This window comes from Lactuca saligna, chromosome 6 (assembly GCF_052625555.1).
Source record: "Lactuca saligna cultivar CGN05327 chromosome 6, ASM5262555v1, whole genome shotgun sequence".
NCBI classification, from domain to species: domain Eukaryota; kingdom Viridiplantae; phylum Streptophyta; class Magnoliopsida; order Asterales; family Asteraceae; genus Lactuca; species Lactuca saligna.
This window is the reverse complement of record NC_136422.1, coordinates 37,500,350-37,572,438: the sequence shown is the minus strand read 5'-3', so window position 1 is coordinate 37,572,438 and position 72,089 is coordinate 37,500,350. Positions and strand designations below refer to the sequence as shown.

Here is a 72,089-nt window from a genome sequence, read left to right as displayed (position 1 = left end):
CGGTCATGTCTTGGCCGAAATCACCAATATGATCCTTTTCCTAAGGTAATTTCAGTGGGAATAAAGAGATAAGGATAATTAACTTTATGAATTGATCTTTCACCCCTTTCTCGTGCAATATAATACCCAATATATATCAATGTTATTAACCAACAAATAACAAAGTAAACATCCCATCACCTTCTTCCTTATCTAGGCCGAAATCACGCCAAATCATCCACCATTTCCATTACAACTTCCAGTTAACTCCATTTTCTCTCAAGAGCCAATTCCAAGCTTCTAAGAGTTTAATTCTCCGAGTTTGTTCTTAGTATTTTGGTAAGCTTTTCTTGTTAATCTAGTGTTTAGATAAACTTTCATGATAGTTTCATCCTATTTACACACATTATTATGTGTTAAAACTCTTAGGATAATCTCAACTCGAATGAGTTAATCAACCACATTCAAGTGTTTAGGCTTGGAAATCTTCATACCATCTCTTCAAACAACCCACAAATTCACTCAAGGTGAGTTCATACCCCCCACATTTTCGAGTTTTTATTTTTTTTCTTGGGGGGGGGGGGGGGGGGGGGATACAAGTAAAAACTTGGTTTACGACACAAATACTTGCATGTTTCAACCTTATGTTAAATATAAGACATTATTTTCGTGAGATATAGTTATCATTACCCTTTATACAAATATTTATGATTGTTATACTACATATTTTTGAAGCTTTTTACAAAATTATAAATTTTCTAACAAAAATGAGTACATTCTAGTTATTTCACTACTTTGTGGGTTACATCCCAAAAATATGATGTTTGACCTTATATTTGAAACTAGACAAGATAATTACTATGTATTTATATAAATGATTATATAAATGTTCTTGACAACAAACAAGATAAACTATAACTGGTATAGTTTGAGAATCACAAACACTACACTATCATTTCAGAAGAAACATATAATTATTTCAAGGTGTAATTATTTCATTTACAAGAAAAATGAGATTTCAGTTCACGTAAATCAGTTGATACTGGTTGTGAGACATTTGGCTTCACTGTATCTACTAGAGTACACACTAAAGTCCTGAATTTCTCTTCTAGGGAGAGCGTGACACTTGTATATGGATCTATACGTGATTGACAACCCTGGACCCTCAGCTGTTAGCTACAGTTAGACCGACCAGTTTAGGGTGACAAATGTTGTAAACAGTTTCAATGCCTGAAGAACGTCGTTCAGGCCACTAGTTACATTAGCATGGTTATAATAACTCACATAGCGTATTAACAAAACAATTTATTTATGGGTTCACATACATTCAAGTAGTTTTATATAAATATGAAACTTCATAACACCATTTTTCAATACATCATTACTTACATTTTTAGTTTTGAGATTTAAGACTTACAACTCATTTAAAAAAATATTGGATTTTCTAGTAGTATAAACTATCATTTCACACAAAACAGTTACAAAATCGTTCTCATACAAAACACTTATGAATTCACAAAATTAATTGTTGACATTTTTGCAAATCACTTGTATTCTCCATAAATCAGTAAACAGGTAACCAAAGAGTTTTTAGAGGATGAGACACATCACATTATTTATTTTTAGTCATATGTATATGGTATCAAATAAAACATGTTTTGAGTACAATGTAAACATATTATTTATCAATATGATAGTTGTAATGTTTTGATCTCTATTATTCAATTATTATGATACTGTATAATGACATCATCCGTCGCCAGACGTTTCCGGCATCTGGTTCGGGGGTGTGACAACTTATCTATTAATCACTTTATAATACAAACCAATAACAACTATTCATTAAGCATTCACTTACAAAACCAATTAAGTATTTATCACGAAAATAGAAACACATTAAGCACTTATCAGTTAAGCATTTTATCAATTTAACACTTCATCAATTAATCACTAAGAACTTATCATGAAATTAAACAACGACACTTTAAGAACTTATTAATACAAATATAACATATTACACATTTTACACATCCAAAACAACCACTCAACATTAACAATTATCTAATCAAAGATTTTAAATAGATACAAACATCACCTAATCAAAGACAAAACTAAAACAAAAGCTAGAAACCTTACATGTTCTTTCAGTTGTGGTGCCCATATTTTGTTGGTCGGTGGTCGGTGGTCGGTTGTACATAGTGGTCCTTCGGATGTGAGGTGGTCGTCAGACTAAACATAAAATCAAAAAAAAAAAAAAAAAATCCTTACATGCAACTCCTACGGTGGTGGCCGGAAGTGGGTAGTTGTTGGATCTCGGTGTTGCTAATTGTCCTCCTGTGACTACCTTACCTGGAAACAAAGAGAAAAAAACCGAAAATCTCAAAATCCAACCAGAAAAAGAGTGAAATCATAATAAAAGGAGTGACCTAGAAGTTATCCGAGGTTGGAGGTGAAGGAAGTGGTTGAAGGTGTCGTTAAACGAGAATCGTCGAACGATCGAGAGAGAGAGAGAGAGAGAGAGAGAGAGAGAGAGAGAGAGAGAGAGAGAGAAGAGAGATTTTGGTGCAGCTCTGTAGATGAGGGTCCACTGACTCAGATAAAACCCTATGACGATGACATGTCGTCGATATAGGGTTAAAATATACGACGTCGTTTCATTCTTTTCGTAAATCAAAAACAATTATATGTATCGATGACATGTCGTTGGGATAGAGTTCACACGGATCTCATGTCTTTTATACGGACAACAAGTCGTCAGGATAGTTTTCCACAAACGACATCATTTTTCTTTTTCTGCAACATGAATTATAAATAAATGGAAATTATGTTTTTGTAACATATATTGACGACATGTTGGCATAAGTTTTCAAAAAATGTCATAAATCTTTTTCGTTTCTCGCCAAAGATATGGTGATAACAAGTCATCGACATCGATACCTAGGTCAAAAGAATTTCGGTCAACCCTATACTTACGACACATCGTCGATATAGCTTAAGTTTTAGTGATGACTGTTGTTGTCGGTATAAATGTCATCATTAAGCCTCTAAAGAGGATAATAAATCAGAGTCGTCAAATTCTACCCCTCCTCTTGTGTAATCATGAACTTTCTATGCACACCTTCATGGAATATATATATATATATATATATATATATATATATATATATATATATATATATATATATATCCTACGAACACGAACGGGAAGAATGAAAGCGAGTTGGTATGCTAATTCCTCATCCGCAAATCAGCCCTTCCCGTGGGTTATTTTCTCAACGAATAAGTAATTTTAGGAATGAAATCTTTATTTAATTCGAAAAAGCAAAGCACAAGTCCAAGGCAATAAAATATGAAAAATTTTGATTTTTCATATTTCGAATATTAAACAATTAAACAAAAGGATTCGCAAATAAAAGTGTTAATGCTACAACCAGGTCATAAATGGTTAAAGCTTCCATAAAAGCTAGACTAAGCAATAAAGTACCTCGTATTTTTCCCTCCGCCTCGGGCTGTCTCGCTATATATATATATATATATATATATATATATATATATATATATATATATATATATATATATATATATATATATATATATATATATATATGTGTGTGTGTGTGTGTGTGTGTGTTTGTTTTTGCTATGATAGAAAAACGTAAATGCACCTACCCCATTGTCAAGTTTCAAAGCAAGTGCTTATGATTATTGATTTCACTGACAGGTTAATTCATTGAACGAAATTTAAGTTTATCATCAGTTTTGTTTGATAATTTATATATGCTGTACAATCGGCAATGCATGTACATTAATGAAACATGCATTAATGAAACAAAGAAAGACACCTCAACAATTATCACATATATATCACTTTTCAACTCTTTTTCATTTATATACATATAGTGATATCTAATAGTTTTAATATCACCCCACAAGTAAAAAACAAAAAGAGAATTGTATTATTTAATTTGGACATTAAATATGCATTAAACCCCCACTGGGTTTATGTTATATGTAGTCATTAAAAACTTTCAAATCCCAATGGTCTTTTTTTTCCCACTTAAAGACACAAACAAGTGTTGCCTCTCCAAACCCCATGTAGTGAATCTTTGACGTTTGACTAAAATGGCCCACTTCTTCTTCTTCTTCATTTTTTTTAATCTAACTTTAATATTTTTCTCATTTATTTTAAATAGAATTACAATTTTATGGGCGGTTTTATAAAACTAGACCATATTGTATTGAGTGTTTCAACCTTTTAAACTGGCAAGGCCATTCAAAAAAATTTGATTCATTTTCCTTTGTATAAAATACGCTATAAATACGGTGAATGTTAACTTATTTATAAATGACTTCTAAGATTATCAAACACCTCATGATAAACTTAACTATTAATATACAATAGTTTTAAATTCATATATTCTAAAATCAAGCTAGAACTTATATATATTAAAGATTATCAAATTATCAAATTGAGTTTAAGTTTAACTTATTCTTATTAATTCTAGCTCAAACTCGTCGACTTATTTACAGTCTTTAATGTATTTATAATAACCATAGGTAATGGATATCAACAATTTTGTCCGGTTGGGTTTTGAGCACAATTTGATTCGTACAATTGTTTTCTCTTGATTCAATGAGAACTTTGTTCTAAGTTAATGACCAATTTACCAATTACGTAGTTGGTTTTCATTTGTAGATAACGTGCTTCATTTTATTTGTAAAAAACTTCAAGAATATCATAGTTATCCAATTTAAACAAAGATGTCTTTTAAGTAACTTTATTTTAACAATTTATATAAAGTTGTTCATATTGATAAAGTGATTAATTGGCCAAAGCCAAAGCAAATAAAAGGCTAAGATGGATGTAAAGTAATTAATTGGCCAAAGCAAATAGTTTTCTAATACGAGTAGGGTCGATTGTTATACACTTTTTCATGTGTTCAAATTTCATAAATAAAATTAAAAAGAAAAAAACTATTTCTTCAAAAGTAAAGAATATGATTTATCAGCTAAAATGATATAAACATTTACATATATTGTATACGAATTTAGATCAATTACATTCTTAACCAAGTTTTTTAATATTTAATAATTTGACCCATAAAAATACTACATAACAAAAACATGTAAAGTAAAAGAATCAATGTCATTACCTTTTAAATTCTCTTTACTTTTTTAATTTACTAAACTAAAAGAAGCTTTTTAAGACAGTAATATTATTAAAGTTAAATAAATACCACACTTTATGCAACAAGTTTAAAATTAATAACCAAAATACATACCAAAAGGCTTACACGGTAATAGGAGTTCACAGAAAGTCGGGTATTCTTACCCAAAGGTTAAAGAATTCAAGGCACACTCAACACAAAAGGTGTAGAAAATAACCATAATAAATGGCTTAAATCATCATTTTCATTTTAAGATAATAAAACAAACTAAAACATTACATTATAAATGATGTTAGTAGCACTTGAAAATAAAGTCTACAACTTCAACTATATCTAAAACTAAAACTACTTGACTTAAAAACAGAAAGCACACATAAAGTAGACATTTTTAAAGTGCTAATAACATCACATACTTAGACGATATTTTGATTTTGTGTCACATAATATAACAAAATCAAAACTTAAAGTAGATAGATAGATAGATATTAGTGGCATATAATCAAGACTTGGTTGAAGTCACGTGCAAAGAGTTGATGGATTCACATGTACATGGATCGTTCCCCATGCATGAGCTTCGAAGCCAAAACATTGTTCCAGATTTCAGTGAAAGCTCTGATGATGATTCCATGGTAATATGGTGAATTAAGCTGCAAGAAACAGTTGAGAAGCTCCCTCAGATCTTCTCTCCCGTATATCTCTTTCTCCATTATCATCTGCAGCATTGAATCCCTGAAATCGACATACGGGTCGTCGGAATCTTTCTCCACCGCCAGACTGTTGCCGCCGATCTTCCCAAACCCTTGAACCGCTCTCAAGCTAACTTCAGACTCGTCCAGCGTCGACTCTGAGGTGTTGGGTGAGAATGAGGTGGCGGTTGGCGTGGTGGTGGTGGTTGTTGGGGTGGTGTTCCATGAGGTGGAGGTGGAGGAGTGGTGGTGGTGGTGGTGACGGCGGTGGTTGTCGGGGTAGTAGTGGGTGTGGTTTCGTTTGTATTTGTTGGGTTTTGGGTTGAAGATTTTGGAGAGGTTGAATCTCCGGCAGCCGCCGCCGCAGCCGACGCTGACGGCGGTGGTGTTGAGTAAGAGCTTTTTGTTTATTGTAGGCATAGTGGGGTGAAGAAGAGGGAAGCAGAAGAAGAAGTTGACTCATGTGATGAAAGTTTTTGTTTCTCTCTATAAATTCTGTTTTCTTACCAACAAGTACATACTAACGTCACAGTACCTTAATTTGATTTTTCGTCACAGTCCAATCACAGAGTTTGACAGATTATAGTCATTCCCTCCAAAAAAAAAAATATATATACATTTTTCTAAAAAAAAATCGATTCAGTAAGTTCAATCATAATAAATAATAGGTTAATAGATATAAAATTCATTATATTTTAATTTTGAGTTATAAAAGCCATCTATTTATGAAATAAATTTTTTATTGCGATTACTTGACCTTGTATTTATCTATTTATGAAATAAACGGACAAATAATAACCTGTTAAACGGACAAATAAAAAAATTATTTAAAAAAACATAGGATGTTTAATAGAGTACATATAATGAAAAATCATGTTAGCTTTTAACATTTATAAAACAGAAAAATATGAAGTAACCGTAGTAAAATTTGAGTTTAAAAAATAAATAGTGTTTATTGTAGTAAATATAGTAATTACTCCGAATTTAAAAAGAGTTAAAAGATGCTTTTATTTATGTTTTCGGAAATAATTCATATATATATTTAAAAAGTATTTGAATTTATGTTATGTGTATGTAAAGTTTATTGCTTTTCACAAAATACAAAGACTACATTATCGGTAAGTAAGAGACTTTGATCTTTGAAGAATCAATTACTTTTTTTATGTAAATAAATAGGTAACGTAAGTGCAAGAAATACTTGGATTTCCTGAAAATAATGGTATTTATATTTATATTCTAGTTAATAGATTTCAGCATAATCTAACTGACCAACAACCTAAAAAACTTTATTTTTTTGGATTAAGTCATAAACAACAAATATGTTTCAGATTTCTAATTGTATTTTAAGTAATCATTGATTATTTAAAACATACACGACTATATCAAATAGATGAAGGTCAATGTCAATTGTCAAGTGATCTACAAATTTGGTCATCTTTTACTAAGTTTTTTATTTTATTTTCTTAAATTTTGTTAGCAGATTTTTTTTTTTTTTTTTGAAAATCCGATTAAGTGTATAGGGTCTTAAGTGTTTTATTTATCATCACATGTACTCTAACTAGATAAAATCGTTTATAATAAAGATTAAAATAATATTTTGTTTTCTTATGTTCTATTTTCACCAAATGTTATAAAAAGAGTCTGTCCAGTTCTCTTCAATCTAATAGTTTTATCCAATCCAGTTTCACATACCAAACACTATCTAAATAAACACTCACTATTAAGCAAATCCAAATAAAAAAGTCCCTTGTTTTGTAAACTAATAAACCTAGAAGAAAGTAAAGTAAATTTCAATGGATAGATAACCTGAAGATGTGAACACTTTTTCTAACTTGAAAACTGTAACACCCCCTGCCTCTTTAATTATGTTGTACTTCTTAACCTTTCTCTTTTATTTTTTTTAATATATATATATATATATATATATATATATATATATATATATATATATATATATATATATATATATATTCCATACTTAAAAAAAGAGTTAATTTTAAACTTATTTTGTAAACAAATAAAATCCATAGTTCAATTAGGGAATGTACTAAATAATGGTTTCCGAACCAGTGCATCGACTAGTCCCCACTGCAAACATAAGAAAGTTATAATTAATCTCCTAAAATCACTTTAGTCGAATTTAAATACTTTCGTGATTTGAATATGAGTTAGTGTTGTTCACAATATTTTTATATGTTCTATTAGAATCACCACAATCTAAATGATTTTATCGATTCGTAGTTCATCAAGTTGCATTTATGAAAATGTAGTAAAATACTTGTAATCGAATTTGTTTTATTATTAAAAAAACTTGAAATTTATTAATTTAATGGAAACCCAAGGAATAGAGCACAAAATATCACAGATCCTGCCAAAATAAAATAAAATAATGATAATAAGGTATAAATGGAAGAGTTTGGAAGCTGGCATATGACAGCAGATCATTTATCTTTGGGATTAATTAAAACAATTAAGTATCTATTTTTGTATTAATTGTAATTGCATCTCCACAAGTAAAAAATAGAAAGAACCCATATAAACCGGCTGATTTAACTCCAATGGATCGCAGATCCCACTGGATAACATCAATTTCATACACTCCATTTCTTTTTTCACTTTAAATAAAAGAGCCGTTTATGGGTTTTCTTAGGAGTAAACTACAATATAGTCCCTATACTTATGCGAAAGTTATGGATTGGGTCCTGTAAGATTTGGTTTTTTGATTTCGTCTATACGGTTTCAGTTTGGTTTGAATTAAGTGCTTATCGTTGACAAAGTTTAATTTCTTCCGTTAAATAGAAATTTACTATTTCACTCTTAACGTTTTAGTCTTTAATCAATTGTTATATTATTATTGCGGGTATTGGTGTTAATTTTAGACACGGTACGGACCCGACAAGAAAATAAATATGTTTGAGTTAAGGATTTCAATCCGTTTAATTAAATGGTTTGATACCACACGACACACAAATAAATGGATAAGGTTAGAGTCCAAACTTTCGACACGAAAATATTTAGTTTATTTGTATGCAACTTTTTTTTTTAAATCTTTTAGGTAATTTGTGTTGGTGATTTTAATGTCACCTGATATTTTGAAACTGACATATGAACTAAGTAAATTATTATTTGCACTCTATATTATATGTTTGTGAATGTAGAGTGCATGCATATATAAAATAAAATTATAAATATAGAGTGCATGCATATATAAGATATAAATTATTAGCCAGTACGATAGAAAAACGGTGGGTTAAGGGGGTCGCACCCCCTTGCAGGGTTCTAGTGGCAAATCCCCTAGCGGGGTCCAAATGACAGAGCCCCAAAAGGTCTTTGGAAATTTGAATTAGTTATATTATGGAAAAACCAAATTCTAATAGATGACTATGGTAAAATTGATAAATCTTATCAAATTTGGTAACCTTAACTATACCATTGATTTCGTGATTTCCCTAACAATTATAGAAGATTACCCTAATTTATCATGTATTTATACGGCTCCTCTTTTGAGCCGTAGATAACCTTTCTTCAGCTATCATTCTACTATACAAATTCTGGACCCTCTGGCGATTTGGTTTGTGTTTCTGTGCCTAGATACACAAGTCTCATTTTCGATTATCCTAGACTAAATTTCCTGTAACCCAGTCATAGGGTGGAAATATTAGTTTGAAAAGTGAACTTATACGATCCAAGAGAAATATGGTTCTTCACCATCACACTACTCATATATCCTCTAACAAATTGGGCATGCCCAATATATATATATATATATATATATATATATATATATATATATATATATATATATATATATAGGGAAAAGTGAATATACCCTTAAGGGTATATAAGTTTAGGTACCCAAACACACCATAATACGTCGTTTTGTTTGATATATTCATTATAATGTTATTAAACTTCAACCCTAACTTGATTTACTTTCAAGGTTTTCAAAATTTCACTATTACCTTCTTCTTACATCAAATCTTTTTGCTGACCACCTACTAGGCTATATATATTGTAGTTGAAAATAAAAATTATATAAGAGAAAGATAAATATGTAATTTATAAAAATCATGGAAGTAAATCAAGTTAGAAGTTAAATTATAAGATTAGTGGACAATTAAAATGTATTATATGACACAAAACAACGTTTTATGGTGAATTTGGGTAGCTAAGCTTATATACCCTTAAGGTATATTCACTTTTCCTATATATATATATATATATATATATATATATATATATATATATATATATATATATATAAATTATGTTGAGTCGGTTTGTAGTGTGCAAGCCACTATATTGGCTATATTGGTTGCTTAAGTCAATACATATTTTTCGTTTTTCACTTTTTCATTAATATCTTATACTCCAAAATTTCACTGCTCTCTTCCTTTCGATATGACTTCCATCCTCTAAATTTATTGTGAATTTCACCCATCCACCTCCCACACTAATACTCCTTCTTGTCTTTTACCTTTTCTTTTATCACTTCTTAATTTCCCACTATTTCAATATATTTGGTGTTTCAATCTAGCACGAAACAAGATATGTATAATGTCTAAACCCTAAACGTGTCAACTCGACACTAAAATAAACATGTTGACACGACACGATAATTAAATGTGTTGAATGTGTTATCATCAAGCTATCTCAACACATTTAATTTTCAACTCAACATAAAAATGAGTCAACATGCGTTTCACCTTTAAATGTCGAGGTTCGCTCCATCCCTACATTTCCTTCACGATCCTTCCCATTCCTTATCAAGTTCTAACGACTACCAACATCCACTTCCAGTGATGTCTTTAACTTTTTAGATCAAATCCTCACACCCCTCTAAAACCTGTACTCTTAGGATTTGTTTATAATCGTTCTTGGTCTTGATTTATCTAAAATCGATACCAATTTTGTACCATATGGTTCGCTTTGATCTTCACTCCTAGAAATTCCCCTTGGTATCCTTCAGCTCGATCACTCCTCATTGGATACAATGAAAATAGACAATCTAAAACCATTTTTACTTTAAAATTTTTAAACTTTCAAAGTTTAAAAAGTTTATGCGGATAACAAACGGTCTAAAAAGAAATATTCCAAGAGTTTACTTGTTTTAAAATGCTAGGTGTCATTAGGTATCATAAACACGGTTTAAGTTTCCCACAAGTCAAGTCTTCTAAAATGTCTCACACCTCTAATCCCTCAAGTTATTCAATATTAGAACACATAAGTTAGGCAATGGCTTTGCCTAGTGAGTTACCCGAGGTTGATTCATTCAGAGTAAGCGATGGTAATCCAACATATTCGAATCAAACCTCCAAAAATAGTTTTGATAACCCAAATCAAATTAAAGGGTTTTACATTCCCAAAGGATTGACTTCAAACAAAATTATTTCGAAAAAGGACACATAAGTCCTATGGTTTACATAAAAGGGTAAACCAATGTTATAACATAAAATAAGATGCAACTTATGCAACTATTCCTACCATTTAGTTAATCTCATAAGTCCAACTCACCATCAATGGTCGGATATGTAGAGCTTCTGATGGATGAAGCTGCTAACTTTAACAATAATATCCACAAAATAGTCTCGATGGTCGGACATGTAGAGCTCATGTTGGACGAAACTGTCAACTTTGGCGCTAATATCCACAAAATAGGCATTAAGGGCCACCAACCTAAGCCATACATAGGGTATTGAGCCTTTACTTATGTATGTTAGGATTATCTAGAGATTTACTCAACAAACAAAAACCAAACATATAAAGGGATATGTGGGTACCTAATACCTAACAACCACAACCTATCATAGCATGATATGCACAATATAATGCTTAAAACATTTCCAAAGATATAAGCCTTTTGCTTTTATAATCAAACTGTAACTTCCTATTTCAAGAAGTTTCTTATTTCGGGATTGCGGACAATAAATGGATCAAGTAAAGGTCTTGGGCTTCAAGGGAATGGGGTTCAGACGTTATCGAATTTTGATAATATTGGTTATGTGATATAAGTGTAACGTCCCAATTTTCAACCAAAGTGTTCATTTATATTTATTAAAATATTCAATTACATCAGAGTATAATGCAGAAACAAGATTACGAATGTGCATGTGTACAGCCGAGCATTGCCCTTATTACGAATCATTTGGAGTTCCTGAAAAACATTTATATTCAATTAGGTTAGCACGAAGCTTAATGAGTTCCCTAAGATATCATATCCCATAATACATATGCATCGCATACATATAATGGCCTTCAGCATAAAACTAATCGGCCCTTAGCCTTTAGCGCGAAGCTAGTCCGCCCATTTTGCCTTGAGTATATAGTTAGTATGCACTTTGTCCTTTAGCATAATGCTACTCCGCCCGAGTCTATTGGCCTTCAGCACGAGGCTGTTCCGCCCTCAACTCCCCACATAATATATCCACACACATATATAACAGACAAATAGTTCAACATGACAAGAAACTAACTAACCTAGTTTACTTGCCTAATTTTGCATACTATAATGCAACTATATCCTAACATATAAAGGATACATATTGAAGTATACAATATAGTGAGTATTGTTGGATTAGTGTCTAATCCCGTAACCATATTAGGTAAGTACTTGACCCGGTTGTGTATGGTCCTTTTGGGTTGCCTTCACCAAAGCAACTCGATTGGAGAAATAATAGAGAAAGAGGTTATTATGATTTATTAATATATTATAAGAATAATATATTAAAAGTGAAATCATATTTGTTTAATTAATATTGGTCAATAACTAATTAAGAATTAATTTTGTGATCAAATGTAATTAATTAAACTAGAGGGGCTGAATTGTAATGTTGTGATAGTTGCAAATTAGGGCATTGGTTTCCCAAGGAAGTGGTGGATGAATTCAAGGTGATAAGGCCTTAGAATTTGTCCATGATAAGCATTCAAAGCTTATCTTATGGGTTGCTTGGTGGGCAAGTAACCAGATAAGCATAAGGACTGAAACCCTAATCTCTACCCTATATAAAGACCCCTTGGCTAAGGGAAATTGGCCACTTGATCCCTAGAAGACCTAGAGCTGATTTTTTCCTCTCCCTCTCTCTCTCTCTCTTGCCTCTCCATTTGCTTGTGGTGTTTGTGATCCATTAGAGGTACTACACTTGTGGTACTTACTTTCCAAGACAAAAAGATTGAAGATTTGTGTTGTTATTACAATATAACAACAAGAGGTATGCAATCCCTTCTACTACATAGATTTTGAAATACCTAGGTGCATGATAGGGTTCTTCTTGTGTTCATAAAGTTGTGTATCTAATAGAGAAAACATAGATCCAAATCTAGGGTTGCATGCACACATAGGATTGTTTGTATAAAACCCATCAAGTATAACTCACTTTGATAATGGCTCGGAAGATTAACAGTTATCTGGGTGATTTTGTTGGTAATCTGACTGATGGGTAACGTGTTGAATGAGTATTAACCTAAAATACTTTAACCTATTAATTTCTATGATGATTTGGTAATGAAATCCAAATCCTACACTAATCTTAATGAATACCGAGAGTTCTATCAAATAAGGATCAATCAGGTCATACAGTTGGGAGGCAGGATCAGTTAGGCATATAGCCTTTCTAAAATCCAACAACCAAGCCAACATGAGTATTCTAGACACCTAACTCGTAAGTAGATCAATTAGAATTAAAATTAGAATTACTAATAAATCATATATATATATATATGTGTGTGTGTGTGTATATATATATATATATATATATATATATATATATATATATATATATATATATCCATAATAATGGCTATGAATATAAATTGAAGTTACACTAGAAATGAAACTTAACTTATAGGGGTTTTCGTGACAGAAGTTCGGAAATTACACTAGCAGAATTCTGACCCGATAGCTACTAATGTTGAGCACTCAGGGACCTTCGTGTTTCGCGTGATACTTAAAACTAAGGGAAAAGTAGGCAAAATGCAGAGAAAATCGGGAGAGAAAGTGTGGGAGATGTGTGCAATGAATGAGGCCAGATACTTCTATTTTTAGTAGGTGTGTCACACAGGCCAGATGCGCGATGCACATCTTGTCGGGATTGGTAAAGTGGCTTCATTCAGAGGATGACATGTGGCAAAAATCTCGTGGGCCGCATCTAGGTGTCAATGTTTGACACACCTTGTCTGCATGCACGCCTACGTGTGTGGATTGTCATAGTCTTCAAAAAATCATATCTTCTTCATACGAGCTTCATTTTTTACATTTCTTATATCCACACGTAACTATCAACGAGATTTGCAACTTTCATTTAGACTCTGTCGGACAATTTTGATTTATTTTCATACTTAGATTGTTAAAGCCCATATAAAAATCATAACTCTCTCATATGAATTTTGTTCTTGTCCGTCTTTATATCAAAGGAATCATATGGACAAGATCTTAAATTCTCGTTTAGGTCATATTTTAACCATATAGATATAGTCTTGGGGCTTGTCAACACATTTTCACCCTATAGAACAAAATTAAATGCTCTCGACTATCTATTTCAACACTTAAACACACCAAACTTAATTCAAAAGTATATAGATGTAGTTGTGGGGCTAGTCAACACCTTTTCGTGCATATAAAGATCGCCGAAAATGGAGTTGAAACGAAGAAGTTATGAATGTTTGAAGTTGGAGTGAAATTTGGGTGAAAGCTCGTCCTCGCGAGATAACAGGATTGTTGTCATGATGTGAGAGTCCTCACAAGGTGACATGAATGACATCACGACATGAGAGCCCTCATGAGCTGATGAGCAGACTATCACGAGGTGAAAACTGTGCCTCCAAGACCACAAAATTTTTAGGGATTTCAAGTTATTTAAAGGTAAGGATTCATGTTTTAGGGTATTTTCTTAGACTCCATCATATCTAAAACCCTTAGGAGAAACCCTATCCTCCATTTTCAAGATTTAAGCTCATCCTTTCTCCTCTTTCCTCTTTTAGATGCTTTTGGTGATATTTGATGAAGCTTAAAGATCAAGAAGATTCTTTTGGTTGCAAGGAATATTGTTTCAAGTTGGGAGCAGCTGGATGCATATTCTTTTAATAAAGCTTAAATATCATGTCATTTGTTAAAATAATGTTCAGCTTATGTATTTTATTAGAATTCCCGTACTGCTAACATTTTTGTGTCAATTTCAGATAGTTCGAGTGAAGCAGTACTTTGGGAGCAGTTGTATGCATATTTGGAGCCTAAATGGAGTTGGAACTGAAGGAGTATGTTGAGTAATGCTGGGAAGATGTTTTAGTCAAGAAAAAATTCTGTCAAATTGATTACACAAAGATAGATTCTACAATCTGAAGATATAGGATGTTGCTAGCAGCTTTGACCCCCTGTCAATATTTTGACCATATCTCATGAACCGTAACTCTGATTAACAAGATTCAAAATGTTATGAAAACTAGACATAATTTGGGACGACTTTCATGTTTGTGAAAAAGGCAACATATTTTGAGTTCAAAATATGTTGTGAGGTGTTGAAGTACAGTTAGGCCTGATTAGATTCGAAGTCTGTGTATTATATTTCGAATATGTATTACATAAGGCATTGTTTAGAGTTTGAAGCGTTAACGTCCAGTCATTATGTTTTCTTGTATGTATATGTATGACCCTATAAATAGGGGTAGGTATAAGGGTGAGGGTAACTTTTGTATGCTCGAGAGAACGAGAGTACTTTACTCTTTCAGAACTCTTGTACTCATACAGATATAATTAAAGCGCCAAACAGATCTTATTTACTTCCTTGTTCTTAATTCATTATGTACTTTGATTTCTTCTTAATACTCGATTCATACAAAATACATTTGGTATCAGAGCATGATTCATTCTGTTGTTTTTTGGTTTTCTCGTATTTTCAAAAGTTTTGAATCGCTATTTTCGATTCAAAAGTATTATGCGCTTTTGATTTAGAAAACCTGATCTAAACAACTAATTTGATTCGATTCTGCATTTCATTTGAAAAATCTAGTGCTCTCTGATCTTTTTCTAAAAGAATCATTTTCTGAAGCTTTTCATTATTTCATTCCGTACAACAATGGCGAACTTTAACATGAATACTATATCTGGTTTCTCTCATCTTCTCGGTTCTTCTACAAAAATTTCTATGTTGATTCCTGAATATTACAAGAAATGGGCGGATAGAATGGAAGAGTATCTTAATGGGATTGATGAATATATTTGGAGTTGTATTATAAGTGGAGACTATCATCCAGGAAGGCTAGAACAAGTTAGAACAACTGGTTCCTCTGGTGATGTTGCATTGCAAGCTAAAAAACAAAAGGAAAATGACAAGAAATGTTTGCGTGGACTTTGTGGTGCTCTTCTACCGGTGGTTTATAATAATGTTCATGGTTGCAAGACATCAAAAGAGATCTAGGATACTTTGAAAGAGAAGTATCACGGATGTTTACTTGAATACAAGAAAGAGCTCGGTGAAGCAGTGTTGACTCGAATTGGGAGAATTCTAGCAAAAGGAGAATGAGACGATTGAATTATATTACGATCGTCTAAACGAGTTGATCTTCAATTGTAGTATTTATGGAGTCACTAGCTCTACAAGTACAATCTCACTTTCTTAATGGACTTCGAAAGTAATGGAGAAACATTATCTTGATGATGAAGACCAACAAAGCTTCGATAACTACTTGTTGGGAGATCTCTATAATGTTTTAAAAGCTCATGATAGTGAGATCAACGAAATAGCTAAAGAGAGGAAAATGAATTTGGGAGGCCCTCTTGTCTTGATTTAGAGGGTGTCTACAAAGAAGCTAAGATCAAAGTAGTTGAGAAGGTTGATTATGATGACGATGACTTTCTTGTGAATTCAGAAGATGAAACAGTGGCGTATTACTCCAACAATAAATTAAAGAATTTCTTTAAGAAGCCATTTAATCCGAAGTTCAAAGGGAAAATTGATTTCAAAGGAAATTCATCAACTGGGAAAGGAATGAGAGAGGATTCGAAAATGGAGAAGAATGAGAACAAAATTGTGGTTGAGAAGGCTTATAAGAAACTAAAATGAGATTCTGTTTTCGACTACAATTACTGCAATGGTTCAACCCATATGGCAGTTGATTGCATGTTAATGAAAAAAGAGGAAAAGAAAGAAAGAGTGAAGGATGAGGCTTACTATGTCGAAAGATTGGAGGAAGTAAGAGCTAGGATGAAGGGAATGTCACTTGTTGTAAGGGGAAGTGGTGATGGGGAAGGAACGTATCAAATCTAGTCATCCAGTTCCAATGATGTGGAGGTGAGGAACCCCACACACGGTGCAATATATGCGAGGTTTGGAGAAGGATGTTCTGATGAGGAAAAGGTAACTGGCAAGTGCTTCGTGTCGACTGGATTAGAAATATCTCCAATGAATTTGAAGGTACGTTCTCTTCTCGAATCTTTTGATATTCCTTTCAGTTCTTATAATATTGTTTTATCTGACTTCGACGATACAATATCTTATGTTAATGACATGCTTATTTTTGTTAGTAGCGAAGCTGAAAAATCGAAATCTTAGTTGCTGGAAACACAGAAACGTTTGGAGACAAAGAGGAGTATAGTAGATAATCTATAATTACAATTGAAAAACATTACTCTAGATAGGGATAATGTTAGAGCAGACAATTATGTTTTAATGAAACAGCATAACATATACTACAATAGTGCAAAACTATTGTATGATAAACTAACAGATATCCATCATTCCTCTGATATTAGTAAAGAACAACATAGGAAACTATTTCCCTTCTTGGTATTCAAAAGGAGGAAAATAGATGCGAGATCCTATGATTGTGAGATAAAGATCTCTGAATTTGATGAAGTTCCAAATGATTCTTATGCATATTGTATTGTTAAATAGATGAATGTTTAGATGCTAATGATCTGGTACATATTGTGAATGAGACCTTGAGTAAGACCGAACAAATCAAAATTTTGAAAAAGACTGAGAATTCAACATTTCACTCTCAACAAAATTTTGCTGATATTGAAGATAATTCTTATAATATCAGTGAGATTGAGGAAAATGAAACTGTTGAATGTTCTAAGTTATCTGTCATTAATTTCACTTCGATGGCCAAGGGTAAAGAAATTTTTATTGATTCATTGGAAAAGGTTAACACTGACCAATCCTCAACATCGAAAGCTCATGATTATGATTATGTGGAAGTCAAAGACTATGACAGTGATATTAATGAGGACAAAACCACTATTCTCAGAGTTGTTGTTGATCAAGTTTATAAGGAAACAGAGAAATTCAAAAATGTGATGAAGGAAAAAGGTCCTTATTATCTCAAATCGAACTTAGTCGTATATCCGTCTTTCAAATTGTAACATCCATAAAATTTGAGCCAATTTAAAACTTTTTAAATCATTTAAAAACCATTCAGTGATTACAATTTGTTTTCAAAATAGTTTAAACATTAGAGTTCCCAGAAATCATAATCATCAATCAAGGAAGTGTACGGTCACGCCTTCGTCTTCCTGTAGCCATTCACTGAACCTGAAACAATAAACTGAAACTGTAAGCCCGAAAGCTTAGTGAGTTACCCCTAAAATACCCGTACACACAACAATACACATATAATGACTAACAGCATACTATGGGTCCAATCATCCATCGGGATGGAATACTCCAGGCCCTCAACCATCGGGTTGGAATGCCAACATACTACGAGTCCAATCATCATCGGAATGGAATGCTCTTGGACCACAACCATCGGGTTGGAATACCCACACACAATACATATATAACCGATACTATGGGTCCAATCATCCATCGGGATGGAATACCCCAGGCCCTCAACCATCAGGTTGGAATGCCAGCATAACCAATCCAACATGTGCACCTATATCAGATAATCATATAACAGTCTAAAAGATAACATACTAGGGTCCTATCATCCTCGGGATGGAATACCCTCAACTACCAATGAATCATGTTCACATATAAAAGGTAATTACACAACAGTCTATAGACAGACAAAACAATCTAACAGATCGCAACAACATAACAACGTCCTTTCTAACAGGATACTGATCTAACGAATCATAGCAACATACAACATCCTATCTACCAGGATACTGATCTAACGGATCATAACAACATATAACATCCCATCTACCAGGATACTGATCTAACAGATCATAACAGCATATATCATCCTATCTACCAGGATACCGAGCTAACAGATCATAACAACATATAACCATCCTATCTACCAGGATACTAATCTAACAGATCATACCAACATATAACCATCCTATCTACCAGGATACCGAACTAACAGATCATAACAACATATAACCATCCTCTCTACCAAGATACCGAGCTAACAGATCATACCAGTGACAATCCTAAATAACAAATCAAAGGGCCATCCTTGGTGCCTTAGACCCTTGAGTACAGTAAGGATAACTCACCTCCCAATGCCGATCTGAAGAATCGAACTCCCGAATCGCTGCCTCACCAACAATCCGAACCATCCAAAGCATAAATACGAAGTCATTACACAACAAAACAATCTTGACTAAGGAGGGTTCTACATAATCCATCATGTCCATTCTCTTTATTGGGCCAAGGCCCAATACCAATACCATAACCTTGAAAGTCCTTATGCAAATCCCATTATTGGCCCAATTTACCAAATTAGGCCCACCCCTAATTGGGCCTAATTCCAAGATCCATTATCAAGACTTGGCCCAAAACATAATATTCATAAAGTCCAGCAAAGGCCCAAATCCAAATAGTCCATAAACAACCCAAAACCCGAAGACCAAATGCCAAAGGCCCAACAGAGGACATACACGAGGCGTACTCATCAAATGTTGACCACCATTGGGGTGGTTGACCCAGTATGTTGGGCGTACTGAATTTATGTTGGGCGTACACAAGGTTTCACCAAAACCCTAATAAGTGCTTAATGGCTTAAGCACTTAAGCTTAAACTCCAGATCCATCGACCAAATGTGCAATAGGACTATAAAGTCTCGAACTTTACCACTTTGGACGTCCAAAAAGTTCTTAACACATGGTCTTAATCCATTAAGACCTTCATACTTCATGCATGAGACAAATCTAGCTACTGGGACACCATTTTTATCACTTAAGACCTCTTCTAAGGTCTGAAAGGACAACTAATTTCATCTAAATCATAACATGCACCATTTGGGACTTTTAGGACAAGAATGCTTCCATAAAGCTAAAATGACTAGATCTAACTCATACAAGTATAAAGTTCCAAGATTTTTACCTTCTGGAGCTTCTAGGGTACAAACCAACTTAAGATCTACAAGCTTGATCTTCTTCTCCAACTCCTTGATGCAACACCCTTTTCTTAAAACACTCAAGAACACTCAAAAATCTCAAACACTCAAGGAAATGGCTAGGGTTTGGGGGAAATGACTCTAAGCAGTGGAGGATGGGGTAAGGGAGGGTCTTGGGCTTATGATGTTGCTTATATAGTCCCCAAACCCTAAATATTAGGGTTTCCTTCTGCCATAAGTACGCCCTGCGTACACCAGTGTACGCCCAGTGTACTAGGGCATGCCTAGTATGCTCAGCATACCCTTATGTACACGCATCGTACTCCTCCTGATTCTAAATAATTGAAATTTAGCCCATAGACTTTCATGGCTTCACCCTTCAATCCCTAAGGACTATAAATGAAAAATCTTGGGATGTTACAATTCTCCGCCACTTAAACTAGGCTTCATCCCCGAAGCCTGCTGCGTCGAACAATTCAGGATAATGCTCCTGCATCTTTGACTCTGGCTCCCAAGTCTACTCGGATCCTTTCCGATTCTACTACTTGTCTCCCTACATAGTTCAAGTTCCCTCCGACCTAAACACCACCCAACGATACAACCGTCTACTCATCCAATATGCACCTTTGCAGCTGCCAATCGCGAAAAGCGATACGAATCCAACCGAATCCTTTTCAAAAGGTCTATCCTACATACCACTTGCTAACCTGACAAAATGTGACAATCGTCAATCTTGAGTCAAGTCAAGTCATCAAGTCAAGCCGGTCAACTCTATTAAACCTTATGTATTAGGGTAAGTGTTATGTTCGTATTGTATAACTTGTTATGATAATGGGAAAACATCACAGGAGAAAAGTTTGTGTTAAAAAAAAAATTTCCTAAGCCTTCGCATTTTAACCAAATAAATCAAATGCGATTCACAAAATTTTCATTCCAAAAAAAAAAAAAAAAAATGCGAACACAGTTTAGTTCATGAACTCTAAACTTGCGAAATCAAAAATTCATATGTTGAACCCATATGCGAATATTAACCCAATTGACTTCAAATTGATTCATAGATGCGAACACTCGATTGTTTTACTTTCGCAAAATGAGCATCAACAACTCCACAATCGAGTTTTTAAATTCTTGCAAACAACAGTTTCATAGTCCTTGACTTCGCGTTTTTTTTTTCTTCACGAATCATCCCTCAATCATCAATCCAATTGCGAATCAAAACTCATATGTTCTTGCTTTATCGATTCATCGACTACACTCATACAAATGCGAACAATACTCAATTTCAAAATCGATTGAAACTTATAGCAAAGCTAAATCCAACTTCGCATTCAAAGCAGTCTCATTGATCCGCAGTCACAAGCAACCACCCCACACCCACTCTATGACCAGCCATACCTCCCCACCTTACCTATGTCACTTCAATGTTCCCTTACACTCAAATTTCACTCACTCCCACGTTTTTGAGCTGGAACAATCAACCACACTCCTCATTTTCTCTCATTTCTCTCATCCCACTAAGTAACAAACATCACTCTTTCTCTCAAACTCTTCTACACAAATTTTCGAGATCCAAGGCTGGATTCAAGTGTTCTTCCACACTTAGTAAGTAAAAATTCATCCTCCCTATTATTATTTCGCTTCATTCTACTCAAATCTTTGGTTGCTTACACAAACTCCCTAACTATGATGTTAGATTCTCGAAAACCTTCAAGGCATCTCCAAGTGTTCTTGAATTAAAAACTTCCATTCTTCAACAATCATCTACTGAAATCACTCAAGGTGAGTTCATACCCCTACATTTTCATGATTTCTCAAGTTTTCAGGGGGGGAATACAAGTTAAAACACTAAGAATATAACTAGATTTTTCTAACAGCCTTCATCAGAAAAGTTCAACTCCATTCACGGACTGTCTTGGGCATCTTAAACATTTTTGTTTTCAAAACTGTACAAGGTGCAAATAGTTCGAGTTTTTAGCTTTAAAATGGCTACTTGCACATCTCCATACGATTTTTCTACAATTTATGGTGATTTTTACAAAACTGCCTATCATTTCAAACAACAATCCGGACCAGTCTGTGATTTTGGACTTTTTCACCCAAGTTAGAGGTCATTATAAATTGAGATAAAATTTATGAGCAAACTAGACACATCTTGTGAACTCTCAAAATTTACGGATCTAGTTTTCGACTTCGTATGATTTTTCTATGATTTTTCCAAATACAGGGCAGAATGGCTAAAGTTAGCCAACAGCATGTAAATATCATAACACTTTGTATTATGTTGAGCAAAGTGTATAATCATAAGTTCTAATATTTGAATGTGTTTCCATGTTAGTTTATCATTATGAACTGGAATTAAGACATTCATATTAAATATTAAATATTATTCATTCATTTTGGAACACGTATTATTAGACTATAAGAGGTATAGTTTGATAAATTCACAACACTAGTTACATTTCCATAAAAAGGGTTCATACATAGTACATACATTTTAGATAAACTATAATAGGTATAGTTTATGATACATCACTCTACGCACTCGTACAAGAAAGGTACATTCATACAAGAAATATTTATATTCACACACAATTATCGTAAACTTGTTATCCTATATTGTGAGTTTCTCTATTTTTTTCGATCTCTATCTCTCTATCTCCCCGTACGTCCGAGTGCGGGATATAATTCCTGGTAGTTATAATCAGAATCTCCTTGAGGGAGAACGTGATACTTGTATATAGATCTATATTGGGATTGACACCCCACACCTTGCTGCTAGCTACAGTTGGACCTGCAGGTCTACGGGTGACAAATGTCATTTCATTTTCGCGACGCCTGAGAAACGTTGTGGCAGGTTCACATAGTCACAGTATGATTATAGCGACTCACTTAGGGAGACAACAATTCATAAAGTTTACGGGGTTGCATAAAAACCAAGGTAGGTTTTAGGTTGATAGAATAAATTTACTTTCCATTTCATTTTAAACTCACAACATTTCTACTAAGAAACGATGACTTCTCATACATTCTAGTCTTTGGTTGTAAGGCTACATTCTTCGGATTTCAAGGAAAATATCGGATTTTTCTGAAACAACGCGACATTTACATGTGAAAGACTTCTAATAAGATTATTAATAAAAGCTTATGAACTCACCAACCCTTGTGTTGACACTTTTCAAACAACTTGTATTCACAGGAAAACATTAATCGGGTTACCAAGTGCTTTTGAGGATGGGACGTTGAGGAGTCAAACTTTTCATATTTTGACAACATATTGTAATTGATTTTTGAAACATGTAATTCATACAAGTGATGTAACTTTTCAATTATATATATGTTGGTTGTGTTTGCTTGAATTACTATTGAAATTGTGGTTATGATGCTTTACATGAAGTCCTCCACCCCCGAACGTTTCCGCCATCCTTGGTTTGGGGGTGTGACAGATTGGTATCAGAGCACGGTTTATAGTGAATTCAGTATATCAACCACATAAGATATACAAACTATAAACACATTTGGGACTAAAAGTCTCCGATTCTTAAAGCGAATTAAAGAGTTGTACTTTTGAAAACAAATAATTTCTTGTTTTAAAGTATACTTGCATGCATTCTATAATAGCATGGTGTCATAACTTAGGAGAACATAAATTGAAAGAGGAGGAGTCGAACATTATTAATACGCCTTAGCATGTGTAATCAGTTCTGGGAAGGATATAGCCTGATCAACTATATCCGTCCAAGAAGTGACTTACGCACATTAAGGAATAGTCGTAATGAGCGACAAATCTGAAAACCTAATAACACTCCATAAAGAACACGCTAAGAACCAAATATAAACATTTAAAAATACTATAGGAGTATTTGTACGTTTCTATAGCGCCAAATTATTATTTTCCTATACATACTTCTTAACCCCGTTTCTCGTGCAGACGACATGGCAGGATTTCACATACCCGGGGACCCCTATTTTCCCAATCAGGGAAACGCGGGATGGATTGAAGATGAGCCCGAGGAGAATCCCGAAGAGGAACCCGAGGAAGATCCCGAAGAGGATCCCGAGGAAGATCCCGAAGAGGATCCCGAGGAAGGGCCCGAGGAGGAAGACGAACAAGAAGAAGAAGAGGAAGACAACCAAGAAGAAGAGGAAGAAGAGGAAGAAGAGGAAGAAGAGGAAGGTGATGAGGTAGTCATGGTTGGGAACGAAGCGGAGGAACCACCAGAAGTATTCAACCCTCCCTACATCGCGAGGGTACCCGCGCACCGTTTTGGTTACAATGGACCCGAACCCCCTTGGGTAACAATGATCGAAAGATGGAGCCGACAACAACGCCAACGGTCACCATATGGCTACCAACGAGGTTACTATGATCTCACTCATGGTGGACCGGCTGATAGGGCTCTCCCCGTCACGATACAACGAATGGCAAGAATGGATGATCGTGGTAGGACAACGACAGATCAGGTCCGGGAGTTAAGTGCCATTGTACAGTCTACTACGGGTCGCACCAGAAACCTGGAACGAGACTCCCACCACCGAGACCAACTCATTAGAGACCTTCTCGCGGCTCAAGCAGAAACAAGAGAGTATCGGGAAAGATACATGGCACTCGAAGAGAGAATGGTTACAGCCGAACGCAAATTGGCGGAACTACAGGGCGCATCGACATCATCGCAGCCTCCGTCAAAGAAGGGTCGCAGTGATTAGAGCTCGTTGCTATTCTCCCGTCTAGGTAGTAGAATTTTATGAGTACGCGTTGGTGCTACTCCTTGTATGTAGGTCGACCCTGCGACTATGTGATCACACTATTCAAAGGGATTTTGTAATGCCAAAAACTACCTTTTGTAACGATGTAATGTAGACCCTTATGAGGTCAAACTTTTCTCTTTAAGCATTATGTACTAAAAGTTATCAATGAAATTTGGCATGTATTTTATTTATTGAATGTTGGACACTATACATCATAACCTGATCACACAAACAATTACGAATAATAAAGTTATGATAAAATACAAGAGGGATGAAACCAGTAACACTCGACTCGTTATCACTATTGAAGTCTTACCGACTAGTCATTTTTTTGACAGAACCATGCCACCAAGGAAAAGACCAAGGCCTTCCAACAACCCAGTGCCGCCTCCACCACCACCTCCGCAGTTTGATCCTGCAATGTTCCAGGCTGCAGTGACGGCAGCCGTGGCGGCAGCAATGTCGCAAATGGGAACCCATGGTTCCGGCGGTTCTGAATCCGGAGCTACCAATTCCATTCATGGGGACAGCGCGGGGCGTACGAGGGAGTGCACCTACAAAGACTTCACAAATGGCAAACCCGATCCTTTCAATGGAAGCGGGGGCGTCATCACACTGGTGCAATGGTTCGAAAGGACCGAGGCAGTTTTTGAAATCTGCGCTTGTCCCGAAGCGAGCAAGGTCAAGTATGCGGCATTCACTTTCACTGGAAAAGCACTTACTTGGTGGAATGGCCGAGTTAAGTCACTTACTCCTGCAGTAGCTAACGCAATCAGCTGGGAGGATTTGAAAGCCCTAATGTTAAAGGAATACTGCCCGAGGGGCGAAATACAAAAGCTTGAAGAAGAACTTTGGAACCTCAGGATGACAGGCACTGATCTTGAAACTTATACTGCCCGCTTCAACGACCTAGCACTCCTCTGTCCAACAATGGTCACTCCAGAAGAGAAGAAGGTGGAACGATATCTCTGGGGCCTATCATCCCAGATTCAAGATAGTGTCTTGGCCTCGAAACCCACTACCTTTGAGAGTGCCAAGGAATTGGCACAACAACTCATAGATCACAGGGCTAGCCGTGGTACCGTGATAACCACCACCGACCGAACAAAAGGAGGGAACAACAAGAGGAAGTTCTGGGGAAATAAAAGGAAACAACCAATTCAGGACCCCGCCAAAAAGCAACCAATTGTTGCTGTTCGCGCCGCCACTACTGCTGCCGCTCCAGCGCCACCGAAACAGTATACAGGAACTCTTCCCAAGTGCAACAAGTGTAACTACCACCATAACGGTGCTTGTCGTGAGTTACACTGCAATAACTGTAACAAAAAGGGGCACACTGCACGATTCTGTAGAGCGACTACCCAACCCGCCACACAAGTCGCTACGACCGCCAACACTGGAGCAAGCCAAGCCTGCTATGGGTGTGGTGAAACGGGACACTTCAGGAGGAACTGCCCCAAGGCACGAGCCCCTAATGCTGGGGGTGTAGGGAGAGTCCTAACTTTAGGGCAGGGAGAAGCAGTCAAGGATCCCTCTGTGGTTACTGGTACGTTCCTCCTCAATAACTCTTATGCATGCGTACTTTTCGATAGTGGGGCAGAAAGAAGTTTCATAAGTCACCAATTCAAACATATACTTAAGCAAAATTCTCAACCACTAGAAGATTCTTACATCGTAGAAATGGCAAATGGAAAGGTTGAGCGTGCTAATGATATTTACATAGGGTGTACTCTCACTCTAGACAACCATTTGTTCAAAATCGACCTTATGCCGGTCACCATAAAAAGCTTCGATATAATCATTGGTATGGATTGGTTAAGCCTTCATCGTGCCGACATTCTATGTTACGAAAGGGCCGTCCGCCTCAATCTGCCGAATGGCAACGTTCTCACCGTTTATGGCAATAAACCTAGTGCGAACCTACAAATCATCTCTTGTGTTAAAACCCAAAAGTACCTCCGAAAGCAATACCATGTTTTCTTAGCCCACATCGTAGATAAAAAAACAGGAGGTGAAGGACATCAAAGAAATTCCAGAAGTATGCAACTTCCCTGATGTTTTCCCAGACGATCTGCCTGGTGTACCACTCGCAAGACAAGTCGAATTTCGGATCGACTTAATCCCAGGAGCTACCCCCGTCGCCAGGGCTCCATATCGCTTAGCACCGGCAGAGATGCAAGAACTATCCAGCCAGTTGAATGAACTATTGAGCAAAGGATTCATCAGGCCAAGCTTCTCGCCCTGGGGAGCACCAGTCTTATTTGTAAAGAAGAAGGATGGGTCTTTTCGCATGTGCATAGACTATCGAGAACTAAACAAACTCACTATCAAGAACCGTTATCCCCTACCCCGAATCGATGACCTCTTCGACCAGCTCCAAGGAGCCAGCTACTTTTCAAAAATCGACCTGAGGTCGGGCTATCATCAACTGCGAGTTCAAGAAGAGGATATCCCCAAGACGGCATTCAGAATTCGCTATGGGCACTATGAGTTTGTAGTGATGCCATTCGGGTTAACTAACGCGCCCGCGGTGTTCATGGATTTGATGAATCGAGTGTGTCGACCCTTCTTGGATAAATTCGTCATCGTATTCATCGACGATATCCTGGTCTATTCGAGGAGCGAAGAAGAGCACAGTCATCACCTACGACTAGTTCTGGAGGTTTTAAGGACCGAAAAGCTTTACGCTAAATTCGCAAAGTGTGAATTTTGGCTCCGAGAAGTAGGATTCCTTGGCCACGTAGTAAGCAAAGAAGGAATACATGTGGACCCCTCGAAGATCAAAGCAATCGAAGATTGGTCAACACCTACAACGCCGACAGAAATCCGACAGTTTTTAGGACTCGCAGGCTACTATCGAAGATTCATACAAAACTTCTCCAAAATCGCTAAGCCTCTCACCACCTTGACTCAGAAAGGGGTGGTGTTCGAATGGGAAGATAAACAAGAAGCCGCCTTCCAGACACTAAAGCAAGCCCTATGCAGCGCACCAGTCTTGTCTCTTCCAGAAGGAACTGATGATTTTGTGGTGTATTGCGATGCTTCAAATCAAGGCCTCGGCTGTGTGCTCATGCAAAGGGGAAAAGTCATCGCTTATGCATCAAGACAACTGAAAACACGTGAAGTTAATTACACAACCCACGACCTTGAATTGGGAGCTGTGGTGTTCGCCCTGAAGATTTGGAGGCACTACCTCTACGGCACCAAGTGCACCATCTTCACTGATCACAAAAGTCTTCAACACATCCTCAATCAGAAAGAACTAAACATGCGCCAAAGAAGATGGGTGGAATTACTGAATGACTACGAATGTGAAATTCGCTACCACCCAGGCAAGGCTAATGTAGTAGCCGATGCCTTAAGCAGGAAAGAATACTCGGATCGCCGAGTAAAATCCCTAGCCATGACCATCCACTCCCAACTGGCCACTCAGATCAAGGACGCCCAATTTGAAGCCCTGAAACCAGGAAACGTGGCAAGCGAAGCACTAAGGGGGATGGATAAGAACTTGGAAGTCAGAGGGGATGGAGCTCGTTATCTCATGAATCGAATCTGGACACCGAAGTTCGGTGGATACCGAGACGTTGTAATGGATGAGGCCCACAAGACTCGATACTCCATTCATCCGGGGTCAGATAAGATGTATCTAGACCTCAAAAGGTTATACTGGTGGCCAGACATGAAGGCTGAAATTGCTACTTATGTGAGCAAGTGCCTCACTTGCGCCAAGGTCAAGGTGGAATATCAGAAGCCATCAGGACTACTTCAGCAACCAGATATACCCGAGTGGAAGTGGGAGCGAATAACCATGGACTTCGTAACCAAACTGCCTAAGACATCAGGTGGGATGGATACCATATGGGTGGTTGTGGACAGATTGACCAAGTCCGCGCACTTCCTGCCAATAAAGGAAACAGACAAGATGGAAAAGTTGACCAGGACGTACATTAAGGAGATTGTACGACTACATGGTGTACCAACATCCATTATCTCGGATCGAGATAGTAGATTCACCTCGCGTTTCTGGCAGTCCCTGCAGAAGTCACTGGGAACCAGGTTAGACATGAGTACGGCCTACCATCCACAAACGGACGGACAAAGCGAGAGAACCATCCAGACGTTGGAAGACATGCTGAGAGCCTGTGTGATAGATTTTGGTAAGGCATGGGATACCCATCTACCGCTTATCGAATTCTCTTATAATAACAGTTATCACACTAGCATTGGAGTCGCTCCATTCGAAGCTCTCTACGGCCGCAAGTGTAGGTCACCGCTGTGTTGGGCCGAAGTTGGAGATACTCAGCTAGCCAGAGGGCAAGTCCCTGATAGCACCCTTACGGGGCCGGAAATCATAAGGGAAACCACAGAAAAGATCATTCAAATTCGGGAAAGACTAAAAGCGTCTCGTGATCGACAAAAGAGTTACGCGGATAAGCGACGCAAACCTTTAGAATTCCAGGTCGGAGACCGGGTACTACTAAAAGTTTCCCCCTGGAAAGGGGTGATACGTTTCGGTAAACGGGGGAAACTAAACCCAAGGTACGTTGGTCCGTTCGAAATCCTTGCTAGGATTGGTCCTGTGGCGTACAAACTCCGACTACCGCAAGAACTTAGTAATGTGCACCCTATCTTCCACGTGTCCAACTTAAAGAAGTGTCTGTCTGACGAGACACTCGTAATACCACTCGAAGAAATCGAAGTTAATGAGAATCTCCACTTTGTGGAGGAACCCGTCGAGATCATGGATCGAGAGATCAAGAGAACAAAACAAAGTCGCATTCCCATAGTGAAGGTTCGTTGGAACGCGAAACGAGGGCCTGAGTTTACCTGGGAACGTGAAGATCAAATGAAACAAAAATATCCACATCTTTTCCCAAACCCTTGAAGTCCCAGCCGAATTTAAATTTCGGGACGAAATTCCCTCTAACGGGGGGAAGATGTGACAATCGTCAATCTTGAGTCAAGTCAAGTCATCAAGTCAAGCCGGTCAACTCTATTAAACCTTATGTATTAGGGTAAGTGTTATGTTCGTATTGTATAACTTGTTATGATAATGGGAAAACATCACAGGAGAAAAGTTTGTGTTAAAAAAAAAATTTCCTAAGCCTTCGCATTTTAACCAAATAAATCAAATGCGATTCACAAAATTTTCATTCCAAAAATGCGAAACTCCAGGGACAATAATTGAAATCTTCTGTTTTCTTCCCCAATTCGCATTCTACTGTGAAATACTTCGCATTTTCATTTTTACACCTTTCGCATCCCTTCGCATTAATCACCTTCGCATTTTAACCAAATAAATCAAATGCGATTCACAAAATTTTCATTCCAAAAATGCGAAACTCCAGGGACAATAATTGAAATCTTCTGTTTTCTTCCCCAATTCGCATTCTACTGTGAAATACTTCGCATTTTCATTTTTACACCTTTCGCATCCCTTCGCATTAATCACCTTCGCATTTTAACCAAATAAATCAAATGCGATTCACAAAATTTTCATTCCAAAAATGCGAAACTCCAGGGACAATAATTGAAATCTTCTGTTTTCTTCCCCAATTCGCATTCTACTGAGAAATACTTCGCATTTTCATTTTTACACCTTTCGCATCCCTTCGCATTAATCACCTTCGCATTTTAACCAAATAAATCAAATGCGATTCACAAAATTTTCATTCCAAAAATGCGAAACTCCAGGGACAATAATTGAAATCTTCTGTTTTCTTCCCCAATTCGCATTCTACTGAGAAATACTTCGCATTTTCATTTTTACACCTTTCGCATCCCTTCGCATTAATCACCTTCGCATTTTAACCAAATAAATCAAATGCGATTCACAAAATTTTCATTCCAAAAAAAAAAAAAAAAAAATGCGAACACAGTTTAGTTCATGAACTCTAAACTTGCGAAATCAAAAATTCATATGTTGAACCCATATGCGAATATTAACCCAATTGACTTCAAATTGATTCATAGATGCGAACACTCGATTGTTTTACTTTCGCAAAATGAGCATCAACAACTCCACAATCGAGTTTTTAAATTCTTGCAAACAACAGTTTCATAGTCCTTGACTTCGCGTTTTTTTTTTTCTTCACGAATCATCCCTCAATCATCAATCCAATTGCGAATCAAAACTCATATGTTCTTGCTTTATCGATTCATCGACTACACTCATACAAATGCGAACAATACTCAATTTCAAAATCGATTGAAACTTATAGCAAAGCTAAATCCAACTTCGCATTCAAAGCAGTCTCATTGATCCGCAGTCACAAGCAACCACCCCACACCCACTCTATGACCAGCCATACCTCCCCACCTTACCTATGTCACTTCAATGTTCCCTTACACTCAAATTTCACTCACTCCCACGTTTTTGAGCTGGAACAATCAACCACACTCCTCATTTTCTCTCATTTCTCTCATCCCACTAAGTAACAAACATCACTCTTTCTCTCAAACTCTTCTACACAAATTTTCGAGATCCAAGGCTGGATTCAAGTGTTCTTCCACACTTAGTAAGTAAAAATTCATCCTCCCTATTATTATTTCGCTTCATTCTACTCAAATCTTTGGTTGCTTACACAAACTCCCTAACTATGATGTTAGATTCTCGAAAACCTTCAAGGCATCTCCAAGTGTTCTTGAATTAAAAACTTCCATTCTTCAACAATCATCTACTGAAATCACTCAAGGTGAGTTCATACCCCTACATTTTCATGATTTCTCAAGTTTTCAGGGGGGGAATACAAGTTAAAACACTAAGAATATAACTAGATTTTTCTAACAGCCTTCATCAGAAAAGTTCAACTCCATTCACGGACTGTCTTGGGCATCTTAAACATTTTTGTTTTCAAAACTGTACAAGGTGCAAATAGTTCGAGTTTTTAGCTTTAAAATGGCTACTTGCACATCTCCATACGATTTTTCTACAATTTATGGTGATTTTTACAAAACTGCCTATCATTTCAAACAACAATCCGGACCAGTCTGTGATTTTGGACTTTTTCACCCAAGTTAGAGGTCATTATAAATTGAGATAAAATTTATGAGCAAACTAGACACATCTTGTGAACTCTCAAAATTTACGGATCTAGTTTTCGACTTCGTATGATTTTTCTATGATTTTTCCAAATACAGGGCAGAATGGCTAAAGTTAGCCAACAGCATGTAAATATCATAACACTTTGTATTATGTTGAGCAAAGTGTATAATCATAAGTTCTAATATTTGAATGTGTTTCCATGTTAGTTTATCATTATGAACTGGAATTAAGACATTCATATTAAATATTAAATATTATTCATTCATTTTGGAACACGTATTATTAGACTATAAGAGGTATAGTTTGATAAATTCACAACACTAGTTACATTTCCATAAAAAGGGTTCATACATAGTACATACATTTTAGATAAACTATAATAGGTATAGTTTATGATACATCACTCTACGCACTCGTACAAGAAAGGTACATTCATACAAGAAATATTTATATTCACACACAATTATCGTAAACTTGTTATCCTATATTGTGAGTTTCTCTATTTTTTTCGATCTCTATCTCTCTATCTCCCCGTACGTCCGAGTGCGGGATATAATTCCTGGTAGTTATAATCAGAATCTCCTTGAGGGAGAACGTGATACTTGTATATAGATCTATATTGGGATTGACACCCCACACCTTGCTGCTAGCTACAGTTGGACCTGCAGGTCTACGGGTGACAAATGTCATTTCATTTTCGCGACGCCTGAGAAACGTTGTGGCAGGTTCACATAGTCACAGTATGATTATAGCGACTCACTTAGGGAGACAACAATTCATAAAGTTTACGGGGTTGCATAAAAACCAAGGTAGGTTTTAGGTTGATAGAATAAATTTACTTTCCATTTCATTTTAAACTCACAACATTTCTACTAAGAAACGATGACTTCTCATACATTCTAGTCTTTGGTTGTAAGGCTACATTCTTCGGATTTCAAGGAAAATATCGGATTTTTCTGAAACAACGCGACATTTACATGTGAAAGACTTCTAATAAGATTATTAATAAAAGCTTATGAACTCACCAACCCTTGTGTTGACACTTTTCAAACAACTTGTATTCACAGGAAAACATTAATCGGGTTACCAAGTGCTTTTGAGGATGGGACGTTGAGGCGTCAAACTTTTCATATTTTGACAACATATTGTAATTGATTTTTGAAACATGTAATTCATACAAGTGATGTAACTTTTCAATTATATATATGTTGGTTGTGTTTGCTTGAATTACTATTGAAATTGTGGTTATGATGCTTTACATGAAGTCCTCCACCCCCGAACGTTTCCGCCATCCTTGGTTTGGGGGTGTGACACAAAATCCTGATGATCCAACGTATCGAAACCCAACTTTCCCTCTTCCTGAAGCAGATCCTTTGTGCTAACAGGATAATACATCCTTCAGCTTCCATAATATCATACAAAATCAATCCACTAATAACACGAACACTCATGCCTAGCCCAATCAGCATCATGTTGGAATACCAGGCATGCCTATGACGGTTCCAGTCATCCCTAGGATGGAATACCCTCGTATCCCCACATATGTTTGGCACAATCAACCATAGGGTTGGAATACCAAACATATTAGGTTCAATCAATCATAGGGTCTGGTCATCTTAGGATAGAATACCCTTGATTGTATTATCTCTATGAACATAACTCGAGTCTACTCATAACTTGAGACCCAAGGATCTATCATTGCATCTCATCCACCATCCTCAGATTTGAAACAATCGAGTGCAACTCTCCTGAATCTCAACAATACATCCAATCTGAACGCGCTCCTACCAGAGACATAACCAACACAATCTCTATGCCCACAGCCTCTGACTGGAATACACTTATATGGTCCTTGACATAGGTTTAGATTGCCTCTGAGCCCATAGCATGAGTCTGGTATGCCCACTCCGGGCCTCAGCTCATGAACAGCTGGTTTGGATCATGTAGATGGTAAAAGGTTGTTGGGAGTATTAATTATGCATCATAAGTCTTTTGCAAAATGTTGCATTATGAACCCCGTTTGCTTACAGGTTGTTTATTAGGAGTTTAGTTACCAATGTTGGGTATCAGTTCTGAAATCTTAAGTCATAAAGATCATTGTAAATATCTTGAGTGATTTTTCAGGTGGATGTACACCAGTACTGATGAGGGGTTTGCATGCAACGTTAAATTCTTGGATTGACCATCATTATGCTTGTAGGAGTTGCAGTTTGGTGATGACTTTTCAGGAAGTCAAGTGTATATTGAAGGTTTTTGGGCACAATTTCCAAATTTGAGATTAGGCAAAAACCACGGTATGGGTGTTTTTAGTATTTTTCTTGAATGGTTTGGTGGTGTTCCTACCCGAGAATTAGGGGTAGGTACAACAAAACGGATGATCATCAGCCTTAGGGTATGGTTTCTGAAGTTTAGACTGATGGGTCTCCGATTCCAGGAAGTATATTGATGGAGTAGGTTGGTGTTTGTATTTTTGATAGTTCCCGGTTTGATTAGTTCTCACTGGAAGTTGGGTCTTTCAGTAAGCGAGAGAAAGATAGTTGTTGTAGTTAAATATTCAAGTTATTAGGTTGTTTGTTGGCAGTTGTGGTGTTATGAGTGGTCTCTCAAGTTTCTTTATAATATTCCTTGATTTCAAAGTTTCTAGAGGAAGATTATGGAATATGTTGGCGTTGTTTTCAGAGATCTTAATCAAAGTGGATTTCGAGGACAAAATCCAGTTTAAGTGAGGAGAGTTGTAGCATCCTAATTCAAGAAGTTTTTTATTTTGGGATTTGTAGATAATATATGGATCAAGTAAAGGCATTTAGCTTCAATGGAATAGGGTTTAGACTCTATTGGATGTTGATAATATTGGTTATGTGATCTAAGCCCTTAGTTTGTATCTTAGAGTCAAGGGGTAAAATGGGAAAAGTAATGTTCTAGACTTCTTTCATGAATTAGGGATTTTAGTTTGGTGTGTTTTAAGTCAAAACTAAATAGATAGAGTTTTAGGGCTTGTAAATACCTTTTCATGCATATAAAGATCGTCGAAAATGGAGTTAAAACGAAGAAATTATGACTATTTGAAGTTGGAGTGAAATTGGGTGAAACCATGTCCTCATGAGGTGACAGGAATGTTGTCAAGATGTGAGAGTCCTCATGAGGTGACAGGAATGTTGTCACGACGTGAGTGCCCTCACGGGGCGACAAGCAACCTGTCACAAGGTGAAAACTGTACAGCCCAAGCCCACATAACCTTTTGGGTTTTCAAGGTGTTTAAAGGTAAGGATTCATGTTTTAGGGTATTTTCTTAGCCTCCATTATATTTAGAACCCTTGGGAGAAATCATAGCCTCCATCTTCAATATTTGAGCGCCTCCCCACTCCTATCTCCTCTTTTGGATGCTTTTGGTGATATTTGATGAATCTTGAAGATCGAGAAGATTCTTTCAGTTGCAAGGAATATTGTTTCAAGTTTGGATGCAACAAAGTCACTCCATTTCTAGACCATAGTGAGTATAAAGTTCATATCTTGCTCTTTAGTTCTTTAGGTCTCTTCATTTGTGGATTTTGGCACTTTTAGTTAATTTTATGGGTAATCTTGGAGTTAAGTGAACTCCAATATCTTTTGATTAGTTTTAGGTGCTTCTTGGACCTCATGGACTAGGAAAGCTGTGATCTTTTGCCTTCCCATTTAGCCATGCAAGTTATCTTGGTCCTTTAGGTCAGTTGGGTGTATTAACTTTTAGATCTTGAAAGTTTGAAACATTATTATTGATAAAGTTGGAAACTTTATCCATCTACACATCATGGTGATTCAGATCTGAAGGTTGGAGACTTAGACTTAATGAATTAAGTTGAGAAAGATGCATTCTTGGTCCCTTTAAGAGTTAAAGACTAGATATTGGTTGTTTGGACCATCCTAATGGATAAAGTTGGAAACTTTTATGAATTATGAAGCTATTTAGGAACTAGATCTAAGGTTATGGGCCTTGGTCTGAAGAGATTAAGCACTTAATGATGATTTTGGCCTTCTGACCAGAAGTTACGACATGACATAGGGTGTGTCACAACATGACGGTGCCCAAAATCACAATTGTTTTGTCATTGCATTCTCACGACGTGACCAAGGAATGGTCACGGCGTGACGTTGATTTTGTCTAAGTTGACCATTGACCTTGTGGACTTTGATCGTTGACTTTATAACCAATTTTACTTTTTGTTAAACTTTGGTATAATTGAGTATTTAACTAAGGGTTGGTCTCGGTTTAGTTTTAGGAAGCTTAGTTTGGCTGTTCTGATGCTAAGGTGGTTGTTGGGCTTTCGTTGAGTAGTTTATATGAGTCTCTTCACTGTACTCATGGGTCAAAGGCACCAATGTCGGCCCATTGGATTATGTTTGTAGGATTTTAGCTGACTTTACGACTCTTTCATGTGTATGCATGTTTTATATGGATGGGGCCTGTTATGTCGTGGGTAGGGCCCGTATGCAATTTGGGCGGGGTCCGTTATATATCATTTTAGGTGGGGCACATTATGTTGTGGTCGGGGCCTGTTATATATCATTATGAGCGAGGACCATTATTTTGTGGGCGGGGCCCATATGTAGTTTAGGTGGGGTCTGTTATTTAGTGGGCGGGCCCCGTTTATATGTATGTTGTATGTTGTATCTTGATCGTACTGTATCCCCTGTAGATTTATTCCGCAATGATTGTTTATGATTTTACTCTGATGTTTTGAGAAAATTTTCACTTTAATCGTGTTTTGAGATAAGGAATGAATGATTTTGACTTAATTAAAATGAGAATTTTACTCGGAAATTTTGGGAAGATTCACAAACCATTTTCTATAATGGCATTTCATGAATGCAACAATATGTGTAGTAGACAAGCAGCAAGCAATATCATTTTAGGAAAAAAATGATAAAACTCAATGTAAGGCAACTCAACTCAACTTCTAGCTAAATAAAAAATCCCTTCCTTTAGTGTGCGCCTTAAAGATCCTTCTTTAATCATCTCCTATAAGACATAGAATAAATTACTTAAATAACCAAAATACCCTAGGGTCATAAAAATCGTGAACTCTCAAAAATGCTTAATTTTAACCTATTTAGGGTTTTTTGAAGTGAAATAAGGTCAACGGATTAGCCAAACTCTGGGAATGAAAATTATTGAATAGAAACAATGGGTTTTAATGCGTTGGGTTACACATTGCTTCTATCATATATGTCGTGTTCATTCTAAGAACGTGTGACGTTCCTTACAACATCCTGTTTTGGGCATCCTACTTTTCATAACACATCACGTTATGTTCAATAAATTACTATTTCAAGTTTTCAATCATATTCAACCCTTTTATATTGCATACACTTGTGTTTTCTTATAGTAATTTTTTGTACATCCAATATGGGTTCCCAAACTTATCTAGAAGGAATTTAGACATGCTAAATCACTTGACTTAATCCATTATGTTCATCGTACTAATTCTATAGTTTTATTAATCATCAAACTCTACTTATGGAATCAAGTGCTCAAAATGCCCATAAACTCACTAATGAACCATGTAGCCTTCCCAATCATTCTACACCACATTTTGATCATAATAGATGCATTTCAACCATTTCTAGTTCATTTAGTTATTTGTAAACTTAAAATCTAACTATAGAATCATTGTTTCATTTCTTTAATTCCAATTTTTTCCCTTATGTCTAAATAATCCTTGGAACCACTTATAGATAAAGTGATCCTTCATGTTTTGCATCCAAATCATTCCTAATGTATAAATTCATGAAGTATAATATCATTTACATAACTAGATTTGAAAATCCAAGTAAAAACTTCTCATTTAACCATTGAATCCATAATTTCAGTTATCTAAACTTTGATTATCTTTTTCATTGAGTTTGTACATCCATGATGGATTTATTGTAACGAAACCTCATTAATGATCATAAAATCTAACCCAATATATTCTAACAACTATATCACCACACTTTGAGATTGTAGGTTTTATGGTTATGTTTTTATCCAAACGCTGTAACATCCGGAATTTCAGGTATTATATTTATTCATTTTATTTTGAGTTTTGAGGAAGAACTCGGCGAGTTGGTGCGTAGACTCGCTGAGTAGAGACGCGATTTCTCATCCGGATTAATGACTGGACTCGACAAGTCGCATTGGTGGACTCAGCGAGTCCGCGTTGTTTAATGAAACCCTAATTTCTCGGGTTTGGGGCCTATTTAAAGGGCCTTATGGCTGTCATTTGTGCTCACCAGCCCCCAGAGCAAAACCCTAGTGCACTTGAGCGTTTGGAGTGAGAGAATGAGCCATTATCAACCTTAGCGGTGTTGTCTAGCAAGGGAAAGGAAGCTTTAGCCAAGAGGAAGCAAGAGGGTTAACTTCCTGAAGATTTGAGGTCCAAAACATCACATTTGAGGTACTATTTTCGAACCATTTTCTGTTAAGGTGATGTTCATGTTGATTTAGGGTTTATTGAGCCCTTTTGTGGCTAGATCTAGTGCTCCCATGGTCCCTTAAGTGAGTTAGGTTCTAGATCTGGACCCTTGGAGGTCCAGAGTGTCCCTTTGTCCAAGCTTTTTATGAATCCATGGAGGTTTTGGTTTGGGATCTTTGTGCTTGAGGTCAAAACACCATTTATGAGTCATTAGGTGTGATATGAGCGCCAAAACATGAACTTTATGTGATAAATAAGCTTGGAAGGACTGGATCTATGAGTTAGTGGAACAGATCTAACCTCAGAAGGCCGTTTGGGGTTGTGCATGGAATGCACTCGCCGAGTCCATTGGCAGACTCGACGAGTTGGTGCGGATTGTTCAGGGATTTCGAACCAGGGTTTGAGTAACCGAGTTGGGTGAGTGACTCGGTGAGTCAGAAGGGACTCAGAGGAATCGGGTCCCCATAGAGACTCGGCGAGTCCACGCCAGACTCGGCGAGTTGGGGTTAACCGTTGACCATTGACCAGAGTTGACCGGTGTTGACTTGATAGGGTTAGTCAACCTTAGTTGGGAAAGTGTTAATTAGAGATGTATTGTGTTATAGGAGGACTATAGCTCGGGAGATCCAGCACTAGTGATTTCAGGGATTTACGAGTTACCGAGATACGCAAGGTGAGTCTTCCCACTATACTTTACCTTGAGTATGTAAATAGAGTTATGTGATACAGTGTTTTATATATATTGTTGTTGCATTGCATTCTTCTATGTGATTTATGATATGCATGCTTGCAGAGTTAGAACCTAAGGGTTCACAGAGTTTGGGTGCACGGACCCACAAAGTTATAGTCTCGAGTGGCTAATATGTGTTATATGTGGTATTTTGAGGAACTCCCTAAGCTTTATGCTTACAGTGTTTTGTGTTATGTGTTTCAGGTACTAGTGATGATCGCGGAAAGGCACCAACTTGATCAGTACACACACGGGATTTTATGCTAAGAGATCTTGGGATTGTTATATATATTATACATTGAGTTTCAAACAAATATGTTTTTATGATTTACAAATGAATTATGTTTGCGAAATATTGTTTTGGAAATTTACGGTGTTACAAACGTCAAATCCATCAAGTGAATGATAGATTTAAGCTTAGAATCTTATGGAAAACAAAACCCTAACCATCCATTTGACCTAAAATAAATTTGGGTTTCTACCCTTTTACAATCTCAATTTTGAATATGATCAATGGTGAGGAATTATTACTTGCAAGCCCTGGTTTCCTTCACTTTTTGCTTTAATTGATTGATACTTGCTTCGATAAACCCTAGATGATGAAAGAGCATAAAATCACCATTAGAGCTAGTAAACTGTTTCTATGGAGGAAATGGTGAGTTGATGCCTCTTAATTGCCCAATTTTCAAATCCCATCATAAAGTTACATGTTTTTGCCGAAACAACCTCATTCAACATATTTGTTTCACTAAACTTGTATAGTTTCCATAATTAGTCATTCCCCTTCCATAATATGGCTTTAATGGTCCAAATACCACCTAAGTGAGTCAGCACTTGGTTAAACACACTTTCATATTTTTGTCACATTTAACCCTTCAACCATGTTTGTTATAATTTCAACAATTAACTTTTCCAAGTACCATTTTAACCATTTTTACGATACATTTTAATTATTCTCATCATTCAACTTGTTTATTTATTTATTATTTTTAATTGAAGTAAAAATTTTAAATTTACTCAAAAATTCTAGCCCTAAAAAGGATAGTACGATCATGGACTGACCAATGAAGAAATTATGTAAGAACAAATGACAAATAAACCATCTATTTCTAAACTATTCATTCTCTGATTTCATCAATCTATGATTTTCTCCCTAATAACAAATAAACCATCTATTTCTAAACTATGATGCACTAAAGTACCAAAAATAAAAGCAAATTCAGTCTAGACCACTGTTTTCATCTTAAAAGTACTCATTTTCAAGTACAAAATCACACGAACTTAATTTTCTTTTTCCAAAACAAAGGACTATATAAATAACTAAATACCACAAAGTTCATCACGATCTTGTACCAAATGCATCAAGACTTGTACTCTCCGTTACCCTACACAAAGAGGTCACCTTAAAAAGGCAACAGTCGAAATTAAAGGCATTTGAAAGACATGACAAACATTTCATCCACCTGCAGACTGTTGAAAAAAAACGAGTATCATTACCCCTTCAGAAACTTATATAAATATGCATTTAATTTCAACATTTAAAGATTTTTCAGATTCACAAGCTACCATCACCATTCAATAATCATCATCATATATATCTTCCAAATCCTGAATCCACATTAAAATTTATCCTAGACCCACAATAGTTTTTAACTAAAGATGCAAACTTAACACATTATTATTGAATCTTGAAGTTGTACAAGTAATTGCATATAGTACAAATAGTTAACATCGTCATTCAATAATCATCAATATCATATAATATATATCTTCCAAACTTTACACATTATTCCTGAATCCTAAAGTTGTACAAGTAATAATGCACATAGTACAATTAGTTAACATCGTCATTCATATATATCTTCCAAATTTTGAATCCACCTTAAAAATTACTCTAGACCCACAACTGTTTTTAAATAAAGACGCAAACTTTATACACCATTCTTAAATCTTGAAGATGTACAACTTTTTATGGATATGATACAATGTGATAACATTGTCGTTACCCAATAATCATCATCATATCTTCCAAATTCTGAACCCACATTACAAACTATTCCAGACCCACATCTGTTTTTAATTAAAGATGCAAACTTTACACACTATTTTTGAATCTTGAAGATGTACAACTTTTTGTACATATGTTACAACTTGTTAATTACCATCGTCCTTCAATAATCATCATCATCATATATATTTCTTCCAAATTTTGAATCCACATTAAAAATTATTCCAGACCCACAATTTTCTTTTTTTTTTTTTAAATAAAGATGCAAACTTTGGACCTTTTCTTGAATCTTGAAGATGTACAACTTCTTATGCATATGATACAACTTGTTAGTATGGTCATTCAATACTCATCATCATATTTATATATTTCTACCAAATTCTGAATCCAAATTAATACATACTTCATACGACACAAATGTTTTCAAATAAAAGATAATGACTTGAAAAGGTAACGAAGTTTCGATTTTTGTCACATTTAGTTACTAAACTTTTTTTCGTTATCTATTTGTCATTGAACTATTGAAACTGTTCACATTTTACCCTTATGACCGGCTGTTACCGGTCATAAGGGTAAAATGTGAAAAGTTTCAATAGTTTAGTGGCAAATAGATAATGAAAAAAAGTTTAGTGACTAAATGTGAACAAAATCGAAAATTCATTTCCCTCTAAAAAGTTCAATGACTAAATGTGAACAAACTTCCTATTGTATTATGTTTTAGCAAAATTATTTATTTTTGTTTAATTGTAGCAACATTTGTTGATGAAGAAATCTATGAAATGAAAAAACAAAATGTAATATCCGGATTTCCAGGTATCATCATTTAAGTATTTTTCTTTTCAGTTAAGAAGAGAGACTCGATGAGTTGACGCCTCAACTCGTCGAGTAAGGTCGCAAATGATGACTCGGATTAATGAATGGACTTGACGAGTCGGTGAGGCGACTCGACAAGTCCGCGCTGTTGGCAGAAACCCTAAATCTTTGGGCTCGAGCCATATTTAAAGGCACTTATGGCCTTCAATTGCGAATACCTTTCCCATAAGTGAGAACCCTAGCGAGCTTGAGTGTGTAGAGTGAGAGGAAGAGCTATCTTGAGCTTTTTGGTGTGATAGATCTGGACCCTTTTAGGTTCAGAGAGCCAAGAATATGAAAATTTACTTGAGTAAACCTTGGGGTTCAAAGTTAGGAAGCATTCATGGTATATATAGTTACTTTCATCTTACACATAGATATGAAGTATTTTATATAAATTACGTGTTATGTGCGCATATTATTTGAATACTTGTTATCTATGTTGGATGAACGATTTTATACATGTTTTAAAAGATTTAAATGGTATATTTATTTTATATCTACAAATATGTTGCGGATGAAACATGGGTAGATGAAATAGTTGGTGTGTGATGAAATAAAATGATGAGAGATAGGTGATGAAAGAAAGGTGGTGATAATTAGGTAAATAGATGATGATGAATATGTGATGTATGATGAAAGGAGATACCATAACCTTTACCAGCAATGTGGCGATGTAGTCATCTACCAGAGTATAGATGGCGATCACGGACTATTCTAGACAACCCAGTGGAAACACCAGCAGACCCATAACCTGTAGGTGGTGAATTACGAGTTCAAGCGATGTTGTAACTACGTATTCATGTGATGATACTCTAACCCCTTACTATGAATTACGATTTCAAACGATGTTGTAACTACACATTCATGGGATGTCACAAATTTCGCATGCCAAACCAATGGTCATAATTCACATCAGTAAGAATGATTCATTTTTTTGTAAAACCAAAATCAGATTGGAAATTTTGATTTTTTTATTTTGAAAAATGTCAAACCATTGGTTTTTTATTTCGGTTTTGGTTTATTGTTTTTTTTTAATATATTTTCAGGGTTTTGTTTTTTTTTTTTTTTTTATTTCATAGATTTATTCATCAACAAATGTTGCTACAATTTAACAAAAATAAATAATTTGCTAAAACATAATACAAGAGAAGGTTTGTTCACATTTAGTCATTGAACTTTTTAGAGGGAAACGAACTTTTGATTTTGTTCATATTTAGTCACTAAACTTTTTTTCGTTATCTGTTTGTCATTGAACTATTGAAACTGTTCACATTTTACCCTTATGACCGGCAACAACCGGTCATAAGGGTAAATTGTGAACAGTTTCAATAGTTCAATGGCAAATAGATAACGAAAAAAAGTTTAGTGATTAAATGTGATAAAAATCAAAACTTTGTTACCCTTTCAAGTCATTATCCCTTCAAATAAAGATGCAAACTTTGACCTTTTTTCGAATATTGAAGATGTACAACTTCTTATGCATATGATACAAGTTGTTAGCATGGTCATTCAATACTCATCATCATATATATATATTTCTACCAAATTCTGAATCCAAATTAATACATACTTCATACGACACAAATCTTTTCAAATAAAGATGCAAACTTTGACCTTTTTTCGAATATTGAAGATGTACAACTTCTTATGCATATGATACAACTTGTTAGCATGGTCATTCAATACTCATCATCATATATATATTTCTACCAAATTCTGAATCCAAATTAATACATACTTCATACGACACAAATCTTTTCAAATAAAGATGCAAACTTTGACCTTTTTTCGAATATTGAAGATGTACAACTTCTTATGCATATGATACAACTTGTTACTTGTTAGCATGTTCATTCAATACTCATCCTCATATATATATATTTCTACCAAATTCTGAATTCAAATTAATACATACTTCATACCCACAAATGTTTTCAACTAAAAACGCAAACTTTAGACTTATTCTTGAATCTCAAAGACGTACAACTTCTTATGCATAACGTACAACTTGTTAATGATGGAAATGGGAATTCCATGGATCCTGTTAACATATAGGGTAGAGTGTGAGTTTATGAAGGGTATAATAGGGTACACACTTTGCGTCGCTTTTTAATTAAAGAGAAAGGATCGTACAAATTAATTCAAAAGATTCACGTGAGCTAAGCCTAATAATGCTATATATAGATTGTACTCTACTTCTATCTACGTGCAATAATGACTTGTACAATGAAAGCTGACGTCATGAAAGAAAGCAGATTGGGTAAATACCTGTTCAAATTAGGGTTTTCTTTATCAAGGTTGCCACGTGGCGAGCCACCCATACTGAACCAACCATGGTGCAGGAAAAAGCATGCGTGTGACCTTCTTTTTCTACTTCTATAATCGCATTCGGGACCTGCTTCACGACCTGAGATCACAAAGTTTACTAGAAATTGAGGTGGGACCCACAAAATGAAATATGAATTATGTAAGAAAATTTGTGAAAAAAGTTTTTTTTTTTGTTATTTTATATGTAAACACAAGGTATTGAAGGTATAATTTCAACACTATTTTGTATATTATTTAATTATAACTAGTAGGTGATCCCAACTTCACCGAAGATTATTATTATTATTATTTCAAAATAGACCAAAGTGTCAAGTTCATAATACAATAAAACTTAAGGTGGCAAACATAAAATATAAGGGACCAAAAGTGTCAACATCTTAAAACTTTAGATGCGAAATTATGAAACATAAAAAGTTTGTCGAAGATGATTTTTTTTTTTCAAAATGGACCAAAAGTGTCGACTTCTTAAAATAAAACTCAAGGTGGTAAATATAAAATACAATGGACCAAAAGTGTCAACTTCTTAAAACTTTTGTGGCGAAATTATAAAATATAAAAAGTTCGCTGAAGACGTTTTTTTTTCAAAATGGACCAATAATGTCAATTTCTTAAAACTTTTGTGGCTAAACTATGAAACATAAAAGGTTTATGTTGCTAACCATTTTCAAAATGGACCAAAAGTGTCAACTTCTTAAAACTTTTGTGGCTAAACTTTGAAACATAAAAGGTTCCTGATCCTAACTCCGTTATATATATATATATATATATATATATATATATATATATATATATATATATATATATATATATATATATATATATATATATATATATTAGTTATAATTATAAAATTTGTAAAAAGTAACATAATAGGAAGCTCATGTAAACCCACATAAATTTATAGTAAGAAAAAATAAACTTTTGGAGTTATTTTCAGAAGATAAAATTATAATTTAATGAAAATCATGAAATTCTAATTAAAGATTTTCATTAAAATTAATAAATAAAAATGGGTTGTATTACAACATTTTGTACATGGAATGAAAAAATCAAGAAAATGAAAGGAATCGAATTCCTTCAAAAATGATTCAATTCCATTCCATCACATAAAACAAGGATGGAATGAGTTATTCCATTTATTTTCTGATTCCATGATACCAAACATTTTCTTTAAGTATATGCATGCATGGATAACATCAAATATTTGACCTCATCATGCATGTGCAATGGAGCCCAATGATCATCATCACCATACAAGAATGCAATCCGATTTCTTTTTTCTCTCATAAAATCCCAATCGGGTACCTTTACAAGCTACACATTAAAAAAAAAAAGAAAAAGATTTAAAGTAATTAATAAACACAAATTATTTTTCAATGCCGACTAAAATATGATATATAATGAGTAATTATTTTTATTTTGTAAAAGATTGTATACCTCTTCGAATTCGGTCATGGTCAAATAAAGTACATTTCGCATCGTATGATACTGAAACAAAAATAATAATAATAATAATAATAAACATTTAATACAAGACTAGATATATATATTCATTTAAGTGATTTAACAAATATATAATAAGCAAGATTCTATCTTTTGGGATGAAAAAATGGATTCAGAAAGGACTAAATGGACCACTCTAGTAAAACAGAGTAGGCCCCATATTAATTGACACAATAATTGAGAAATCGTATGAATAATTTTAGGTGTTCGCAGATGATAGAAAGATCGATACTAAAAACCATAAAGTTGTTTACAAGTTACATGTTGTATATTTGCTTATTATTTGTACAAAAATGTAAGTACATTGTTGTAAAAAGTAAAGAAATGTAAGCAAATTGCTAGTATGGGTAAAGAATAAAATACAATTTACAAGTTTCAAGTTACATATTGCGATTATTGGTAAAAAAAATGCCAAATAAACTATAAATCCATATGTTTTCATTTTCCGTTGTGTAATGTGGTCAAAAAATAAATTTTATGTTACATAAGTAATTAGTTTCACCTTAAGAACACGTGTACAAAGAGCATCAAGAGCAGAAGTTGACCATGATTTTCCCAATGAGATTTTTGCAATAAATCTTGATGCCCAAATTGGTAGAAACCCGAATAATGCCACAATAGCACTTATCACATTAGATGTAAATTGGGACCTGTAATATTTTTAATAATTTATCCCATAAAATAATATTGAATTAAGATTATGAAATAATAAAAACCGAAAATCGGTTTGATGTTGAGATGCATCAAGTAGTATCGCACTTACGTAGTGTTTTGATTACAAGTATATTTTAAGAGTTTATGGTATTTAATTTAATTTGATTTTTGTAAAACCTTTTATAATGATTATTTGAGATATACATATTGTATATACTTCAAACTACATGAAATATGTTTATATGCAATTTATTTAGCAATATATCTTATTTAAATAAAGTTTATTTAGATAAAATAGCATTCTTTTGTTTATTTATCAGGTTAATTTCATTTTCTTTTGAGTAAATTACACAAATGGTCCTTTAGCTTTGTAGTTTTTGCCTGAAATGGTCATTCCGAAACTTTTTTTTCCTGAGATGGTCCTTTCGGAGCAAACCTTGCACACAAATGGTTCTTACCGTTAATGTTGATTAGATTGATCCGTTAAGTTAAGAATTTTGGATAAGGACTATTTTTGCTATTTTGTGAAACTTTCTTAAGGACCATTTGTGATATTTTATACAAGGACCATTTGAAATATTACAATTTTAGTCTCTTACTTTTTTCTTTTTAAATTTTTGGTCCTCTTTTTTCACAAATGTTTTTTAAATATATAAATAATTTTTGTTGTCTAGATTTTATCTAAAATATTTAAATTAAAATACATAATTAAATATTTTTGTTTTCTATTTTTTAGATAAAAAATAGAAAATGAAAATATTTAATTATATATTGTAATTTAAATATTTTAGATAAAATCTAGACAACAAAAATTATTTATATATTCAAAAGATATATAATAACAAAGTTGTGAAAAAAAAAGCCGAAATGTAAAAAAGAAAAAGTAAGAGACTAAAACTGTAATATTTCAAATGATCCTTGTGTAAAATTTCACAAATCGTCCTTAAGCAAGTTTCACAAAATTGTAGAAATAGTCTTTATCCAAAAAAAAAAAATTCATCTTAACGGATTAATGTAAGTGACATTAACAGTAAGGACTATTTGTGTGCAAGGTTTGTTCCATAGGGACCATCTCATGGAAAAAAGTTTCTGTAAGGACCATTTCAGGGAAAAACTATAAAGCAAAAGAACCATTCGTGTAATTTACTATTTTCTTTTTTTAATTCTCCATAACATGATAATGGAATGTAATGATCAATTCCATTACCTTACTCATTTCATTCATCTATGATTCGATTCCATCATACCAAACACAAAAACCTTAATATTATATTATTTGATCAAGAAAAATAATCATCTTTAAAAGTTAAAACATTTTAAAAAAAAATAGTTTTACCTTGAAATTTTCTTTATAATCGACTGTTGTTGTGACTTTGTGTCCACTGCTAAAAATGGATAAAGGGCAAAAATATATGCAACCTGTTTTATTATACCGAAGCATTATTTTATTTTATATATATTTCCATTTTGGAAATAAATGAAGAAAGTAGGTTGATATTTCTTGTAATCACCTTTTCAGGAATTCTTTTATATATTTCCAATGACATAAACGACCCTATAGAGTGCCCAATCTGTACAAAAGATATAAAATGAGTTTAACCCATAAGTATCAAAGTTTTTATATTTATTTTATAGTACTTAATATAAGATAGAACAAAACTTAATATAAGAAGCAACAAAACACACCAGTATAAGAGGGACTTCAATACTTTGTAGTTCTTGTTGGATGAAATTTATCTGAAGTAAAAAAAAAAAAAAAAAAAAAAAAAAAGAAAAGAAAAGAGATAAATCATGTAACTATTGATTCTTTATAATTATTGAGGGGAATATGAACAGATGAACTAGAATGGAGTTTAGATTTTAAAATATGAAAAAAGAAATTATAAGAACAAATAAGGGAATATTGTTTTTTATTTGAAAATCGCCAAAAATAATTGATCATTATACCTTATGATCAATTTGTTCCTTTAGTCCAAACAACCTTCCGTGCTCCCAATCCTAAACAAATATAAATAAAATTAACACAATCTATATATTAAAAAATGTGTATATATATATATATATATATATATATATATATATATATATATATATATATATAAAGTATCATCTATATATTTTTGCTTAATATGAAGTACTTTGTCTAAACATCTTTTCTTACACAACTCTTTGTGACATGTTTATATTTCAGCTCTTGATATCATGTAATTTCCTACTCTTTTTGTATTTGCTTATTATTTGGAGAGTGTCTATTCACTATCTATATATCCGAATCAAACACTTAGGTTTTGTTTTTAAAGAGGTAAAATGTCTTCAGTTTTTTTCCATGTCTGCGGAATAAGACGTGGACCAAAAGTCTTTTTCCATGTCTTCGGTCTTTATAAAAAAGACTGTTTGTTTTTTAAAGTCCACGGCCTGGTGGTGGTGGTATTGGCGGCGACGGTGGTGTTGAGAGAGGAGGAGTTGGCAACGACGGTGGTGGTGGAAAAAGAAGTATCACATTAAGGTTAGAACTTAAAGACGTCTTCCAAAACCAAAAGTAATTTTTTTGTCTTTTTGGAAAAAAGATTTCAAAAAAACTTTGTCTTTTTGTCTTTTGAAAAATAAACAATCTTTTTTGGGCTATTTTACATAAAGAAAACGTTTTTTGTTACGTTCCGTGGAATAAAATTGTTTTTTCTTAGCCCAAACCAAAAACTGATTAAACTTTTGGGTGTGTGACGATTTCAATTGAAACCATGTATGTCTTGTCTTACTGATCGTGTTGAAGGGTTGAAGAATTGGAGTGTGATTAACTGTCAAATTGCTTAATCATTTTATTCGCTAACTGTGATTGTGTTGAAGTATGATTAACATGCTAACTATTGTTTATGTTATCTTGTTAACTCTGTTAATGCATGATTAACTGTGACATTGGTAACAGACTTGTGAAGTATGATTAATTGATTAATACTCTAACATATATAAATTCTACATAGTATTGAGTTGACTTTTGTTGCTACTTTCGAGTTTCGTAAATAAAGAATTGGGAAAGGGTATTTCAGACTTTTGGTACTAAAGGAGAAGGTGGAGAATGAGTATAAAAAGCTGGCAGTTACTAGTTTTGGGTTATTTCTTATATCTTATTATAAATTAGAAGAAACTAAAGTGCAATATAGCAGATTTTTACAAAAGAATAAACAAAAGAAGTCGTAAAATAAAGAGTACCCTATATAGTATAACAAACTTTGTGATTTTAGATAAAAAAAAAAAAATTGTATACATTGGATAGATTTAGAGCTCATAAAAGATAAACAATATATAAGGGGTACCTTTTCTGAGTGTGATATATACCCAATTCCTGCTCATAAACACAAAACACACAATAAATTACAAACTTGATCTCTAAAAAACTTTTTTAAAACAAAATGTTATAAACTATTACTACTTTTAGCAATTGAAAATCATGAAAAAGGAGCAACCATTCTTACCTGTTATGGAAGCAGTTTCTCCCATTTGCTCATAAAGAGACTCCAAAAAATCAGTGTAAAATGAAACAACACCTATAACAACAACAACAACTTATTACTACCCAAATTAAGTAATCAGAATTTCAAACTAAACATTCCCTCCATTCCAAGAAAGAAAATACACTTTTTTCTGTATTGACATTGTCTTGATTCGTGAAATTCAAATTTGCAACAGGGTTCGTATCAAATTTGATTCCAGAATTACCTGGATTTCCAGGAATAAATAGAACATGAAATCTGGGATTTGTGGCATGAATCTCCACCAATTCAGTCTTCCTACTGTTCTGCCCAAATCATGATGAAATTCGAAAGTAATCAAAAACCCAATCGAGATAACAATAGATGTATGTATGAATATAGAATGAAGAAGAGAGGTGAAATCAAATACCCGGAAACATTGCACAATCTGAAATTAGAAATAGCGTGCGATTTCTGCGAAACCAGTTGTGATTTTTCGTGACCCATTTGAACAAGTCTGGTGGGGGTGGATGGAATTGCAGTTCTGTAAGTCTGTAATGGCTGATTTATGAAACTGAATTGGAGAAAAGATGGGGTGTTTATGTGTCAGTTTCGGATGAATCTAGATCGAGAAATTAGCTATGGTTAAATCGAGAAGCACCTGTAACGAAGTGAAGGAGTGAAAGTGAGAATCCGAAGAGATGATGACAGTGTAGGCGACGACAGATGGATGAGCATGGCAGGAAAAGAACTCCGGCGGAATCACCGAAGTTCTCTACACAACCCAACTGTGCTTATTTTACTTGTACTTTCATGTACAACTTCAATGTCAATCGATAAATCAGCTCTTGTTGATAAATTAGTTTATAGTATAATTGTATTTTATAAAAAATAATTTATAAGCTAGGTTGCAATCATAAAATAATATAAATAGATAATCTAGATATATAACTAAAATAATAATAATATAATATAATTAAAAACATATTTCAAATATTTATGAAAAATCTCTATAAGTTTATAAAAAATGATATTAAAATAATTTATTAAAAGTCAACTTATAAACTATTTTTTGTGAAAGAGAATATTTTATCAATTTTTCTCGTGATAATTTAGTGGGTGTTTGAGAGTGTTTTCTAAAATGACTTATTAGTTTATTGGGTTTTTGAAAAGTCAATAAAATAAAAAAATGTTTGATAAATACTAACTTTATAAAGAAAAAACCATTGTAAAAAAAAACCATGAATTCCTTGCTTTTCTAAAAAATCAATAAACATTTTAACAATCCCAAACAGGCCCTTGATCCATTGTATTAAATTGTGTTTTCTGTTTAATATCATGATCTACATTATAAGCAAAAAAGATAAATTTTTGTTTATTTGTTCGTTAAATTCCCTCAAATTTGAATTTAATATGTTAATTTAGATTATAATCGAACGAAAGATGATTTTGAGGATATAAGCATGTTCTTAAGTTCAATAATTAATGCAAGGACAATACTTGAAACTTTGTTTTAACAATCTCATATTTGAATACCACAATTTTAACAAAAAATATGTTTACTAGTTTATAAACTTAACATTTCTTTCGACTCGTAAACACCTTGCATGAATTAAGGGGAATAGTTTGATCAAAGTTGATAAAGGAAAAAAGTATAGTGTTTATAAATATATGCAATTAAAAATTCATAAAAAGTTATGTTTTTAACATGTTTTAATTGAACTGATTCACTATAAATTGTGAAAAATAAGTAGTTTGCTTAAGTTGCAACTCATGTTTTTCCTATGTTTGGTTTATAATCATATAGAAACACTTATCTTTCTTCATCAGTTATGAAATCATTCATTTTATGTCGGTGATAATGGCCCTATATAACAAAATAGTAACTAAAGTAAGTAACTATTTTAGAGTGGGTCAGTTGCTTTGACAACAAACATTTATTTATTTATTTTTATAAATAATTATTATATTAAATATAAATATAAAATATAATAAAAATACTTCACTAAAATTATTATATTATACTCCATATATTCTGTTTCAACCAATATTTTTCTTTATTTAACAAAAATAACTATTTTTCTCTACGAACATATGAAGACAAAAGGTCTTTACGTCTTAAAGTTTATTATCACTGTTCTTCTCCTTTGTTCTTGTCCCACTGAACATCGAGTGATGAACATAATCGCAATGCATGTAGGTAATAAGAAGACAAATTAAATATTCTTTTACTTTTTTTTTTCCTACAAATTCTTATACCATAACATCCAGGAGGATTAATAACATCAAATCGTTATGGTTCAAGTGTAGGGGTAATGGTAGATTGGATAAATTGGAATTCCTTCCCTCTTTCCCATATGTAATAACTTTAAAAAGAGTAAATTACCCGAATGGTCCTTATGGTTTGGGTAATTTATACGATTGGTCACTAATTTATTTTTTTAACTCAGAAGATCCTTACAGTTTGTTTTTGTTATGCGTTTGGTCCTTACTGTTTGTTTTTGTTATGAGTTTGGTCTCTTATCTTACCTAAAAATATTATTATTTAAATAGGAAAAAATATTTGGATAGGTAAAGTAAGGTGAGGGGGTGTGGTTGCGGGTCTATTTATTTAAATAAATTAAAAAATCAAGGGCAAATTGCTTTTTAAGTAAGATAAGGACCAAACGCGTAACAAAAACAAATAGTAGGAACCTTCCGAGTTAAAAAAAAAACAAGTTAGAGACCAAACACGTAAATTACCCTAAACCATAGGGACCATTCGCGTAATTTACTCCATTAAAAATTATTTCTTTTGTTATCTTGTTTTGCCGCTTGCTTAGTTTTTTGCTAGGTTTCGGGTTCTATTAATATATTTTGTTGTTTCTAAAAAAAATTAAATGATGACATGTATTATTTTAATATACTAAAATATCATTAAATGGTCATTAAATGTGATGTGTTATCATTTAATTGGATAAGAAAATTTGTAAGAACAAAAAGTAGAAGAATATTTAATTTCTCTAATAAAAATCCTTTATTTTTTAGTACTTTAACAATAAAAACATTTCAAAAATATACTCCATTCGTCCCAAAATTATTGCTCATGGATAAAAAAAAAAACACACGGATTAAGGAAACATTAATTACCACTAACTTTATACAATAAAATGACAGTTTTATCTTTACTTTGCATTTAATGTTCAATTAAATGCTTAATTGGTTAAGTAATAATGATGGTATTTTGGTAAAAATCTTATTTATTTTTAGAATAGATTATTATTTTGGGACAAACCAAAAAGGAAAAATAGACTATAATTTTGGAACAGATGGAGTATTGGAGAATATTGGCTCAAATTTAACAGTACTGGCTTTGATAAAATGTGTATTGGTGATGACACCGGTACCAAATGCAATTTAAGTTCTTAGTTTTTTTTAGAACGACAAAAATTATATTAACATAAAGCTAAAACAAAACAACAAATATCATTACAAGAAAGCTAAATTTGGTTTTTGAAGCCTCACAACCCAATCAAAATTACCATTAGACTTATTTGAACACCAAAAGTAGGACAGGGAGACAATGTCATCAAAAATACGATCCCTTTTTGGAAGAAAATTACCAAAAATTATCTTATTTCTAACATCCAAATATACCACCAAGAGACATAAAACACTCCTTCAAAAACATCAGAGCAGAGGCAACATAGGCATGTGCATAGGGTCCATTTTTTTTCAGGGTCCTAATTTTTTATATACCACATTCATGAATCAGACCCAAATGTAAGGGAAAGGATAGTTCATACTCTGAAGGGAAGGCGGGGGACAAAAGTCGAGAACGAGAAGCGGTCATCCAACGAGCACCAATGGTCGATTACTAGTCGTCTGTCATCCACTCCCGAGTCCTGCTAATCAGGTGATTGATTATTCTAGTATTTATGTTATCAAAATTCAAAAATTGAATGTATTTATGTTATCAAAATTCAGAAATTGAAAGAATAAGATTATCATAAATTCCACTGATCAGATTATAGATTATATCTGAATACTTGAATATATTTATGTGAACAGACTAATAGTTTTCTTTTATATATTTATGTTATCAGAATCTCCACTGATCAGATTATAGATTATCAAATTATTTTTATTGTTTAATTGTTTATCAGAAATCAGATTATCTCATTATCAGATTATAAATAAGATTATGTTGAAACCTGAAATTGTGAATGAGATTATCAATTTATGTTTATTAGTTGATTTAATTTGAATGTTGAAAGTTGAAACTAATGAACTTGTAGTGATGAATTCGGAAACATAAAAAGAGAAAACTAGATGAAGAAAACAAGAAGGTTGATATCGGTGCTCTAGATAAGTGTATCCATAGACACCCTGTTGAAAAGCATGCTGAAGAGCATGAGGAGCATGTTGAAGAGAAAGAGCATGTAGAAGTAGCAGTAGAAAATGCAAAAGAGCCCATTAAAGAGCTTGTTGATATATTTGATCCAAGAAGGTGGGAAAAACTTAATTACGAGGAGATTAAACTTTTGGTCGAAAAAGGTCCTAAAAGAGATACTAGTATTATGTATGGTGCCTACGATAAATTTGGTAGCTGATTTTCTACAGCTTTATATATAAGAACTTTATCAAATTTTGAGATGTATGATAGAGAATCGCTAGTATATTTGAAAGAGCTAAACAATGTATTTTGTTTCTGTTGTAAAGTGTTTGGAAAAAAAGGATTTTGAAAGGTAAATTGGGTGTTAAAGGTTATGCAGATTAGCACCATGTTACCACTAGAGTTAAAGAACACTAAATTTCCTTGGATTATCTCACGAATATGAATAAGTGGTTTGATATGCATAAAAGATTGAACTTATACACAACAATTAATAAAAAATCAAGAAAGAAAGAGATTAATGGAAACATGTCCTTTTAAGAATCATTGTAGTAGTGAAGTATCTTGATAAACATAATTTAGCATTTCATGGATCAAATGAAAACATGTATCAAAAAAGGTAACTATAAATTGTATTTTTTTTTTTTGGTTCTAATTCCACCTAATGCCTTTTTGTTAATTATTATGATTGATTCAACTTCTTATTTGTTAACTGTATCTAACAAGTAATGGATTTTCTTTTTGTGTATCATTAAAATGTGGGAAGAGTTTGACACGATTATCAAAGAGCATGTGCAGCGATCCAAAACGAAATAATACTTTTGATAGCTCAAGAAATTAAAAAAGAACTTATCAAGAAGATAAAGGAAGAAAAGTACTACTCAATCATATTTAAAGTTCTCATCTAACTATGTTACAGTTGAGGAGTCCTTTTTAGGGTTTTTGAATGTTGATGATACCACCGAAAAAGGACTATTTAATGTTACACTTGAGGAGTTAAAGTATCTTGGTCATGAAGGTGATGATATGTATGGTCAAGGCTATGATAATGGAGCAAATATGAAAGAAAAACACCAAGGAGTGAAAAAAAGATTTTTAGCTCTAAATCCTAGAGCATTTTACACTCCTTGTGGTTGTCATTCTCTTAATCTAACTGTGATATAGATAACAAGTGTGTTAAAGGAAATAGCTTTTTTGGAATCATACAACGCATTTGTATTATCTTTGCAAATTCTACTAAGTGTTGGGAAATTTTAAAAGATAATATAAAAGCTTGGAGTCTTAAGTCATTGTGTCAAACTCATTGGGAAAGTCAGGTTGAGAGTGTAAAAGCTATTAAACTTGTCACACCCCAAAACCGAGAACGGCGGAAATACTTTGGAGTGGAGGACGTCATGTAATGTATCACAACAATGTAAAGTAGTAAACAACCAACAACATCATCCATTGCATTAATAGTATAATTTTAAATACATGTGTGTTCTTTCATATCATAAGACAACAAAATGAATGTTTAAAATAAAAGACGAGTCTTGACTGCTCCATCTTCACAAAACCTAATCGTCGTACATGTCTATTTGTGACCTGAGAATAAAAGTTATTTTGAAAGCGAATATCAGTAATAAAGCTGGTGAATTCATAAGTATTAATGTGTCTCAGATTTGTAAAACTGTAAAGTAAAGACTTGTAAACATTTGGAGAAAGTTTGTATAAGTATGAAAATGTTTGTAAGTAATTGTAAACGTTTGAAAACCCTAGAAAATATCATATTTCCTACTAGTATAAAAAGTAGTCGTCTACCAAGACCTAACTATTTTGAAAGTAGCCTTCTACCAAGACCCAACTGTTTTGAAAGTAGCCTTCTACCAAGACCTGACTGTACGACTATTATTATTCAAATCTAATCTACCTCATCGATTATGTGAATATGACACATAGTAAAGGTATTAATAATATATTAACTAGAGTTTTATATCCTTTTGTAATTAGCGTATATACAGTGTAAGTACTGTAGTGTTTGTAATAAGTTACTACTTTTGTACTAATTTGCCTTAATTGAGGGTTAAGGCATAATGTGATGGCTAGATCTCATACTAAACGCTCCCCTATCAAGAGATTCTGGGAACCAAACGCGACCCCTGCATGATTGCAAGCCGTGAACATCCACATTATTATGATCATGTAGACCCAATATAACTATCACAATCCATTAGTGATTCATTGGTATAGTTAGATCCTGTAATTGTTCCATACTATAGCACCTTGTTATGTCTGTTCTGTTATCGTGTATTGTAATTGTATTTATGTAAGCGTATTCATGTAAATCTATGTAAACGTATTCATGTAAGCGTATTCATGTAAGCGTATCTATGTAAATGTATTCATGTAAGCGTATTCATGTAAGCGTATCTATGTAAACGTATTCATGTAACATGTAATATATTAGTATAGACTCATGAATGAACTGACTCTTGTGTGATTCCTTGTAGTTGGAATGGTAAGTAATATCTCCTAACTATACCTATTATAGTTACTAGTAATGTACGTGTATAACCGAAAGTATGCCTTTGCTACCCAAAGGTACTGAACTGACTGAGGGAACTTTTATGTCTATATATGTATACATGATATATAACTAATATTTAGACGACATTCGGACGAGCAACCGATGCCCTAAGGCCACATCCCAAAGAGGAAAAGGAAATAAAGCGAGTTAACCGTCCTAAGTCCTTTAAACATTATTTATATAACTATACACATCTAGGCATGCATTTGACAATATAAAAGCATAAAAGAAGTTTTGTAAAACCTTTGAAAAGTTTAATACTAAGAAACAATGACTTGATGTCAGTTTATAAAACGATTTGAAAGTATTTTGTTTGATAAGACAGTCTAAGTATAAGGAAAACCTTTGCTTGAAACACATTTGTAACAGGGTTTGAAAGGAAACATACAGTATGTAAAGCAGTTTGATAAAGAGTTCTAACATGTAAAAATGCTTATGAAATTCATTTGAAAAAATCTATTTGGTAAAACAGTTAACGTATAGTAAATCCATTTGCATGCTAGTTATTAATCACATGTGATTGACATAATAACTAGCATGATTCAAATTGTATCCCCCCCCCCATAAAGCATTTATAAAAATTTACAAAACATTTGAAAGGTTAATTAAGGGGTATGAGCTCACCTGCAGTGAGTGGATCGGATGGAAGTGTCGGACAAGTGTTCGGTGTCAAGTGAAGACTTAAACACACACAATGATCCTAATAACATATGAAGACATATATATATATATATATATATATATATATATATATATAAAACTAGTGATTATAACACTAATTAGACATGTATAAACATCCTAATGTGAGGAAAACACTTTGGTCAAAGTGTTAGGAGGTCATTGGGTTGCAACAAAGGAGTGCAAGTCCTTATAAGGGAGTTTATGGTCAATGGACCCTAATTTTTGGAGTTTACGACCCAGGGGAGTTTACTCCTAGCCATAAACTCTCAATTGGGTCGCCAAATGAGGCTCAAAGCTATAATGACTTAAGTGGTTAAGTGTTCAACGGCTTAAACAAGAGGTTGGGTGGGTTTAAGATCCAAGAATGGCCTTGTATTGAGTTTACGGCCTGGGGAGCACTTCCCCATGAGTTTACGGCCGTAAACTCATGGTATGAAGTACCATTTCGTGTATTGAAGTCCCTAGATCAATGGTGTAAGGTTCTATGCTAAGTTCCAAGGCTTACTAAGGTGTTAGGGTGTCATTTGCACCCTTAAAAGGGGTTTACGGCCCAAGAACATGTCTTGGCCGTAAAATCCTTGAATCATGTGATTCTTTATGTTTTATAAGCCCTAAACATGTTAAACCTAGTGTACAATGAGTTAGAATAAGGGCACTTACGATCTAAGAGCTTCAATGGTTGTTTTTGGCCAAGAACACTAGTGTGCGTTCTTGGTGAAACTTGAAGATCTACAAAATGGAATGATTTCATGGATGAAATCATGTAAGATTACTAGTTCATGTAAGATATCAACTAGTTAAGACAATAAAATTACAAGATTTGAAGATCGGGGACGAAGCTATTTTGGTATGTACTTGACCCGATGGTGCATGGTCCTTTTGGGTTGCCTTCACCAAAGCAACTTGATTGGAGAAATGAATAAAGAGAGAGAGGATAATATGATTTATTAATATGTTATAAGAATAATATATTAAAGGAGAAATCATATTTGTTTAATTAATATTGGTCAATAATTAATTAAGAATTAGTTTTGTGATCAAATGTAATTAATTAAACTAGAGGGGCTGATTTGTAATTATGTGATAGTTACAAAATAAGGTAAGGATTATCTTATTTATATGGTGGACGAATTTAAGGTTGGAAAGCCTTAGAATTCGAGTATGATAAGGATTCAAGGATTATCTTATTGGTTGCTTAATGGATAATCAACTAGATAAGGATAATGACTGAAACCCTATCTCTACACCTATATAAACACCCCTAGGGTCATGAATTCGTGTATCCCTTCCCAAGAGTTCCTAGATACAAATTCTAACCTCTCACCTCTCTCTTTATACCTTCTCCATTTGCTTATGGTGTTTGTAAACCATTAGAGGAGTGACACTTGTGACTCTAAGCCTTCCAAAGTCATTACAAGGAGATTTGGGATTGTTATTGCTACATAACAATCAAGGTATGATCTTAAACCTAATTACATATTAATATGATTACTTGAATGCTAGAATTAGGGTTTATAGTCTTGGATTCAAAGCATGTACAATAGAGAAACCTAGATCCAAGCATTAGGGTTTGTATGAGCACATAGGATGTCTTATGACCAAAACCCATCAGTGGTATCAGAGCCTAGCTTGGTTTCAATTGTATTGATGCATTGTATAACTGAAAAATCATTTTTTGGGCTTTATGGCTGAGGAACTCGGCGAGTATACCTCAACTCGGCGAGTACAGTGTGGTACTCGGCGAGTTCGAGCGTCAGATAATGCTTATCTCGGGATTTCTTGCTGTTTTTGCATTTGGATAGTTACCTTATCATGTTAGATCAATATAAATCCAATTTTATGATATATATGACTATATTCTTGATCTAATTAAAGATAATTATCAATTAACAAGATAATTGTTTCCTTATAAGATAATTGATTAATTATTTTGAGCAAATTGATAAATTGTTTGGCAAGAAATCATTAAACAAATCAAATAATAATTATGTAACTAAATGTTAGTTTAGACTATTTGTTATTTGATCCTTGTTGTTATGAAAAGTTTCATATTTTCCCCTTTAGGTTTTATAGTTTAAATTTGAACCCAAAAGTTTTAAAGTTTTGAAATTTAAATAGTTAAAACCCTAATGTTTTGAAATGTTTCAAAACTTGCCATCAAGTTTTGGAATTTAAAAGTTGATTAAAAGTTTAATTAGAAATGTTAAATTCTAAAACCCTAGTAATGTTTTGAAAAGTTCAAATCACACCCTTATGGTTTTATTAATTAATTAAGGAGTATAATTAAAAGAGATTTAATAAATCCATAAAGGTTTAGGTTAACCTTTTAATTGAATTAAAAGTGTAATTGTTAAAGTTAACCATATAGTATTTTAAAAGTATAAAATACACCCTATACTATATATAACATTAAAAGTCTAACATTATATATATGTATGAGTAAAAGTCAGTCTTACCGTTAGTAGGCCTCATTCACGAAGCTGGTCTATAAGGGGTGTTTAAGGAAATTGCCTATAAAATGGCGATTGAATGGGTATCCACTCTTACCCACCGCACTCTTGACTAGTGGAGGGTCGTTAGCCGAACGGGTAGGATAGGATGAAACCTTCCATTATAAGTATAATGAAATACCAAGTAACTAAATGTTTTTCAAATTCCCAATCTTAGTTACTTAGGCAAAGTGAATTGATGCAATTCCATGAAATTACACTTTGTGCCCTTGCGAAGACGTTAGTGGAGCGTGTGTGGTTTATCGGCACACTAAATGGTTCTAAGCAAAGGTAGCAAAGGGTGACTCAATGTTTGTCATAGTTCGGTGGAGCGTGTGTGGTTTACCGGCACATCGAATAGGTGATTGTAACATGTGAGGGCACCATGTAGTTTGCATGGTTATTCACACCCGCTTTGTGATCCTCGACATCCCAGTCACAAACTAGAGGGGCATATCGAGATTTAAACATGCCATTGAAATGTTCAATGAATCTCAAAGGATCTAGGAGTTTTCATAGATTTAAAACTTAAATTTCTTTTTCGTTTTTCATGGTGGAAATTAGTGAATCGTCATTCACTTACCTTCAAATGTTCTGTGATTTGGGTTACGGCATCCCTCTCCCGAGTTGTAGGATATTGTGTTGGGTCCTAGCCTTGGAATTTCATTTGGGTGATTTACCAAGGACTCAATCAATCAACTAACTTGAATTCGTTTTTCTCCCGATGTCAAAGTTCGACAACTATGGTGTTCTCAATCCCGTGGAACAAGCATTCCACATGAAGATGATATTCCACGATTCGATCGAGGAACAAGAAATCATGCTTCACTTCCTCCTCCTCCTCCAATTATTCTCCCAAACCCACAAGATTGTAAAATTGAAAAGTTCAATATCACTCAAGCCCTTTTGGCAAGTAAACATAAAGAGGGCAAGTCGGTGTGTGCACACGTCTTAGGGATGAAGTCACACATTGATAGGTTAAGAATGATGGGATCCGTTGTCGGTGAAGAGATGGCTATTGATTGGGTTCTTCAGTCACTTCCTAACTCGTATAGTGAGTTCGTAAGAGAGTACTATATGATGAACCACGACGTGACACTTATAGATCTCACCTACATGCTTATTGCTGCTGAATCAACAATGGTTTGGCGCAATAGAAAAGCAAAGTTGATTGGTGAATCTGCCTTCAAGACCTCTATGGATATAGACAATGGAAATGAAAGACATGCAATGATCAAAAAGTTTGATCATAAGAGAAAGGCGATGTCTGAAGTAGTTCCATGTGTTGTTCCAAAGGAGTCAATTTGCTTTTATTGCCAAGAGAAGGGGCATTGGAGACGAAGTTGCCCTACTTACCTAAGAGATCTAAGAGATGGGACAGTCAAAAGTATGACTACGCTTTAGGTAAGAATCCACTATCTAACTCCATTAAGTTCCTATTCATTGATTCTTAATACATGATGTGATAAGATTGCATTTGAATGTTTTGAAGGATCGGTGAAAAGAAAGGAAGCTTGATAAGAGAGCAAGATGAATCTAATCACAAGAGATGGATCTCGATCTCATGGACTTGAAGATTGGATTTTGAGCTTAGATAGTTATGATAGAGTTGTTAGAAATTTTCTTTTTACATAGTTTTCAATAGATTTTGCATTGTAAGGACAAATGTTTTGCCGCTGCTTTTATAAATAAAATAAATTTTGTTTGACTTATTTATTTGTTTACTTCCTTGCAATGAAATCGTTATGAAAATTGATGTTTGCGTATTTCTACAACGAATGGATATGATTCTTAGTTATGGAAATGTCAAGAATTTACCAAATAGGGAGAGTTTCTCATCGCCCAAGTTTCAATTGGACAGAAACTTGGAATCACGCAACTTGGTTGTACGATGAATGAGAAATTTCATATTTGGAAATTAGACTAATTCATTGACAAAGTGTCAAGTGAAGGACTAGGAGATCGAGTACACAAAGTTGTGTGTTGATCGAGTTTACCATAAGAGTAACAAAGATATTCGTCATGATTTACTAAAGGCTTAGTAAATATGATTACACTTACAAGATTAAGTGTAATTTTGAATTGATTAAAGGGTTTAGATCAATAGCAAAATGAATAAGAAGAATCAAGTAGGCAGAGAGATAAAAGTTTCTCCATTCTAAGAAGAAGGGAGAGTACCTTTTATGCTTTATGATAGGTCTTAATGATTGAGAACCATATCTCAATTGATCCTCTAAGTGAGTCTTGGTACAATTGTATGTCCAAGAAGAGGAATCAAAGATTGAAGAAATGGTCAAATCAAGAAGTCAATCATACTTTGTTCCAAAACAAGTCTTAAGGTCAAGATTGTGACATTGAGTGAATAGTATAACATTCATCAATTGTGGAAAGTTGTGATGTCGTGGATAAGACAGAGACCAACTAAGACCAATTTATGAAGTGTTTTGATAAAAGCTACACTAACTCTTGAATATTTGGTTGTCAACAAATGTTTATTGACAAGAGAATCTTATATGTCAAGGAGTCAGCGGGAGTCTTAATGGTCTTGAAAGGTTTCAAGAACAAATCAAATAAACCTTATCGATCATCACTAGCACACAAGTTGAGGTTTACAACCTATCGTGAAGACATTATTTTGTTTCTGTGCCAATCTAATCAAGTTAATCATGCATGTGAGTCCTATGAGTTCTCATTTGAATGCATAAAAGGCAAGGACCTTGATCAATGAAAGGTACATTGATAGGAAAAAGGTGAGATGCTCAACTACTTGGAAGACGTGGTGGGCAGCTGTGCTACCATAAGGCAAGAAATCAAGATTAAGAAAGTTCGGTCCATATGAGTCTGAATTTGTTGTAAAATTTGTTTTAACAAATTCACATGGATAGGAACAAATACACCATTTAAATCTAAGTGTCATAAGATTTCCTCCTTCATGAAAATGATTGTGAGAAAATGCTTTCACTAAGAAAGATTTTAAGAAGATAGTGATTGTAAAATTGCATTCTCGAATTTGATCATGGTTACGGCATCCCTTTCCATAATTTGAATTGTGAGGTTTGGCAATTAGTCTTAATTGTTAAGACACACATATGAACTATCTAAGGCAAAGGTGTATAAGTTCAAGAAGCCTTGATAAAAGATTATCAAAGCACTAAGTATTAGAAACATGGACTTAAGAAATTCAATAGGTATTGTTTTTCTGAAAGTTAAGATGTTTATGAATACATGTCGAAGCTAGTGGGAGCATAAGTGTTATGTTTTATAATAATCATCATGATAGTGGGAGCATAAATGTTATGATTATATGATTATTAAGGCACGTATTGCATAGTTGGCAATATTAATTATAGAAAACAAGAGTCATACTTTGCAAAGTTGTAAGAGTTATAAAGTTGTTTTGCTATAATTAAGGGAGAGAATATTATGATTCATTTCAAATCTAAAGGATTAGGTTGAGAAATGTTAATAAACTTAGTCAAGGGTACATAGTGTGTTCTTAAAGTTTCGATTATGATTACGGCATTCCTCTTCACAATTCGAATTTTGAGAACATAGCAAATAAAACATTGTGCGTCGTGTCTCATACGCTTCGGGTATAGGATCGATTGCAAATGCTTTAATGTTTGACCATTCTAAAATTTTCCAAATGTCTAGTGCATTTAGAGGGAAAAGGGACAAGAATTCGATTTGACTAAAAATAATTAAACAACTATCAAAGGACAATCCAAAGTTCGACGAGGATTGGTCGCTTGTGAGTAGTTGGAAGTATAGTATTGGAAAATATGGAAATGTTTCCATATTGGATGGACAATATCGACATCATTACAAATAGAAAAGATTCTATTATGAATGAGTTTTCATGAGGAAAATATGGAAGCGTGTTCATATTAGGAAGTAAATACTGAAAATCTATGTCTAGATTAGAAACTTTTATGCAAAAGGATGTTCAAAGGAATGTACTTTGAGAGAGAGACATCATATCTAAGGAATTGTCTTGTAACAATCTCCGATAGAGGACTTTGTAATATCATTGGCAATAGTCTTTGAGACTTTGGTGCAGTGACATTACAAAAGGATCGTTGCATAAAATGTTAGACTCTAGTATATTCTACAAGTAACAAGAATTTGATATTCTTACACTTAAGAAAATGGATTTGGAGTTGTAAAATGAGAATGATTGGAAACATGTTCAATTTGTCTATTTCACAAAAGTAAGAACCATAGGTAAACATTGTGTGCATGCTAGGAGCATGGGACAAGTGTAATAATTCAAGTATAAAGTTGATTACCCGAAACGACTAATAATGAGTAATCGATATGGTGATAAATAAAATGTGTTTTGTTTATACTCAAAGGTTTGAGGCCATATGGGATTAGTATTATTCTTGTGTTTCACCTTGCATGTTTTGACTTCCAGAATAATTGAGTTTATTAAGAATAATCGAATTATTCAAACAGGCCACAGTCGTTCATATGTTGGAAGTAGATATGAATGAAGACTGTCGTGAATTGGTGTGTGGATTGTCTAGAAGAGTATTAGACATAAGCAAATGTTTGCTGCAACGTTCATGAGTGCTTATGAATATGATTTGAGCATTGGATTAAACCCACGCTCACTTGGATCACTATCTCGAGTGATTAGTGAGACGATAACATCTTATATTCTTGAAACCGAGATGTGTGAGTTGTATCTTGCTAATTGGTTGCACATTGATAATATGTAAACGCACTAGTAACTTGGTGTTATAAAACATATTGTTGTGGGTGATTTGGTTAGTAAGTGCAAGCAACATTGTATCAAAGTTTATCCGTTCCTTTTATCCAAGGTAGGATAAAAGCGATATCTTTGGGCCCCTCGATGGTTTAGTGATGACATACGTAAATGCTCGGCCGGGCTAGGGCTAATTTGATTTGTTCAATTAGTCTGTCGTCATAAATCGGAAATCGAGATATAGTACAAAGAGAATGATTAGAAATCATATCTCATACGATATCTAGAATGGAGGAATATATGATCCCTTATCTAAGGACACGCGTATCTGATATGATCAGAGTTGACAGTGGCTTTGGAAAGCTACGATTGCAGATCAGGATCTGAAGTTATACGCATAATAGTTGTTAGACTTATCCAAGTGGGAGACTATTGGATTAGTGTCTAAGTCCATAACTATTTTGGTATGTACTTGACCCGATGGTGCATGGTCCTTTTGGGTTGCCTTCACCAAAGCAACTTGATTGGAGAAATGAATAAAGAGAGAGAGGATAATATGATTAATTAATATGTTATAAGAATAATATATTAAAGGAGAAATCATATTTGTTTAATTAATATTGGTCAATAATTAATTAAGAATTAGTTTTGTGATCAAATGTAATTAATTAAACTAGAGGGGCTGATTTGTAATTATGTGATAGTTACAAAATAAGGTAAGGATTATCTTATTTATATGGTGGACGAATTTAAGGTTGGAAAGCCTTAGAATTCGAGTATGATAAGGATTCAAGGATTATCTTATTGGTTGCTTAATGGATAATCAACTAGATAAGGATAATGACTGAAACCCTATCTCTACACCTATATAAACACCCCTAGGGTCATGAATTCGTGTATCCCTTCCCAAGAGGTCCTAGATACGAATTCTAACCTCTCACCTCTCTCTTTATACCTTCTCCATTTGCTTATGGTGTTTGTAAACCATTAGAGGAGTGACACTTGTGACTCTAAGCCTTCCAAAGTCATTACAAGGAGATTTGGGATTGTTATTGCTACATAACAATCAAGGTATGATCTTAAACCTAATTACATATTAATATGATTACTTGAATGCTAGAATTAGGGTTTATAGTCTTGGATTCAAAGCATGTACAATAGAGAAACCTAGATCCAAGCATTAGGGTTTGTATGAGCACATAGGATGTCTTATGACCAAAACCCATCACTACAAAATGGAATGATTTCACGGATGAAATCATGTAAGATTACTAGTTCATGTAAGATATCAACTAGTTAAGACAATAAAGTTACAAGATTTGAAGATCGGGGACGAAGATCGGGATGATAGTTGAGAGGATTTCAGCCAAAGGAAAAGGAGGAATGAAACAAATGGCCAGAACTTCACCTTATAGGAGGAGTTTACGGCCCACGTGGAGTTTACGGCCTTAAACTCCCCTGTGGTGGCCATGAACTCCTGGTCAAGGTGTTCCAGACTTGTTCTTTGAGCAATAGATTCAGCAGATAAACCCCGACACTTATTCCTTAAGTGTACAAGGCTCAAAACGCTCAAATAAACTCCTAATTGTGCTAAAAGATAACAGCAATGAGTTTGACTTTTAATGAAGTGTTTGATTGAACTGGATGGAAAATTTTGGGTTGTCACAAAACTACAACTTGTTGATGTACGGGAAGCTTTACTTGAAGTTGGAGAAAAGGCAAATGTTGTTGCAATTGCAAGTGCAGCAAGTTCAATAGTAGAAAAAAAAAAACTTGGTGAGTTTGAATTTTTGGTATCTATTGTTATCTGGTATCAAGTATTAAACCAAGTGAATATTGTGAGTAAAAAGTTACAATAAAAGGATATGCATCTTGATAATTCTATTACAAAAATAAGCATATTGATTGAGTACTTCAAGGATTATAAAGAAACTGGTTATTTAAAAGTGATTGCTTAAGTTAAGGAGATTGTTATTGAAATGGTTATTGATTCAGTATTTCCACAAAAACGTTTGATTCAAAGGAAAAAAAGTTTGATGAGAGTTCAAGTAGTGAAGAGGTTTCATTTACAGCTGAAGAGAGTTTCAGAGTCAATTATCTCTTATACATTGTTGATCAAGCTAGTGCCTCCCTTAAGGCAAGATTTGAACAATTCAAAGAGTATGACAAATTATTTAGTTTTTTTATTTCCACATAATTTGAGTGGAATTAAAGGTAAATATCTTAAGTCGTCTTGCCATATTCTTGAAAAAGCACTCAAGTTTGAAGAAAGATCGGATATTGATGCCGAATAACTTTATTTTGATTTGAATTTATTTGTGACATTGAAAACCAGTGAATTTAGTAACCCTCTAGATGTTGTATGGGAGGAAATGTCGCACCCCGATTTGTTGTCGTGAGATTGGATACAGGGTGATGGGATGGACGGAGGTAGTTATGCAGACTAACGAGAAATTTTAGCAGATTAGGCAACGGTTGCAAACCGCTCAGAGTTGACAGAAGAGTTATGCCGACAAACGCCGATCTGAGTTAGAGTTTCAGGTGGATGGTATGGTACTCCTGAAGGTCTCACCCTGGAAGGGTGTGATTCGCTTCAGGAAGAAGGGGAAATTGGGTCCCTGATACATTGGGTCATTCAGGGTCCTTGCCAAGTTTGGCAAGGTGTCGTACAGACTAGAGCTCCCGGAGGAGCTTGGTCGGATCCACAACATTTTCCATGTGTCGCAGTTGAGAAAGTGCATTGTGGATCAGGAGGCAGTGGTGCCATTAGATGATATTCAGGTTGATGAACGCCTGAGTTACGTGGAGAGGCATGTGGCCATACTCAAGAAGAAGATGAATGTTTTGCGGAACAAAGAGATACCTTTGGTAAAAGTGCAGTGGTAACATCGGAGGGGATCCGAGTGGACGTGGGAGCCGGAGGCAGAGATGCGAGAGCATTACCCGGCATTGTTTACCCCAGCAGACTTCGAGGGCAAACTCTAGTTCAATTATGGGAGAATTGTAATGCCCCGATTCTCAGGTATTGATTTATGTATGAATCTTTTATGTTTTTGGGTCTACTCGACGAGTTGGCCGCCCTACTCGTCGAGTAGTAGCGAGTTGGTCCGCGTGTTTTAATGATCTACTCGCCGAGTCCAAGAGCGGACTCGATGAGTAGGAGCTGGCAGATGAAACCCTAGATTTCGGGGAATTTCAACCTATTTAAAGGATCATTAGCCTCCCCCAGCCTCCCCTTTACTGCTTCTTGTCCCTCTCAAACCCTAAATCGAGTGTGTGTGTGTGTGTGTGTGTGTGTTCTTTTGGTGTGTTCAAGCTTGGATGAGGAATTTTGGAGGAGGAAACACTTGGGGAAGCAAGGAAATCAAGGCTAGGAACTCGTGAGGAGCTTAGAGATTCATCAGTTTTCACTCTCTGGAAGGTATTAAGTTGTTTCCTTGGCTCATCTCTTTTTTAACCTCTTTTGGATGGGTTTTATGAAAGGCTTCTTATGTTTGAGCTAAGATCAGAAGTTGTAACTTTAGATCTGGACTCCCTTTGGCCTCTAGATCGATAAAGTTATCAGCCATGCCTAGTATGAGCCTTCCCTCAAGTGTGAGACTTCATTGCAAGCTTAGTTTTGTCATTTAAGGGCCTTAAATCTTTGCATGCACGTAAAGTTTGCAACTTTACGTGATAATCAGGCCTTGGAAGGCTGGATCTGTAATCTGGAGCCTTTGCATGGCTTAAAAAGCATCTGTATGGATGAAGGATTGAAGGGAATCGGCGAGTCGCAAGGTCGACTCGGCGAGTCATATGAAGATGGTCATGAACTCGACGAGTTGGATGAACAACTAGACCAATCCGATGAAGAATGCCTTGGGCTCGGCGAGTCAGTCGATGACTCAGCGAGTCGGCTAGGGTTTTCTCAACCTTTGGACACGTATGAGCGCGTCAAGTTGTAAGGGAAAAACTCACCGAGTTGGACAAGGAGTTACGACCACTGACACTAGGAACTCGACGAGTCACTCCGGTGACTTGGCAAGTTGGCGAGTTATGCAAGGAATTCGACGAGTAACTGATGATACTCGACGAGTTGAGCTCAACATGGATTGTTGACCTGGACAGTTGACTTTGACTTCGACCATGGGTTAACTAGATGACATACAGTTTGGAAAGATTGGAAACTTACAAGTATGGTTTACAATGAATATAGGTGGTGGAGCCCGTGGTAGTGATCTGGGAGTTCGATCTTATCTTACAATTTGATAGTTGTGAGGTGAGTTATCCTCACTATATTAACAGGGTCTAAGGTACTAAGGCCAACCCTTTATGGATTGTGTTTGGTTATGGCATGATATGTTTATTAATTACATCTTGGTAGTTAGGATGGTGATATGCTTATGCATGGTGACCAGGTTAGGTCAATATTTTGGTTATAGGATGATGCTATGTTAATGACCAATTAGGTCTTTACCCCGATTATTGGGGACGTTGCTATGATTAGTGATCTAATAGATCGGTTAACTATTATATGATATGAGCTAGCGTATGATATTATGTGCACATGTTTTATGGATTGATATTGGGATACTCTGATAATTACTATTTTAGAAACAACCTTTGTAATGATGAATAGTTTTTAAATGTTTTGAAAAGTTTTAAGTTGGCATGATATTTTCTTGATGTTACACCACCTTCATATATCCAGTGGCCGAAGAGGAAGAACCAAAGGATATCAAATCAATCAAAGACACCTGAAATGTAATTTAATTTCTTAATTATAAAAATTGTTTCAGAAAAGACAGAAAAACACTGAATCATTATAAAACAGGATCAGTTCAAGACTGATGCTGTGAATATGTAGTAGTTTAGTAAATTAGTAAATGGGTCAATATTTTGGGATAATTTATAGTTTAATCTTAACTTTTATTTTTTTGAACAAAAAAATCTCAATTATTCTATATTTTGTCCAAATTTACAAAACACTCAATTTTTTTTAACAAAAAATGACAGATTATCATATAAAATTAGATAATTAAGACTTTAAAAAATAAATGCTATGATTAAACCATAAATTTATACAAAATATTGAAATTTATCAAAATTTCACGTTAATATCTATACCTAATTCAAGTCAATAAAATACTCTTAAAATACGTTATCTCACATGGCAAAGTTGGTTTAACGTTCACCCAATACATCCACCCTTGAATTAACGCTTTAATATTTTAAACCAAATTTAATATTTGGCTAGACTAAATATATAATTTATCAAATAACCGTATGATTTACAGAATGCTAATACAATTTTGAATAGAATAACATAAATTTCAATATTTATATTTCTATGAAATGATAATTACGGATTGTTTAATATTCCTGCAACATATTCCAAAGTTACGTATTTTCATGCATTAAACTCATGATTCATTAGTGTACGTAGCCTTATACTTATGTGATGTGATATGTTATCTGTATTTTAGGTTCAAGCGAGAATTGCTCAAGGGATTTTTTGGCAAATGATAGGACTAATGCTCAAGACTTTGGTGTTTGGCGTGTTCAGCAAAAATAAAGGCGATAAAGTTAGATAATCGAGACTTCAAAAAATAAAAGTAGTTGTTAACGGATAATTTTGTGAGAACGATCAAGTTTTTATAAAGAAATATTTTAATATTTTATTGTTTGTAAAAATATAATATATATATAATATTCTAAAATTATATGTTTTATAATATTAAAAAAATATGTTAACAATATTGTTTTAAAATAATGAATATTACACACATTATTTTTTATGAACACTAGTACACTAGAATATTTTACTAGAAAAAATTGAATATTAAAATTTAAATAATAAACATTTAAAAAAAAAATTAAAATAAGAAATAAAAAAAATATTAATTACAACTAGATTCGTGTCCCCCGCTACGCTATGCGGGGGTTAGATGGTGTAGATGTTTACGCTTGAAGTATACGTATGTTCATTATTTTGTATGCGTTGACTGTTGGAGTTATTTGGATTTGCGTGCTGTAAGGGTAGATGTGTTATCTGATGGTAATAAATATATTTTCGAAATATAAAACTAACGAAGAAAGGTTTGATTTCTTAGGATTTATTGTATTGTTTGTTCGTATTATGTTGTAGAAGTGGATGATGCTGCTTTTGTTATGGTGTTGGATGGTCTTGCACGATCTTGTTGCATATTTTGATGGTTGCTGACATGTTTTCCTGCATCATGTTGAACATGTTGAGCATCAGCACGGTGTCTTTGTCAATGCCCTCTCAATCACTTTCACGATATTCACATCCAAAAAAAAAAAAATACAATGTCAGTATGCTTTACCCTAAAAATATATTTCACGTATACCTTCTTTGGATGTTGAATATAAGGCCTCACATTTGCCATGTCACCAACCTCAAGTATGTTATTAACATTCCCCCTATCATCCTTTTCTGTAGGTGAAGTTGTTGAATGCCTCCAATTCCCATTCACTATAAACTTGTAATAATACCTGAAACATTTCTCATCAAATTAATTAGTCACGTCACATAGTTTGACCAAAATAGTCAACTTAAATTTAAAGTAGAATGATAAAACTTACTTCCCCTGTGCAAGTCGAACTTCAGCTTCATATTGTGGCCCACCTTTATGGATTGCTTTAACTGGTTCTTTCCAATTCCCAGTGAAACCTCCAATTAATTCCACATTCTCTCACTCATGTCCATTCCACACAAATGTGACAGAATAGGTAGCAGGTCCCTCATGTTTCCCATTTTCCACCATAGCTATCAAATCCCATGTTGCTCTATCAGGACGACACATGTGCAATCCAGATACATAATTGTAAGCTGCATGAAGTGAAGTATCAGTCATCCAATGAAGATATGCAATCACACAACAAAATGTCATTATTGTCTTTATTCTTCAAAAAAAATTCAAATAATATAAGAAAACAAAGGAGAAATTGTAGCTTTACCCAACTATATTCAAATTTCTCAAATGTTGCCTTTTTCACCAATATCTCCAAATGTTCATCATTTTCTCAAAAACTTTATAAGCAATCTCTGGAAAAACAATATCTCCAAATGTTCATCATTTTCTCAAAAACTTTATAAGCAATCTTTGGAAAAACTAATGATAAAACACCATATATTGCAAAATGACATATTGAAAAGAAACCATAATCGCTCATTTTAACGAAGTTTAGCTTACTTCCTATGTTCCTCACCAAGTAGCCTCATATGCTCCTTAAGAAGCCTCACCCTACTTAAAAGCCCAAAATTTGGAAAATAACATCTCCAAAGAGGTGATAGTGACACACAAATAATGAGCTTTTTGGGAATCTTTTCATATCCATAAATACAAATATGTGGTTGTTTGCTAACATAATCAGA

The 72,089-nt window shown here is 34.2% G+C and overlaps 2 protein-coding genes across 3 annotated transcripts; both read right to left on the bottom strand.

The window, feature by feature from the left end:
* Positions 1–5,351: 5,351 nt before the first annotated feature.
* Positions 5,352–6,282, bottom strand: LOC145001526 (transcription repressor OFP12-like). Its single transcript, XM_078960899.1, has one exon. The coding sequence runs from the start codon at positions 6,251–6,253 to the stop codon at positions 5,687–5,689; it is 567 nt and encodes a 188-aa protein (XP_078817025.1). The 5' UTR covers positions 6,254–6,282; the 3' UTR covers positions 5,352–5,686.
* Positions 6,283–43,679: 37,397 nt separating this feature from the next.
* LOC145001913 (alpha/beta-Hydrolases superfamily protein) lies at positions 43,680–50,744 on the bottom strand. Of its 2 annotated transcripts, XM_078961240.1 has the most exons (14): positions 50,551–50,744; positions 50,320–50,463; positions 50,137–50,210; positions 49,893–49,964; positions 49,734–49,762; positions 48,370–48,420; positions 48,109–48,159; positions 47,934–47,993; positions 47,759–47,841; positions 46,271–46,418; positions 45,703–45,753; positions 45,475–45,579; positions 44,206–44,344; positions 43,680–43,978 (listed from the first exon to the last, which is right to left on the bottom strand). In XM_078961240.1, the coding sequence occupies exons 1-13, from the start codon at positions 50,625–50,627 to the stop codon at positions 44,210–44,212; spliced, it is 1,080 nt and encodes a 359-aa protein (XP_078817366.1). In that variant the 5' UTR covers positions 50,628–50,744; the 3' UTR covers positions 43,680–43,978; positions 44,206–44,209. The 2 variants fall into 2 exon arrangements, with proteins under 2 accessions (XP_078817366.1, XP_078817367.1); XM_078961241.1 differs by lacking the exon at positions 45,703–45,753.
* Between the last annotated feature and the right edge of the window lie 21,345 nt (positions 50,745–72,089).

What these genes read in the sequence shown, in the direction of transcription:
- LOC145001526 (XM_078960899.1), bottom strand. Translation starts at nt 6,253, where the DNA reads ATGCCTACAATAAACAAAAAGCTCTTACTCAACACCACCGCCGTCAGC.
- LOC145001913 (XM_078961240.1), bottom strand. Translation starts at nt 50,627, where the DNA reads ATGCTCATCCATCTGTCGTCGCCTACACTGTCATCATCTCTTCGGATT. An exon ending in ATAAAAGAATTCCTGAAAAG is followed by an intron (nt 47,842 to 47,933) that starts GTGATTACAAGA and finishes ATAATAAAACAG; the next exon opens with GTTGCATATATTTTTGCCCT. An exon ending in CATTGCACATGCATGATGAG is followed by an intron (nt 44,345 to 45,474) that starts GTCAAATATTTG and finishes TTGTGATCTCAG; the next exon opens with GTCGTGAAGCAGGTCCCGAA.